This window comes from Nicotiana tabacum, chromosome 12 (genome assembly GCF_000715075.1).
Source record: "Nicotiana tabacum cultivar K326 chromosome 12, ASM71507v2, whole genome shotgun sequence".
Lineage (NCBI taxonomy): Eukaryota > Viridiplantae > Streptophyta > Magnoliopsida > Solanales > Solanaceae > Nicotiana > Nicotiana tabacum.
Window position 1 is genome coordinate 67,982,072 of NC_134091.1, and position 72,089 is coordinate 68,054,160.

The 72,089-nt window shown below is 39.3% G+C and overlaps 2 protein-coding genes across 2 annotated transcripts; one reads left to right on the forward strand and one right to left on the reverse strand.

Moving 5' to 3' along the window:
• Positions 1 to 37,280: 37,280 nt before the first annotated feature.
• On the forward strand, positions 37,281 to 42,127 carry LOC107786544 (calcium-dependent protein kinase 11-like; the record flags this gene model as incomplete). The annotated part of the gene is given in 7 exon segments (NM_001325419.1): positions 37,281 to 37,910; positions 38,511 to 38,654; positions 38,767 to 38,919; positions 39,002 to 39,117; positions 39,757 to 39,924; positions 40,083 to 40,307; positions 41,740 to 42,127. Coding segments are annotated over 7 exon segments (1,503 nt in total).
• Positions 42,128 to 43,696: 1,569 nt separating this feature from the next.
• LOC107786545 (putative membrane protein At4g09580) lies at positions 43,697 to 47,878 on the reverse strand. The gene is made up of 4 exons (XM_016608030.2): positions 47,245 to 47,878; positions 45,022 to 45,292; positions 44,744 to 44,914; positions 43,697 to 44,228 (listed from the first exon to the last, which is right to left on the reverse strand). Exons 1-4 carry the CDS (start codon positions 47,514 to 47,516, stop codon positions 44,097 to 44,099), a joined length of 846 nt encoding a protein of 281 aa, XP_016463516.1. The 5' UTR covers positions 47,517 to 47,878; the 3' UTR covers positions 43,697 to 44,096.
• Between the last annotated feature and the right edge of the window lie 24,211 nt (positions 47,879 to 72,089).

Consider the following 72,089-nt stretch of genomic DNA (forward strand, 5'->3'; position numbering starts at 1 on the left):
ATCGGCAAAAAGGACTAAAATATCGATAAATCACAGCAAAAGACTCCGGGAGGACGATATCACTTTCATGGAGGAAGATGCAGACGGATTATTGTTACCACACAACAACGCACTGGTAATCTCTTTAAATGTGTTAGATTTTAAAATTAAGTGTGTTCTAGTAGATCCTGGAAGTTCGGCTAATATCATACAATGGAGAGTATTGGAACAAGCTAAACTCACCAGAAGTATTATTCTGGCAACAAAACTCCTAGCTGGATTCAATCTTGCGAGTGTGATGACCCGGGGAGAGATCTTGCTGCTCACGAACGCTGAGGAAGTAATGAAAACAACTCTCTTCAAAGTAGTGGATGGTGATATGGGATATAACATCATCTTAGGAAGGCCGTGGCTACACGATATGAAAGTTGTACCTTCGACGTATCACCAATTGCTGAAGTTTCCAACGCCTGAAGGAATCAAGCAGATAAGAGGTGACCAACCGACAGCAAGGGAGATGAATGCAATCTCAGTTTCCAGTAGCAAAGGGAAGGAGCGCGCGACATAGAAATTACAGGAACCGACGCCTGCTCCCGAGTTAGAAGAGGTTATTCCAGAGGCAGAATCGTCAGAACAGTATCAGGTGCCAAGATATTTCCAAGTTCCGAAAGAGACGGACGCAATGAAATCCACGGCAGAGGAACTAGAGCAAGTAGCATTGTTAGAAGAATTCTTAGAAAGAAAATTTCTTAAAATTAACGCTGATTATTTTGCATGGTCGCACGAGGATATGAGAGGTATCCCGACAGAAGTAGCCGTGCACAAGCTGAGTTTGGATCCCAACATACCACCGGTATGACATAAAAAGCACCCTATTGCTGAGACCAGGAATAAATTCATCAAATAAGAGGTAATCCGCTTGCTTAAAATCGGTTCGGTCAGAGAGGTATGATATCAGATTGCTAGCCAATATAGTAGTAGTTCCTAAAAAGAACAATAAATTTCGTATGTGTGTAGAATATAAAGATCTTAATAAGGTGTGCCCAAAAGATTCGTTTCCACTGCCAAATATCGATCAAATAATTGATGCCATGGCCGGGCACGAGTTGATGAGTTTCCTTGATGCTTATTCCGGGTACAACCAAATTAAGATGAACCTTGAAGATCAAGAAAAGACTTCGTTTATAACAAATTTTGGTACATATTGATACAATGTAATGCCCTTCGGGTTGAAAAACGCCGGAGCCACTTATCAACGGCTCGTAAATAAGATGTTTGAAAAGCAAATAGGAAAAACCATAAAGGTTTATATAGACGATATGCTCGTTAAGTATTTGAATGTAGGTGACCACCTTAAGTATTTGCAAGAAACATTTGATATCGTGAGGAAGCATAACATGAAACTCAACCCCGAAAAGTGCGCGTTCGGGGTCGGCTCCGGTATGTTCCTAGGGTTTCTGGTCTCAACAAGGAGAATTGAGGTAACTTCGACAAAATCAAGGCCATATATGATATCCTGGATCAATTATCAAATGTGAAGGAAGTCCAAAGACTCACAAGAAGGTTAGCAGCTTTGAGCAGGTTCATTTCCCGGTCGTCGGAAAAATGTCATCGCTTCTTTACATTGCTAAAAAAGAAGAACAATTTTGAATGGACGCCGGAGTTCCAGCAAGCTTTGAGGGACCTGAAGAAGTACTTATCAAGTCCACCATTGCTCTCGAAACCAAAAGAAGGTGAAGCATTGCTAGTCTACCTCGCGGTTTTAGAAGTAGCGGTAAGTGAGGTTTTAGTCCGGGAAGACGAAGGTACGCAATTTCCTATTTATTACATTAGCAAAATTTTAACGAAAGCAGAAACTTGCTACCCATATTTGAAAAAACTGGCCTTAGCTTTCGTAGTCGTCGCTCGGAATCTGAGGCCCTATTTTCAATGCCACCCAATATCTGTGGTGACTACTTTCCCTTTGCGGAACATCTTTCATAAACCCGAGCTCTCGGTCAGATTGGCCAAATGGGCCATTGAAATGAGTGAATTAGACATAGAATATAAACCGAGTCTTGGCTAACTTCGTGGCCGATTTTAGTCCAAGACTGCTGGCTCTAGCAACCAAGGAGGCAGTAATGGTGTCATATTCGACATCAGGGGTTTGGACCTTATTTATGGACATATCCTCGAATGTAAAAGGGTCCGGGCTCAGAATAGTTTTAATCACGCCTTCGGGGGAAACCTTAAGGCAAGCCATCAGCACACGATTCCTTTAACTAATAATGAAGTAGAGTATAAGGCTTTGATTGCAGGGCTCGAATTGGCCCGAGGACTTGATTCCAAAGTTATCGAAATCAAATGTGACTCACAGCTGGTGGTAAATCAGGTTTACTGGATCTTTGATACCAAAGAAGAATGCATGTGACAATACGTGGTAAAGGCCCAAGCACTTTTGGCACGATTCCGTGAGTGGTCAATCACTTATATCCCGAGAGAGGATAATGTAGAAGCGGATGCATTAGCAAACTTAGGTTTATCAACAAAAATAAATGGACCGGAGTCCGGAACGATGGTACAACTAATGAGCTCAGTCCTTTTTACGGGTGGTTACTATAAGGTGAATTTGGCTAGTCTGGTCTGGGACTAGAGAAACGAAATAATCAACTACCTCGAGCACGGAAAGTTTCCCGATGATCCCAAAGCTTTACAGGCATTACGCACCAAGGCTGCACGTTATAGCTTCAGGAAAAGCCAATTGTATAGAACATCTTTCCAAGGCCCGCTAGCCCGGTGTTTATGAGCGTCAGAAGCTGACTATGTCATGAGAGAAATCCACGAAGGGATATGCGGCAATCCCTCAGGCGCAGAGTCTTTGGTGCTGAAATTCGTACGGGCAGGATATTATTGGACTCACATGGAACAGGACACCAAAGATTTCATACAAAAATGTGATTAGTGCCAATGCTATGCATCACTAGTACATCAACCGACAAAACCCTTACATTTGGTTCTGTCCCCATGGCCGTTCATGAAATGGGGGATGGACATCGTTGGACCGCTGTCACCGGCTCCCAAAAAGGTAAGGTTTCTTTTAATTTTGACTGTCTATTTTTCTAAATGGGTGGAAGCAGGTTCTTATCAGAAGATCGGAGAATATAAAGTGGTCGATTTCCTGTGGGAAAATATAATTTGCAGGTTCGGAATACCAAAAGAGATAGCATGCAAAAATGGACCACAGTTTATCGGTGCAAAAGTTACAAAGTTCTTCGAAAACTTGAAAATAAAGACAATCACATCTTCTCCTTATCATCCGAGCGCAAACGGTCAAGCGGAGTCAACAAACAAAGTGATCATTCAAAACCTCAAGAAAAGGTTGGAAGCAGCAAAAAGGCAAATGGCCTGAAGAGTTTCCCGGAGTTCTATAGGCCTACCGAACAACGGCCAAATCAAGTACAGGAGAAACTCCTTTTTCCCTCGTGTACGGTGTTGAAGCCCTGATCCCGGTTGAAGTGGGCGAACCCACTTTTAGATATTCTCAGACAAATAAAGAATCGAACAACAAAGCAATGCTAATCAACTTGGAACTACCCGAGGGATGCAAGGACTTGGCACGTGTGAGAATGGAAGCTTAAAAGCAGAGGATGGAGCGGTATTACAATCAAAGAGCCAACTTCCATTTTTTTAAAGTAGGAGACTTGGTTGTAAGGAAAGTAACACAAAATACACGGGAGCTCAACGCGCAAAAGCTAGGTTTAACATGGAAAGGTCCCTACCGAATTTCACCTATCACTGGGAAAGGTTCGTATGAGTTGGGGAACCAGAATGGGGATAAATTTACCAACAACTGGAATGTGGCACACCTCAAAAGGTATTATTCCTGATGAACGATGTTCAAACAGAAAGTATGTGCTGCACTCTTTTTCCCTTCGTTTAGTTTTTGTCCCAATTGGGTTTTTCTGGAAAGGTTTTTAATGAGGCAGCGACAGAAAGCATACTACAATGACATCAACAATGAGGCCTTTGATAGCAAGGGTAACGAACAAGCTTCCACTCGGGGATGATTAGGTAAACTTTGGTTCGATAGCAAATTCCCACCGGGAAGTTAAGTTTGCTACCGAACAGAGTTTACCCGAATGTTCACGGGCACAAACCGCCAGAGGACTGTTAGGTATTCTTTCGCTCGATAGCATGGATTCCTAAGGGGAAACAAGATATGTTGCCGAGTGAAGGATTACCTAGCAATTCATTGGTGTGACACTCAAAGATACAAGACTTTCAGTGTTCCAATTTGCATTCTTCGCATTCAAACACTGGGGGGGAGTGATATGAGGATACGACAACAATGACTGCCATGTCAACCGGGAACAAAAATCCGAAAACAAAATGCATCATCGGTTATGTAATTTCTTTTTTGCATAGCAAAATGGTTATGTAATTTCTGAAAATAGAAGGAATAAAATGAAATCCTTTTTTTATCTTGCGTCTTGTCTGAACGATGAGCTAAGTTTGTCATTTGAAAGTGAAACAAGTACTTCAAATGTTAGTGCCGTAATAAACAAAAGACGTCCTCCTCAAGAGCACCGTAAACATAAAAGGGCCTTCTCTTATAAAAACCCTCACGTTAAAGGGTCACGTTAAAGGGTTGGTTTCGGAAGAATCAATGCCCGGAATCAAAAATGTCATTGGAAAAAATACACCCGACGCTGTAAATGAAAAGGACGCAAGCAAACTTGTGCAAATATTCATAGAAACCATCACGTAAAAGGGAAACTTGCACAAATAATCATAGAAACCGTCACGTAAAAGGGAAACTTCAAAAATTCATAAAAACCCTCACATAAAAGGGAGAATACGCGGAACCAAAATGCTTCGAAGAAAAGGCATCCGAGACTACACATAGTAAAGTGCGAATTGAACAACATGCGCAAAATGCTCGAGCAAATGCAAAAGTTAAAGGTTTGCATGGATGTTCAAACGAAAGTAAGACTCAAACGATATTTGAACAAAAAAGTATGTATTTATTCACAAGAAAGGTCCAAAACGTTACAAGTACAAAATGAGAAAAGAAAAAAAAAAAGCTAAACTGCAGCGCCTCCGGAACTAGGAGGAAGAGAAGTATTTGCATTGCCGGGAAAAGCAAGTAGTTCCACCGATGGCTCAACGCTTTCCCTAGTTTGGACTTCGGCCTCATCACCTTCCGATCCCTCTTCAATTTCCAAAAATTCAGAACCGGAATCAGAAGAACCTGGAGCATCAGACTGCACCGAGAGTCCATTTTTCGCAGCCAGTTCAAGCTCTCGGGTCTTAGCAATTTCGGCATCGACATCAATGATACCAGCTTTGGCCTCTTCCAAGGTTTTTCTCCTCATGCTATACATGGAATAAGGTTTTTCAACAATAAGGGAAGCCGCTCGGCGCTTGAGTTCTTCTTTGAGTTAAGTAACCTCGGCGGAAAGGTTTTCCCGGGCGGATCTAGAAAATTTGAGGCCGACGTCGAGCTCGCGGATAGTTGAACTAAAGAGCCTATTATGCTCAATAGTTTTCCTATACTTCTCTTCTAGATAGGTATGTTTCACCTCCACAGCAACAAGCTCTTCACTTTTGGAGTTCAAGGTTGCCTCCAAGTTAATCACTATTTCAGCGAAGGCTGCCTTACGGTCGGCTGCAGCAAGAATGACGTTCTGGACTTCTGCCCATTTGGCCTTGGCCTCATCAAAATTAACCCTCAGTGGTCCTATTTCTTGGCTAAGGGTTACCACTTCTTGCTCGCTTTGCTGCAAACGAGCCTCCAAAATAGCGGCCTTAGTAGACCTGGTTTCCAGTTCCGAGAGGCGGAGAACGGTCTGGTCCCATTCCGCCAAAAGCTGATCCCCTTCAGAAGTAAGTTCTTCCTTCTCACGAATCAACCTTTGAAGGCCCTCAGAGGCAAGAAAGTTGGTCTATAAAATAAGAAGAGGTAAAACTTAGAATACATTCGTTCAAAAGTAGAAGAAATAACAGAGGAAGGAAGGAACGTACTGCCGCAGCGTTATTCATATCATTGTTCAACAAATACTCGCCCGAGAGTGTCTGAATCTTTTCCCAGTCTTTTTCTGAAGCCAAAGGCTTTAAGTAATTAGCAAGCTCCACCGGCCGTAATAGCAGATTGCACCCGGTAAAGACTGAAAGAGTAATGTTCCTCCTCCTTTGTGGATCTTCAGAAGGGGTGGAATAATTTTGCCCCAAATTCCCATGAACTGGGGACTGTGGAAGAGGAACACCTTTTTCATGGTCAGGTGTGACCGATGGAGATGGTGTAGCAACCGCTGCCGGAAGAGTAGACGAAGATGGAAATGATGTAGCAGTTGATGGTGTCGGCGAAGGTGGAGATGAAACTGATAGAGTTGAAGAGTGAGAAGCAGCTGCATCAAATGTAGTGCTGGTTGTTTGATGCTCGCCAACCAAAGACGGCAAGGACCTAGTACTTAGCCCCTCAACACTGGTTGCAGCAATTGGGGCTCAAAAACGGGAGTTGTCATATTCTACCAAATCAGATTCTCCTCAAAGTTCCGAGACATCGTCTTTAGTTGGTGTAATTAACTCAACAGGTCGAGCATCTTGTTGAAATGATAAGGATCGTCACCTTCGGTGTAAAGAAGCTCCCTCATCAATAGCTTCTTCATCATCGTCAATCATCACGATGTCTACGATCGACCCAGAAGGAGGATCAGTCATCATCGCCACCGGAGATGATTCAGGGGAATTAATCTTTGACCTTTTATTCTTTTCCCCGGCCACGGAGGTGCGTCTTCTCTTCGCTTGTTTATCCTATGGCCGGGGACTCCGTGAAGAAGTATTTGTGCCCAAAATAAGCCCGGAGATACCTGTTCGAGTAAGTGCTTCCTGAAGCAGACTCGTTGCATCAGCAGGATCAACCAGAACGTCCTCCTCAGGGATAGCAACATAGCCCGCAGGTAGACCTAATTCCATGAACATAGTCAGAAGGGTTCAACCAAGTTCTTCATATACATAAATGGAAGCAAGGTAAATTAAAGTTACCATGATTTTTGGACTTCCACCTGTATTTAAGGGCCAGTTCTTTCCACGAACGAGTTTCGGGTGTTGTGACATCCAAGATCTTGTGAACCCACCGATTCAAAATTTCCACCGTCGGTGGGAGCCATCGAGTTGCTGAAACATGCGAAGGGTGAAGAGATGAGACAGCCATAGAAGAATATCTAGTAAGAAGAATATTATACAAAGAACTTATGAGTGTAGTTCCAAGCAACCGGAAAGGATGAAGACGTTGTCGGAATGATGTTATTGGTGGCAACTGCAACAAACCGTTCCATCCACCCACGGTCGTTGTCATCATCCATGCTAGACAATAAAGCATAGTGACCACGCTTGCAAAGGTTTATCATTCCCCCGCGGAAGATTTTAGGGGAATAGAGATTCATCATATGAGCTAAGGTTAGCTCCTCTCCAGTTTCTTGGCACAAACGTCAGAGGCAGGCGATTGTCCTCCACATTGAAGGACTTACCTGTGCCAAACACACCTGGTAGTGAAGGCAAAACTCCGCAATCACGGAATCAAGCTCTCCGCTCAAAGAGAACCCACCCAAAGTGAAGGGATACGTGAAAAAATATGTAAAACCTTCCTTGGGAAGGGTTACCCGCTCCGATAGATCAGGAGCAATAATTTCCAACTCATTGCAGCGGCAGTCCTCTTTCACATCAGGAATACTGGAAGGGAAAATGGAAGAAGGGTACCTACTAATAGCCCATGTACAAGGGTTAGCAGTAGGAAATTTCTCTTCAAAATCCTTTGAAGTACTAAGCCTTCTTGGGATGATGGAACCCACTGTTGGAGGAACAGAATCCTCGGTTTTGTTCTTATTATTTATAGAAGCAACACGTTTAAAGGAAGAAACCATTGGAAAAGAAGAAGTTAAAGAGTTTATGTTTGAAGAAAATTAGGAAAGGGATGGAAAACAAGGATGCAAATCAGAGGCTCAAGCAATTGTGAAACGCAAAGGAAAAGGAAGTTGCGTATAAGTAAACTTTTGGCGGCTAAATTCATGGCCATGATTACCTCGATAACCGGAAAAATCCGTGTGTATCATGGGATGACGCGTGTTCGGGGCATTAAATACGGAGAGACGTGCGTCTAATCAACTGTCAGAGACCTTCAGAGGGAATTATAGTAATTCCCACCAAAAAGGTATTTCTACCAACTTTCCGGTAACACAAATTATGTCACCGGAAAGCAGGGAGACTATATGTATAGGATAAAATATGATATGACACGTGGCTGACTAAAAGCAGGACACGTGGAATCCAAGATGGCATGGCTGAGGACCGAACATAGCCACTCCGTTTGTCACCGGAAAGGATAACGTTCGTAAAAGTATATTAAATGCTCTGCGCCTGATAGCATTTACTAAGGAATATTCTGCAGCATTAAGAGCGACGATCCGTTATAGAGAATTTGGCATTTATGTTCACCGTTAAATCTTCATCAATGACCCTCATAATTGGCATTAAAGGAGGGTATGATCCTAGGACCGTTTTCTCTAGACGTAGCTATAAATAGTGAGCTTTGTTATCATTATAAAGGGAGGATTTTTCTGGCAAGAACATATACTATATTCTATACAAAGCTTTAAACAATTTCACTTTCTTAATTTTTGATCTCATCATTGCTGTGTTCGGATACCGTGTTCACGGAATCTTTATCTTTGCTATTTCATCTGCATTCTAAGGCTAAGTATTTGTGTATTTGTTTTCAATTATTGCATTATTTCAGGATCAAATTAGTTCACTTGTCTAGAAATCACGTATAAATTCAACTGTACCATTTTACGGGTAAACACATACCTATGAAGAGTGCAATTAAAGGTTCTTTCTCGTCAGTTTTTGGTGCGACGCTGTAGAGTACTGGATTAAATTCTTTTGTATCGTCGTAGTTAGGGACTCCGGCATCCTTGGCAATGTTCGGTTCATGGCTGTATATCTTAGAAGATGTGCTAAGAAATCCCATGCTTCCTGTCTCTCATCCTGATTGCTAATTCATAATATGTCACAAAGAAAGGATTTGGAATAGATGTAAAGGAGGTGCAAAACGTACCTCCAAAGTATGAAATGAAAGAGAATATCCAAAAGAAATATAAGCACAAGAGAAGGAAACAGGAACAAGGAAGGAATTAAGGCTAACCTTAGCTTACCTTGGATAGCTAGCAGGTCCATCAAAATGGTATTTATAGAGTTGGCCAAATAACTTCTTCGTGTTTCAAAAGGATTCAAATTGTGTTTTTGTCTCCTAAAGCAATTTGGTCAGTGCATGTGGTAGTGAATTCTTCTGTGTGGAAGTTCAAACAATATTTGTTTGGTGCTGAAATACAAGTTGAAGAATTCTTTTTAATGAGAAGCCACATGTGTAACGACTCAACTGATCGTTTTACTTTCTAGATCTCCGTTCCCCTAAATAAGATTTTCCGTATGTATTTTTACCGTTTTATGACTTGCGGGGATGGGTAGTTCGGGATTTGGAAGGGTTCTGGTTGAAATCGAAATACTTAGTTCCTTAATATATGCTTTAAAGGGGTAATAGGTTCGTATGATGAATTTAGATTTGGGCGTATGTTCGGATCGAGTTTTGGATGACCAGGGAGTGTTTCGGCGCATAAAGTTAAAAGTTGGCGCATTGAAGGTTTTTAAGTTCTTTAAATTTGGTTTGGAGTAGGTTTTGGTATTATCGAGGTCTGTTTGGGATTTCGAGCATGGGAATATTTTTGTATGGTGATTTAAAAGTTGCACGCAAAATTTAGTGTCATTCCGAGTAGTTTAAGTATGAATCGGCACGTTCGGAGTAAGTTGGAAGAATTTGAAGTTCATAAGTTGATTCTATTAGTTTTGGGTTGCGATTTTTAGTTTTAATATTATTTTCTGCATTTTGAGGGTGCGAGCGAGTCCGTATCATGTTTACAAACTTGTTGGTATGTTTGGACGAGGCCTCGGGTGCTACTCGAATGCTGCACGGATCAAGTTAGAGCTCAAAAGGGGCTGCTGGTGCACCAGTTCTGGTGTGCCCACACCTGCGAGGTCTTGGTCGCAGGTGCAAGCCCGCAGGTGTGAGCTCTTGGCCGCAGAAGCGGTTTTGGCCATTTGTTCAGTGGTCCGTAGAAGCGGAAGAGCATGCGCAAAAGCGGCCTCGCTTCTGCGATGAAAAGTCCGCAGGTGCGAGAAGGCCGCAGATACGCTCCACACTCCGCAGAAGCGGGATCCCATCCGCAGAAGCGGAGTCAGCCAGCCTGAGCTAGGACCACACCTGCGATGACTTTTCCGCAGGTGCGGCCCCAGGCCCGTAGAAGTGGAAATGCTGGAGGCAGTGATGTCCTTTTAATACAGAACTTAGGCCATTTTGGGTTCATTTATTGCATTCCTTGGGCGATTTGGAGCTCTTAAAGAGAGGGTTTTTTCCTAACTATTGGAGGTAAGTAATTTCTATCCCATGTGAGTTAAATACATAGATTATGGGTAGATTTTAACATGTAAAATTGAGAAAATTTTGGGTTTAGATGAAAAACCTAGGTTTTGATAAAAATGGGATTTAACCACGAAAATGGTTATGGAATTGGGTGAAAATTATATATTTGAGTTCGTGAGGTTATGGGTAGCAATTATCTTCGAAAATCTTCAGAATCCGGGTACGTGGGTACGGGGATAAATTTTAGGAATCTTCCAATTGGGGTTGGGTAATCACTCTAATAGATAGATTATGAACTTTTGAATATGTATTGATTAATTTACACAACATTTGACTAGTTTCGGATTGTTCGGCACCGAGTTGAGGCTTTAGAGTGAATTTGAGGGCGGAAAGCGAGCTTTGAGACAAGGGAAGTCTCTTGCCTAACCTTGTAATAGAGTATTTATCCCATAAGTGATTTAACTTACTATTTGCTTCTAATTGTGGGGGCTACGTACGCACGAGGTGACGAGAGTTCGGGCGTAGCTACTAATGATACTTATATCCGGGTAGTTTAGGACCCATATCATGAAATAAATAAAATGTTTCCACCCTACTTGTTAATTAAAGTGCCTAAATTATATTGAAACTTGATAAAGGAATTGTAAAAGACCGAATTTCACTTACTTGAGTTTTGGTGGGTTACTTGACCATTAATAGAAATTGTGCTTCTTTGTGTATTAGCCTTGTAATAACATTTAAATCGGATGTTCATAAATTATTCTCTTTTCTTGTGGAGCGGGCCGAACACCTCGGCAGTAGAATAGATGCATGTATGGTTCGTGCCGCTCGACCCTCGAGAGTGTACACATTATTTTGGATCGGACCGTACGACCTTGGCATAAATCGTGCGTGATAATACTCGGAGCCTAATTATACTTGATATTATTTTATGGCTTGAGCGGTTATAATTATTTAACGACAGAAATTGACTTGGAATTTATTAGTTGTGAAAGAATTATTATTCACTGCTTGTTATGGAGTTATATTTATTATTTACATGAACCATGCTTATTTAGAATTCCTGTATTTTATTGTTAGCCCATAATAAGTGTCGATGTCAACCCCTCCTCACTACTTATTCGAAGTTAGACTAGATATTTACTAGGTACATGTTGTTTATGTACTCACGCTATACTTCTGCACTAATCGTGCAGGATCTAAGGCAGGTGCATCTGGTGGTCATATCGGCGCGCACCCCCGTTACCCGAGGCCTAGTGGTGAGCTACTTCCTGAGCCATTCTGCAGTACCTAGAGTATCTCTTTTGTATGTATTTTCTGTCTACTTTATTTCAGACAGTAGTTAGAGTTTTGTATATTCTACTAGTTGCTCATACACTTGTGACACCAGGTCTTGGAACATATACTAGTAGACTTTATGGTTTTGGAGTATTTATGTCACTATATTTTCCCACTTAGTTTGCCTTCGTTTATTCTATTAAAATTTTTTACTCCTTAATCTCTTAATAAATAAAATTTAATTACTTGGAAACTGTCACGACCCAAAATCCATTAAAGGTCTTGATGACGCCTAACACCGCTGTCAGGCAAGCCAACAATAATAAATTAACTTAATTACCCATTTTAGTATTTTCAAATCGTAATTTCCTTCAATTAAATAGTAAAAGATATAACTTACGGAGTAAATGATAATATTTTTGCAACTAAAATACTGAACAACCCATAACCACTCCCAAAACCGGGTGTCACAGGTGCATGAGTATTAACTAGGGAGTAAAATAAAATACAGCATCTGTCCGGAATACAAATTAGACAGGAAAGATATAAATAATTCTGATGGAGACTCTGTTGGCTGTGGATCGTAAAATAGAATGCAGCTCGCCTAAATCCCCACATTAACCACACCTCTGCGCCCACAAGGCCACTAGATATATATGTACCTGCACGAAAATGTGCAGCAAGTATAGTATGAGTACGTAAATCAATGCGTACCCAGTAAGTATCCAGTCTAACCTCGAAGAAGTAGTGACGAGAGGTCGACTCCGACACTTACTATGGCTAACAATAAGATACCGATATTATAATTAAGCATGGATTATATAAAACAGCTGAAAACCCAATAAACAAGAGGTAGCTAGTACGGGCAATAGCATAATTAGTAGAGTGGACAATAGCATAATTAGTAGCTATGTAGCACTAATTAGTACGGACTCTCATGCGTACGTAGTACCCGCAAATAGAAGAATCTTTTAATTCAATTTACCTATGGGGTTAGTTTCCTCTTACAAGGGTAGAAAAGAGACTTATCTCGCTCCGAAATTCCATAACCGGTTCCAAAACCCTTCCAACAACTCAAACCAATGCTCATCGCTCTAAAACTAGTCAATAAATGTGCAAATCCATAAATATATACTTTAATACTCATTATAATCCAATTTACAACAATTCCCAACTCCGCTCGAAAAGTCAATAAAAATCACCCTCGGTCCCACGTGCCCGAATTTCGAAAATTTTCAAAGATAAACATTACCCATAGCCTCACGAACTCAAATATATACATTATTCTCAATTTCATGCCCAAATTCGTGGTCAAAATCCAAAAATATAAATTTCTAGGTTTTCCACCAAAACCCAAATTTTTACAAATTTCCATGCTTGAATCCAAATTAAAACCATGTATTTAGCTCAAAATAGGTGGGGATAACTTACCTTGCCATCGATGATAGAAACCTCAACTTGAACCTCTCCAAGAATCGCCCAAACCAAGAGAGAATGAAAGAAAATGGGTCAAATCCCGTTCTTAAAAGAGCACACTGCCCAGCGACCTCTCGCACTTGCGGTCACTTGACTGCTTCTGCGGCCCCGCAAGTGTGGCCGAAATACCGCTTCTGCTTTCCTCCTTCAGGCCCCTCAACTCCGCATCTGCGGCCCCATACGTGCATTTGCGCCTTCGCTTCTGCGGCTCCACGTGCGCAGGTGCGGTCCTGCTTCTGCGGAACTCGATTGCAAAACCGCTTCTGCGACCCTCTTGGCTGTTTCTGCGGCTCTGCACCTGCGGCCAAAACCTCACAGGTGCGGTTACACCAGAAGACAGATGCTTCAGCTTTCTTTCCAAGTCAAAACTCGATCTGTTAACCATCTGGAATCTACCCGAGACCCTCGGGACCTCAACCAAATATACCAACACATCCCAAAACACATTACGAACTTAGTCGAGGCCTCATATCACGCCAAACAATATCGAAACTACGAATCACCCTCCAATTCAAACCTAATGAACTTTGAAACTTCAAACTTCTACAATCGATGTCGTAACCTATCAAATCATGTCCGATTGACCTCGAATTTCGCACACAGGTCACATTCGATATTACGAACCTATTCCAACTTCCGGAATCGGAATCTGACCCCGATATAAAAAATTCCACTCCCGGCCAAACTTCCCAAAACCTTCAAATTCCAACTTTCGCCAAAAGACCCCAAAATAACCTACGGACCTTTGAATCCACATCCAGACGCGCTCCTAAGACTAGAATCACCATGCGGAGCTATTCCCAGACTTGGAATCCCAAACGGACATTGATAACATTAAAATACACTTCAACCCAAATTTATGAAATTCTTCCAAAATACCAACTTTCCACAATAGGTGCCGAAACGCTCTCGGGTCATCCAAAACCCAATCCGAATATACGCCCAAGTCCAAAATCATCATATGAACTTGTAGGAACTTTCAAATCCCAATTCCTAGCTCGTTTACTCAAAAGTTAAACCTTAGTCAATTCTTCCAACATAAAACTTCCGAAATTAGAATGTTCTCTCCAAATCAACTCTGAATTTCTCAAATTTCAATTCCGACCACACGTACAAGTCGTAATACCCGAAGTAAAGCTACGCATGGCCTCAAACTGCCGAATGATGCGCTAGAGCTCAAAATGATCGGTCGGGTCGTTATATTCTCTCCCACTTAAATATACGTTCGTCCTCAAACGTGCTAAGATCTGCTCTGGAGTTGTCCGAAATCACTGGTCAACAACTTGTGCACCTACCCATGCTACCACAACCCAGTTGAGAACATTAGCTCGAGCAATCTGGAGATTCTCCCTTTTATTCAGTCAAGTTAGCCTTAGAGCCAAATTCCAACATCTGAAATTCTCTACTAGGCCTGTTTCCAGCATACGAACACCGTATCAATCATTACATACTGTACCAAACATGATTGTATACCCTTACTGAATTCACACCATGCACACATAATTCACATGACCATAATAACGTCCTCTGATAACAATAGCTGAAATTCCACGAATCTGATGCCCACAACGCACCTCATAACACATATAAGTCCTGTTCCAACTCTTGTGATGCCTCCATGATAGAAGAGATGTGTAGAAATTCATAACCAACTGTCGAGTCAAGAAATCATCGAGTCTCTCCTCTTGACAAGAACCATCACCTCATTATGAACCAAATAACGATATTTGCCCTTTAATATGCTTCATATAAATCTGATCGCACTGATCCCAGGTCCAATAATCTCGCCTTCCCCAGTACAAGACGCTCACGCAATAAGCCACCTCAGACACCGCCAAAAGTCTCGTATGATGCCACAAGGTGCCAACAAAATCGAATGTGATACATAAGGAAACGAACTCTGGAAAGAGCTACTCTACCCACGTAACTAGTTAAACAACCGAAAGGATGTTATGAATCTTCCTCAGAGGCAAGAAATAGGACACACAAAAATAAATATAAGGAACTGTGCTCAACATCTCACTGTTGCAGTGTGCAACCCGATCCACACATGATACCGTTGCGGCATGAAACCCGATCCAACCATGATACCGTTGCGGCGTGCAACCCGATCCAAATAGTAGACCTGTGGCGGCGTGCCACCCGATCCACACATAACAATAAATAGGGAAATACCCATCAAGCCAGAAATGTTTATACCTATGAAATACCCGAATATCAACCACAAGTACGCGAAGTGCATAATACAAATCCTGGGAGATAGATAGCGCCATACGCTACAAAACTCAAGCACGACTAATGTGCGATAAATGATCTGCATCTCGAGAGCCATCCTGCTCATATAACACCGCAAGCTACACAGGATCACAACACATGTGCGAATAATCAAGCCGCCTCACAACCCACACGGCACAATAGAGTATTACATAAAATATATGACGACGAAAATAACATCCAATGCTCGAACGCTCCTCCATAAGGAATGCTATGCTGAATGAACACACCTAGGCTGGTGTAAAGTACACATCCACTTCGAACCCGTCAACGGAACTCAAACCGATTCTGATCATACCATGCTTGGGCAAATAACCTCTCAAGGATCCACAACGACCTCTTTCCCATGACACACAAGAACAACTGTCAAATTCAAAACAAACTCCCACAATTCACAGCCAACTGAAGAGAGCGACCTTCAGGCCTAAACTCTCACATTAGCGATAGTACCAAAATATCCATGCATGGTTTCAATCTTTAATCAATCAAGTGACTATATGTCATACTTATACAATTTTCCCATGGGATATGCTCCCCCGACCTTCCGTACCAGGTAACAAGTCTGCACATCCATTCCACCGGCCACACTAATGCTATAAAGCAAATCAAGAATCTACAATCACTACACAAAGCCTCTTACATAGGACGCCAATCTCAGGTGATGCTAAAGACAATACCAGCTTACTCTAACTAACTGAATCCTTTCCTGCTCGCCCGAGCTCGTGACATTCTTGTCGACACCAAACCGCAACCTTGTTCCTCAGCTTCCAATTTCCCATGCCGCTCACTGCACCTAACATGCCAATATGTGAGAGTACCAGAATTCCATAATAACCCCTGATCCACTAATAGAATAAACACTTCATCATATAAAAACTTTTTACTTAGCTCATTTCAGAAGAACCAATGCAAAACGCAACTAAATTCTCAAACAGTAGAAAATACAACCCAAAGTAGTGGTCCAAACCACCATGACCCTTCCGGGATCCATCTATACATAACAGGCCATAATAACTCGAATGCCTCCAAGTAAAATAAATTACGGTGGTCGTCAAGCCTCGTACATACTACCACAACCACCTGTAAAACTTAACACGTTGAAGGAACTGATCATTGCCACATCATGTCGATTCAACCATTGCTAACCGATCCGACTTCTTCTAATTTACTCCGGACTTGCCTTAGGAATAATAATAGCTCCATTCAAAACATGATGAACCCAATTTGCACTCATTCGGAGTGACCTCATTTCACGAGACCATGTTGTCTCAAAACCCACGAACCATCTCATACCCTCCTTGTGCGTATATTCCCATCTTCGACTGGTATACCCATTCTGATAATTTCTCTATGAATCCAAAGTTATTTCCTCCCATTCCCCCCAATGCTACACCGCAGACCAATAATAACATAGAACACTCCAAGTCCCTTTCATAATCCACTACAAAAGCTCGATATTTAACCATACCACAGACTCGAAATCCTTAGACACCGCACTTTAATATTTTAATATATATTTTTGAACCCACTGGGACCGTTGTTGAGAGTCACCCACTCCGACTTGGTCCCGAATATAATCGACTCCAAGGCTCTGCTAGCACATGAACACCTTCTCAAGGAAGTACCCGGCTGAATCACTTTCCTTGTACATCATATCTACACGAAGCATAAACTCTGAATCTTCCCAAAGCCTGAACATGAATCGACAAGGACAAATATAGCACACATTCTCCCAAATCCTTTGCTCAAATTATCACTGATGTTTTCTTGCTTTAGTCGTAATAATCCGCCAATATGCCGATAACCAGAAACCTCATAAGTAGACAACCATGCAATCCAATCGTAGACGGTGGGGCTCTCCCACTTATCTTGAAGCTACAATTGCACAACCCCGGAACCCACCAAAATTCCTTCTTTCTCATTAACACGATTTCGCACAATCGACCCACCAAATTCCTCGGAATCTTCCTGTTAAACATTTCATGAACATTTTGAATCACTAGCCACATTCACATATTCGACCTCTTACTGGATAGCCAGTAAAATTCTTTGTAGAAGCTTCATCAACACCACGCAACCACTAGCCTTCTCGCAGGAGATAATCCACCTGTGGAAAGTCCATGCTGACACCTTCCGACAACGCTGCACCGAGTACAATCACCACAAAACCAATAAACCATCTTGAGCCCGTGCTCATTCACCAACTGTACACGTCCGTTCACTCCTCATGGATGACTACTAAAGGTGCGATAATACATTCCAATCCAAAGTCATGTTGTATCCATCTTCATATCAAGTAACTCATTTCCGTCGTATCCAACCTTTCTCCGTATAGCAGCCAATATTCCAAATTAAGTTCGTAGACTTAGTCACTGTCCACCATGAGTTCCAAATCACTCTAAACTTTCCTCAACACATGTAGCTATCCTACCATAGAACTCATATGCTACCTGGCCACTCTCCCACTTTGGTCAGACCCTATCCTTTAATCAACTACTCGACTTCTGTTTTCTTACACTTGGCCTTCTAGAAGTTTAACCACCGCAGGACACCTCCCACGTGTCCTTCCTCATCTTTCACTGCCCAGTTGCTGCCTTAAATAAAAATTCATCTCTGTAGCACCCGAACCAACAGATTGCCGCCCACTCTAAACCTCCTAGAAGATCATCTTCCTTGAGCCATCAACATTAGGATCACCGATTCTATTCTGAACCACAACACACTGCAACCTCTAACAACCACTTTCCCGGCACCATTCACAATACTCTGCCCCAAAGGCGAATTTTGAAGAAGACCATAACACCGGCAAGCTTAACACATTCAATCAAGGACGACGACACCACATCACGGATGAAGATTCCACCACGCACGAAAATACCAAGTCTCGTTACTCTATCAACCCAACCCTAACCATTCTTAGTCTGATTTCCTTTCCTCCGCTGGAAATAAAACACTGAACCTCTGAATCATGCATTGAGAAAACCTCCTTTCGAATCATTCACTGCCCCGACACGTAGACAAGTATCTTACCATTACATCAATACTGTGCTATAACAACTCATAGGCATCATAACAACCAGTGCTCAACCTTAAAATCATAGGAATTACTGATACTGAGCTGAAATGACCGGACAGCCTTCCGCAAGGTGACGACCATAGCCCAAGCAATTACGTAGAGAGAAACATCCTGCACCACATCTGAAGTACCATTAAAATTCCTCGATTCCCAATTGATAACAAGCGCTTCACGTCGCATAAGATTGAATAAGAAAAAAACAAAGGCATAAGCCTCAAAGGAATCAAATCGCACGATGAGGAATTAAGAAAAGGAAGTGCTCCTAACAGCCATGTAGCCTCTCGAAGATAAGTACAGACGTCTTTGTATGGATCCGCAAGATTCTACTAGACTTGCTCATGACTCATGAGACCTACGCAAACCTAGTGCTCTGATATCAAGTTGTCACGACCCGAAATCCATTAAAGGTGGTGATGGCACCTAACACCGCTGTCAGGCAAGCCAGCAATAATAAATTAACTTAATTACCCATTTTAGTATTTTCAAATCGTAATTTCCTTCAATTAAATAGTAAAAGATAGAACTTACAGAGTAAATGATAATATTTTCGCAACTAAAATACTGAACAACCCACAACCACTCCCAAAACCCGATGTCACAGGTGCATGATCATTAAATAGGGAGTAAAATAAAATACAGCATCTGTCCGGAATATAAATTAGATAGGAAAGATATAAATAACTCTGATGGAGACTATGCTGGCTGCGGATCGTAATATAGAATGCAGCTCGCCTAAGTCCTCGCATTAACCACACCTCTGCGCCCACAAGGCCACTAGATATATATGTACCTACACGAAAATGTGCAGCAAGCGTAGTATGAGTAAGTAAATCAACGCGTACCCAATAAGTATCCAGTCTAACCTCGAAGAAGTAGTGACGAGAGGTCGACTCCGACACTTACTATGGCTAACAATAAGATACCGATATTATAATTAAGCATGGATTATATAAAACAGCTGAAAACCCAATAAACAAGAGGTAAGTAAACAATTCCTTTAATAATAAGAAGTTTCCTAATTTATTTTTCGTCATTTAACAATTTATATCTCAAGCCAATGAAGCAATATCAATTATTATTAGTTCCAAAGATTTATCATGCGCAAATCATGCCGAGGTCGTACGGCCCGATCCAACATAATATTTAAATTGTGCACTGCCGAGGGTCGAACGGCACGAACTATAGATGCATCTATCTGTTACCGAGGCATTCGGCCCGCTCCACAAAAGAGAAAATACATTTACAACAATAAATTCAAGATTTATTAAGGGGCAATTATTCAAGGGAATACCAAATTCTCATTACCGGTCAAAAAAATGAAGTTTAACCTTTTTCAATTCCTTTATCAAGTTTCAATAAGATTTAAGCAATTAAATTAACAAGTAGGGTACAAACATTTATAAGTATAGCAAGATATGAGTCATAGACTACCCGGACAATAGCATAATTAGTAGCTACGTACGGACTATCGTCACCTTGTGCATACGTAGCCCCCACAAATAGAAGCACCTATTAATTCAATTCACCTATGGGGTTAGTTTCCTCTTACAAGGGTAGAAAAGAGACTTACCTCGCTCCGAAATTCCATAACCGGTTCCAAAGCCCTTCCAACAACTCAAATTGATACCCATCGCTCCAAAACTAGACAATAAATGTGCAAATCCATAAATATATTCTCTAATACTCATTATAATCCAATTTATAACAATTCCCAACTCCGCTCGAAAAGTCGATAAAAATAACCCTCGGGTCCACGTGCCTGGATTCCGAAACTTTTCGAAGATAAGCATTACGCATAGCCTCACGAACTCAAATATATAGATTATTCTCAATTTCATGCCCAAATTCGTGGTTAATATCCAAAAATATAAATTTCTAGGTTTTCCACCAAAACCCCAAATTTCTACAAATTTTCATGCTTGAATCCATATAAAAACCATGTATTTAACTCAAAATAGGTGGGGATAACTTACCTTGCCATTGATGATAGAAACCTCCACTTGAACCTCTCCAAGAGTCGCCCAAACCAAGAGAGAATGAAAGAAAATGGTCCAAATCCCGTTCTTAAAAGAGCACACTGCCCAGCGACCTCTCGCACCTGCCGTCACTTGACCGCTTTTGCGGCCCCGCAGGTGCGGCCAAAATATCGCTTCTGCGGTCCTCCTTCAGGCCCCTCAACTCCGCATCTGCGGCCCCATACGCGCTTCTGCGGCTCCACATGCGCAGGTGCGGTCTCGCTTCTGCAGAACTCGACCGCATCTACGGTCCCAGCCAGAACCGCTTCTGCGACTCTCTTGGCCGCTTCTACGGCTCCGCACCTGTGGCCAAAACTTCGCAGGTGCAGTTACACCAGAAGACAGATGCTTCAGCTTTCCTTCCAATTTCAAACTCGATCTGTTAACCATCCGGAATCCACCCGAGGCCCTCGGGGGCTCAACCAAATATACCAACACGTCCCAAAACATATTATGAACTTAGTCGAGGCCTCAAATCACACCAAACAACATCAAAACTACGAATCACCCTCCAATTCAAACCTAATAAACTTTGAAACGTCAAACTTCTACAATCGATACCGAAACCTATCAAATCACAACCGATTGACCTCGAATTTCGCACACAGGTCACATTCGACATTACAGACCTACTCCAACTTCCAGAATAGGAATCCGACCCCGATATCAAAAAGTCCACTCCCGGCCAAACTCCCCAAAACCTTTAAATTCCAACTTTCGCCAAAAAGACCCCAAAATGACCTACGGACCTCCGAATCCACATACGGACGTGCTTCTAAGACCAGGATCACCATACGGAGCTATTCCCAGACTTGGAATCCCAAGCGGATATCGATAACAATAAAATACACTTCAATCCAAATTTATGAAATCCTTCCAAAATACCAACTTTCCACAATAGGTGCCGAAATGCTCCCGGTTCATCCAAAACCCGATCCGGATATACGCCCAAGTCCAAAATTATCATACAAACTTGTGGGAACTTTCAAATCCTGATTCTGAGGTTGTTTACTCAAAAGTTAAACCTTAGTCAATTCTTCCAATTTAAAACTTCCGAAATTAGAATTTTTTCTCTAAATCAACTCTGAATTTCCCGAATTTCAATTCCGACCACACGTACAGGTCATAATACCCGAAGTGAAGCTACTCATGGCCTCAAACCTCCGAATGATGCGCTAGATCTCTTAACGACTGGTCAGGTCGTTACAGAAACTTATTAGAAAAGTAATCACATAGTCAGTTCACCGTTGGCTTGCCTAGCGGTAGCGTTGGGCGCCATCACGGCCTATAGGAGACATTGGGTCGTGACAACATGGTATCAGAGTACTAGGTTCACGTAAGTCTCACAAGTTACAAGCAGGCCTAATAGAGTCTTGCGGATCGGTACGGAGACGTCCGTACTTATATTCTAGAGTCTATAGGGTGTTAGAAAACTACTCCTTTATATCCTATCGTGCAGTTGATGTTGTGCTAAGTATCCTTCTCTTATTGTCTCACAGATGGTAAGAAAGCGCACGGCAGATGTACCTGATCATGGAGAAGCTTCTCCCCCTGTTACTAGAGGCCGAGGCAGAGGCCGAGGGAGGGCTTCAGCTTGTGGTAGAGGACGAGGACGTCCTAGAGTTGCTCTAGTTATGCCACTAGTGGACCCAGTGGAGGATCCTATTATTGAGGAGCAAGGCAAGACGCCTGCAGCAGAGCCAGCCCCGGTGGATTTCATGTCCGCACCGAGATTCTAGGAGGTCATGGGCCGTATGCTGCGGATCACGGATTCTATGACTCAGGCTGGTTTATTTCCAACAGACCCAGCCACATCTCAGGAGGGAGGGGGAGCACTGGCCCCTACCGCTTAGGCTCCAGGGCATGCAGTTGCCGTATATCAAACCTCGGGCACACTACCCGTGGGCGGAGCTCAGCCAGTTGCAGCAGCCATACCTAAGCCCAGACCAGCTACGGCTGCCGAGCCACAGAAGCTATTGGACAAATGGATCAGGCTACACCCTCGTGTCTTTGGAGGTGAGCGACATGAGGATCCCCAAGACATTCTTAATCGGTGCAGGGACAGACTACACAACATGAGGATATTGGAGTCCCACAGGGTGGACTTTACGTCAGCGGAGCAGAGAGCAGGCAATGAAAGATAAGTGGTTTCGATATTCTGGAGAGTTCAGTGGTGCTCCGGCTGGGGGCAGGGATCAATTTGTGAGGGGTAAGTCTAGTTGGCCCACATATCCAGCTCCGCCGCCTCCAGTGGGTATTCAGAATATCGAAACCACCTCTCGGTATGTCGGACGCCTCCAGTGGGTATTCAGACTTCAGGTCAGCAGTCCGCCGTACCGAAAGGTTGTTTTGAGTGCGGGGATCTTGGTCATGTAAGGAGGTTCTGCCCCAGGCTTCGGGGCAAGGCAGTGCAGCAGGGTCAGTAGCCTATGATTATAGCACCAGCTGCCATACTAGTCGTCCGGCCACCCAGAGGCAGAGGGCAGGTGGGTATGGGCCATCCTAGAGGTAGAGGCCAGCTAGGTGGCACTCCAGCCAGATTCTATGCCTTTCCAGCCAATCCAGATGCAGTAGCCTCAGATGCCATGATCACATGTATTATTTCTGTCTACAGTAGGGATGGTTCGGTACTATTTGATCCAGGGCCTACATATTCATATGTTTCATCTTTGTTTGCTCATTTCTTGGGAGTTCCTTGTGAGTCCTTGGGTACTCATGTTTATGTGTCCACTCTAGTGGGCGATTCTGTCATTGTGGACCGGGTCTATCAGTCTTGTATAGTGACTTTCTGTGTTTATAAGATTTGAGAAGATCTTCTGTTGCTTGATATGGCCGACTTTGAGGTCATCCTGGGCATGGATTGGTTGTCCCCATATCACGCCATCCTTGATTGCCATGCCAAGACTATTACCTTGGCGATGCCAGAGCTTCCTAGATTGGAGTGGAAGGGTTCGTCTGTCAGTGCATATTATCGGGTTATCTACTTTCTGAAGGCTCGACACATGGTCAAGAAGGGTTGTTTGGCTTATCTAGCCTATGTTTGGGATACTACCACAGAGACTTCGGTGATTAATTCAGTGGCCGTGGTTCAGGAGTTCTCTGATCTGTTCCCTTCTGATCTTCCAGGTATGCCACCAGATCGTGATATCAATTTCTGTATTGACTTGGCTCCAGGTACCCAGCCTATCTCTATTCCACCGTAATGCATGACGCCTAAAGAGTTAAAGGAGTTGAAGGAACATCTTGAGGAGTTGCTAGCAAAGGGATTCGTCAGACTAAGTGTATCGCCTTGGGATGCACCGGTGTTATTTGTGAAGAAGAAAGATGGGACTATGCGGATGTGCATTGATTACCGCCAGTTGAACAAAGTTACCATTAAGAACAAGTACCCGTTGCCGTATATTGATAATTTATTTGACTAGTTGCATGGTGCTAGGGTGTTCTCTAAGATCGACTTGATATCAGGGTATCATCAGTTAAAGATTCGGGATTCGGATGTTCCGAAGACGGCTTTCCGGACTAGATATGGCCATTATGAGTCTCTAGTGATGTCCTTCGATTTGACTAATGCCCCGATGGTGTTTATGGACTTGATGAACCGGGTGTTCAGGCCATATATTGATTTGTTCGTCATTGTCTTCATTGTCTTCATTGATGACATTTTGATCTACTCGCGTAGCATGGAGGAGCACAAGAAACATTTGAGAGTGGTACTTCAGACCTTGCTGGAACAGAAGCTATATGCTAAGTTCTCCAAGTGTGAGTTTTGATTGGATTACGTACCATTCTTGGGGTATGTCGTATCAGGAGAGGGCATTAAGGTAGATCCCAAGAAGATCGAGGCAGTTCAGAGGTGGCCTCGTCCTACCACAACGATCGAGATTAGGAGCTTCTTGGGGTTAGCAGGTTATTATCGTCGGTTTGTGGAGGGCTTCTCATCTATTGCAGCACCTTTGACTAGATTGACCCAGAAAGGTGCTCCCTTCTGATGGTTCGATGATTGCAAGGCGAGCTTTCAGAAGCTCAAGACCGCATTGACTTCAGCACCAGTATTAGTGTTACCTTCTGGTTCAGGGATGTATATTGTGTATTGTGATGCTTCACGCGTTGGTTTGGGTTATGTATTGATGCAGGAGGGGCGAGTTACTGCATATGCTTCACGCCAGTTGAAGCCCCATGAGAAAAATTACCCCATACATGATTTGGAGTTGGCCGCGATTGTTCATGCTCTTAAGATCTGAAGGTATTATCTTTATGGGGTGTCCTGTGAAGTTTACACCAATCATCGCAGCTTGAAGCATTTGTTCAAGCAAAGGGATCTCAATTTGAGGCAGCGCAGGTGGCTTGAGTTACTAAAAAGATTATGATATTACCATCATTTATCATCCGGGCAAGGCGAATGTGGTTGCGGATGCCCTGAGCAGAAAGGCGGAGAGTATGGGTAGTTTGGCATTCATTTCAGCAGAGGAGAGGCCATTATCTTTGGACATTCAGTCCTTGGCTAACAGACTTGTGAGGTTAGATATTTTAGAGCCTAGCCGAGTTCTTGCATGTGTCGTCGCCCAGTCTTTACTATTTGAGCAGATCAAGGCTTGCCTGTACGACGATCCGCACTTATTGGTTCTCAGTGAGATGGTACTACAAGGTGGTGCCAAAGAGGTTACTATAGGTGAGGATGGTGTTCTACGACTCCAGAGTCATCTATGTGTCCCTAATGTTGATGGGTTGAGGGAAACTATTCTAGAGGAGGCACACAGTTCTTGGTATTCTAGTCATCCAGGTGCTACGAAGATGTATCGCGACCTGAGGCAGCATTATTGGTGGCGGCAGATGAAGAAGGACATAGTTGAGTATGTAGCGAGGTGCCTTAATTGCCAGCAGGTTAAGTACGTGCACCAGAGGCCAGGTTTCCTACTCTAGCAAATGGTTATACCCGAGTGGAAATGGGAGCGCATTACTATGGATTTCGTAGTTGGGCTGCCGCGGACCTTGCGAAAGTTTGATGCAGTTTGGGTCATTGTGGACAGGTTGACCAAGGCGGCACACTTCATTCTGGTTGTGACCACGTATTCTTCAGAGAGGTTGGCTCAGATTTATATTTAGGAGATTGTCCGGTTGCATGGTGTGCATGTTTCCATCATATTGGATAGAGGCCCTCAGTTTACTTTGCATTTCTGGAGGGCACTACAGAGTGAGTTGGGGACCCGGGTATAGCTCAGTATAGCCTTTCATCCGTAGACTGACGGGCAGTCGGAGTGGATGGTTCAAATCTTGGAGGATATGCTCAGAGCATGTGTGATTGACTTTGGAGGGCAGTGGGATCTATTCTTTCCTTTGGCCGAGTTTTCTTACAACAACAGTTATCAGTCCAACATCGAGATGGCTCCATTTGAGGCTTTATATGGTCGGCGATATCGTTCGCCCATCGGATGGTTTGAGCCCGGCGAGGCTAAGTCATATGGTACTGATTTGGTGAAGGATGCCTTGGAAAAGGTAAGGTTGATTCAGGAGCGACTTCGCACAGCATAGTCTAGACAGAAGGGTTACACGGATCAGAAGGCGCATGATTTATCATTTATGGTGGGTGAGAAGGTTCTCTTGAAAGTCTCGCCGATGAAGGGAATCACGCGGTTCGGGAAGAAGGGCAAGTTGAGCCCAAGGTTTATAGGCCCATTTGAGGTGTTGAGACGGGTTGGGGAGGTTGCTTATGAGCTTGCTTTGCTTCCTAGCCTATCGGGAGTTCATCCAATTTTTCACGTGTCCATGCTCCTGAAGTATCATGCCAACAGGTCACATGTGTTAGACTTCAGCATGGTTCAGTTAGATGAGAGCTTGGGTTACGAGGAGGAACCAGTTTCCATTGTTGACAGACAGGTTTTCCAGTTGAAGTCCAAGAAGATTTTTGCGGTAAAGGTTCAGTAGAGGGGTCAAACAGTCGAGGAGGCAACTTGGGAGACCGAGGAGGACATGCGGAGCAGATATCCACACCTATTCAGCACTCTAGGTATGATTCTAGACCCATTCGAGGGACGAACGTTTGTTTAAGAGGTGGAGAATGTAACGACACGACCATTCGTTTGGCTTTCTAGATCCTCTTTCCCCTAAATAAGACTCCTTGTATGTGCTTTTACTATTTTATGACTTGCGGGGATGGGTAGTTTGGAATTTGGAAGGGTTCGGGTTGAAATCGGAACACTTAATTCCTTAATATAGGCTTTGAAGGGGTTAGTTTGACTTGGGTCAACATTTCTAGTAAAGGACCTCGGAACCGAGATTTGACGGTCCCAATAGGTTTGTATGATGATTTTGGACTTGGTCATATGTTCGGATCAGATTTTGAATGACCCGGGAGTATTTCGGCGCATAAGGTTGAAAGTTGGCGCATTGAAGGATTTAAAGTTCTTTAAATTTGGTTTGGAGTAGGTTTTGGTGTTATCGAGATCCTTTAGGGATTCTGAGTTTGGGAATATTTCTGTATGGTGATTTAACAGTTGCACGCAAAATTTGGTCTCATTCCGAGTAGTTTAAGTATGAATCGGCGCGTTCGGAGTAAGTTGGAAGAATTTGAAGTTCATAAGTTGATTCTATTGGTTTTGGATTATGATTATTAGTTTTAATGTTGTTTTCCGCGTTTCGAGGGTGCGAGTGAGTTCGTATCATATTTAAAAACTTGTTGGTATGTTTGGACGAGGCATCGGGAGCCTCAGGTGCTACTCGGACGCTGCACGGATCGAGTTAGAGATCAAAAGGGGCTACTGGTGCACCAGTTCTGGTGTGCCCGCACCTGCGAGGTCTTGGTCGCAGGTGCAAGCCCACAGGTGCGAGCTCTTGGCCGCAGAAGCGGTTTTGGCCATTTATTCAGTGGTCCGTAGAAGCGGAAGAGCATGCGCAAAAGCGGCCTCGCTTCTGCGATGAGAAGTCCGCAGGTGCGAGAAGGCCGCAGATGCGCTCCACACTCCGCAAAAGCGGGACCGCAGAAGCGGAGTCAGCTAGCCTGGGCTAGGACCGCACCTACGATGACTTTTCCGTAGGTGCGGCCCCAGGCCCGCAGAAGCGGAAATGCTGGAGGCAGTGATGTCCTTTTAATACGGGACTTAGGCCATTTTGGGTTCATTTATTGCATTCCTTAGGCGATTTTAGAGATCTTAAAGAGAGGGTTTTCACCTAGCTATTGGAGGTAAGTAATTTCTATCTAATATAAGTTAAATACATAGATTATGGGTAGATTTTAATATGTAAAATTGTGAAAATTTTGGGTTTATGAAAAACCTAGGTTTTGATAAGAATGGGATTTAACCACCAAAATGGTCATCGAAATAGGTGGAAATTATATATTGGAGTGCGTGAGGTTATGGGTAACAATTATCTTCGAAAATTTTCAGAATCCAGCACGTGGGCCCGGGGATAAATTTTAGAAATCTTCCAATTTGGGTTGGGTAATCACTCTAATAGTTAGATTATGAACTTTTGAACATGTATTGATTAATTTACACAAGATTTGACTAGTTTTGGATTGTTTGGCACCGAGTTGAGGCTTTAGAGTGAATTTGAGGCCGGAAAGCGAGTTTTGAGACCAGGTAAGTCTCTTGCCTAACCTTGTAAGAGGGAATTTACCCCATATGTGATTTAAATTATTAGTTGCTTCTAATTGCGGGGGCTACGTACGCATAAGGTGACGAGAGTCCGTGTGTAGCTACTAATGATGCTTATGTCCGGGTAGTTTATGACCCATATCATGAAATACTTATAATGTTTGCACCCTATTTGTTAATTAAAGTGCCTAAATTATATTGGAACTTGATAAAGGAATTGTAAAAGATCGAATTTCACTTACTTGAGTTTTGGCGGGTTACTTGATCGTTAATAGAAATTGTGCTTCTTTGTGTATTAGCCTTATAATAACTTTTAAATCGGATGTTCATAATGTATCCTCTCTTCTTGTGGAGCGGGCCGAACGCCTCGACAGTAGAATAGATGCATCTATGGTTCGGGTCGTACGACCTCGGCATAAACCGTGCGTGATAATATTCGGAGCTTAATTATACTCGATATTATTTTATGGCTTGAGCGGTTATAATTATTTTACGACAGAAATTGACTTGAAATTTATTAGTTGTGAAAGAATTATTATTCACTGCTTGTTATGGAGTTATATTTATTATTTACATGAACCCTGCTTATTTAGAATTTCTGTATTTTATTGTTAGCACATACTAAGTGTCGATGTCGACCCCTCGTCACTATTTCTTCGAGGTTAGACTAGATACTTACTGGTATATGTTGTTTATGTACTCACGCTACACTTCTGCACAAATCGTGCAGGATCTGAGGCAGGTGCATCTGGCGGTCATATCGGCGCGCACCCCCGTTACCCCGAGATCTAGTGGTGAGCTGCTTTCTGAGCCGTTGTGCAGCACCTAGAGTCTCTCTTTTGTATCTATTTTCTGTCTACTTTATTTCAGACAGTAGTTAAATTTTTGTATATTCTACTAGTTGCTCATACACTTGTGACACCAGGTCTTGGCACACATACTAGTAGACTTTATAGTTTTGGAGTATTTATGTCACTATATTTTCCCACTTAGTTTGCCTTCGTTTATTCTATTAAATTTTCTACTCCTTAATCTCCTAATAAATGGAATTTATTTATTTGGAAACTTATTAGAAAAGTAATCACATAGTCAGTTCACTGTTGGCTTGCCTAGCGGCAGCATTAGGCGCCATCACGGCCTATAGGAGAAATTGGGTCGTGACAACATGACTTATCATTTATTAGTAAACAATAGGAAAAAAATAAAGTGTTTGTTTTTTTTTCGAAAAAAAAAGAAGCTAGCCATTGGAAGTTAATTATTTTCGCCTAAAAGAATGGCGATTTGCACGGGTACTTCAAATCTCGTCTCTATGGTTCGTCAAGTCTATACCGGACAAGACTTGAAGTAGGGGGCATATGTAGATATGTAAAAATTATTGAATTTAGTCCATACAAAATTTGGATTAAATTCCAAATTGCTTTGGGTCGAATAATTAATTTGGACTTCACAAATTAAATAAGTCCATTTTAAATTTCAAGCCCAAGGTCCATTTCATCTTAGCCTAGGCTCATGCCATGTGTCAAATGACATGGCATGTCCAGTCAGCTCAAAGCCAACAAGATGACGCCACGTGTTAAATGATGTGGCAATCCAGTCCAAAATAGTGACCAATCAAGAGTTGCCAAGTGTCTAAGATGACATGTCTTGGCCAATCACAAGCAAGCTTATCACATAGCTTATGTGATAAGTTTGATGACTCACATGAACCAATCAGAATCAAGCAAGAGAGTTCATATGTAGCTGGACTTTCCATCATCTACCACTATAAATATAGAGGTTACATAACTCTCTGGAGACATTCAGAGTTGGAGAAAAATATTCCGCAATTGATGAAGGCATCCACAAACAGAGAGATCAATCATCAAGTGCATAGTTCTTCAACAAAGGAGTGATCAACGGAATTCTTCTCGAAGATCAACCCGTAACAACAAAGTGTTGCTCGATGTTCTTGGCGATTAAATACATCACAAGGAGGTCTGCATAGTCCTACATTCGAGAAAGACGTTTTTCAAGCTCTCGAATCATGGGAAATTTTAGAGAGGAGAATCAAGGGATATATAGAATTGTACTCACAAATATTTATCAATAAAATCTTTTTTTCTTCATAATATTTTTGTTGCAGTTTATTTTTCGTACTACAAAAATTTGTTGTGAACAACATGTAATACATGCGCTATACCTTAATTCAAAATAGGTGATGTATAGCCAGAGGTGGATCCATGATTTAGAGGCTCCGCTGCCATAAATTTTGAACGTAGTCATGTTACAATTTACATTACCTAAATAGGTCTAATCGATTTGGTCTATTTGGGTTTCGGTTCGCATTATTCATCTTTGGAGTTAATATAAACAAATCTATCAAGCAAAAAGATTACGTAATAATTATGATAACTTAGAATAAAAACATAAAAATTCAACTGGATTATGCATTTTGTACAAGAAAAAATGCCCGTTATCACTTTATATTTAGATACTTAAGGCAAAAATATATACTAATATTTTATTTGTTCCCCATAAAAGTAGTCTTTTGATTCCTACTTTGGTTGTTAAATTCCTAAATTTCCCCACATATAAGTTAAACTTTAGGATTATTTGAATATTGAATAAAAACTGGATAGTTGGCAGTACAGAGGATACTCTGTCATTTTTTTGTCGTGAAATCCAAAAAACAAACATACAAAAAATTTATGAATTAATTAAATGGTAAATAATACTTCGTATCTAATTAATTAATTAACTATTTTAAGATATCCCGATACGTTCAATAAATAAAATAATGTAGTGTTCTATAACTGACGAATTAAAATTTGAATAGTTGTAAGTACAAAGGATACTCTGCCGAATTTTTATCGTTAGATCTAAAAAAATAACGTATAAACCGTTATGAATTAAATAAATACTAATTAATAATTTGTGTCAAATAAATAAATAAAATGTTTAATATATTCTGAGAGTTAAAGCTAGAAAAATATTGTAGGTATTTCTGACTGATGAATAAAATATTTATTAGTTGTTAGTACAAAGGAGAATCTGCTGATTTTTTATTGTTAAATCTAAAACGCTAATATATAAATTGGTATGAATTAACTAAACGAAAAATAAAATATACTTAATATAGTTAGATAATACTCCTTACAATCTCAAACAACGGTAATAAATAAATCTTTCGTTATGAAAAGTAAGATAACATATGTTTAATTATCATTATTCAATGTACATAGATTATTATGGATCGTCGGACTGTTCATCTTGGACCTGTTTCACGTGAGCTACTTACGCTCCAGGCGCGCCATAGGTTATCACGTATATGGGATGGAGGGTTACTTAGAAAAAAATTCCACCCTGATGATTTCTGGGAGCTTATTAGGGATAATCCACTACATCATCGCACTGTCGCATACCTCACACGGACTGATTTTTAATGAGTTGTCGAGGTCGGCCAGTTATAGTTCGACTGGTCATTGATCACAACTCTGATCGAGCGCTGGAGGCTAGAGATATATACATTCCATTTGTCTACCGACGAGGCCACTATCACATTACAGGATGTAGAGGTTTTATTTGGACTGTCCGTTGATGGTCTTGTTGTCCACTACTCGCCTGCAATTAGGAAGTATAGGAGGCCTGACTATCTAGAGATACTGAAGAGGCTCACTGGACTCTGTCCAGTTGAGGAGACTGCGATTATTGGAGTTAGAAGATTATAGTTATTTCCTGTTAGGTAGCACTTGGAGGCGCTACACGAGCAGATCACAGATGAGACACTGGTTGAGGGTATTTAGTGGCAGTCTAGGCTGCTGCTATTGATGATATTTTGCGGTATTCTTTTCCAGAACACCTCGGGGAACCTTGTTAGCCTACATTTTTTGGATCATCTGGAACGGTTAGATGATTTACCCATGTACAGTTGGGGCAGTTCCGTTCAAGCGTACATGTATAGGCAGTTACGTAGGGCGTCGATGGGTAGCGTGAGAGACATCGCTGGATTTATTCTGCTTCTACAGGTGATAACATTATCAAATCTTTTCATGAATATCATATATGTATTAGAAATACTTAGTTTTACATCTACAATCAATATTAGGTTTGGGCTTGAGAGAGATTCTTGCAGATGCATCCCACTCCTCGGCCACTAGCTCCAGATTCACCACCACCGTCGTTGCTACCCCGTGCTAGGAGGTGGGTAAATAGGAGAGGCCAAACTCGCAATGTCGAGGCTTGACATCATCTCCCGCTCTACAAGGATATATTAGATCTACTGGATGGTGATCTGGTAAATATTTGACTTAGTACGTTTGTTAATACATGATTTGTCTTGCGTTTACTTACTTTCTTTTGTTTAATAAATAGCTCATATGGAGGCCATATAGCGACAAGCTCAGAACCAGTTTGCCATACTATTGCTCAGAAGGTCGAGCCGTGTGGCTTTCTGAGGTCCCATTGATCTGTCTCGATATAGTTGAGCATCATCCGATGGGGAGAGTCTTACGACAGTTTGGCCGACCACAGCATATACCCGCTCATCCCAGTTGGCAGACCACTCATTACGAGCGGCTTATAATGCTCAAACAGTTGCATCGGTTTTGGCATAATTTTAACACTCCTTTCAACCAAGAAAGATGCACTATGTAATCTATCAACGAATCTCTCTGTCAGCTGCTTGAATGACATTCGCACCATGGCAGTGAGTGGTAGTCCACAGGATGACTTCAACTATCCATTGAAGGACTCTGATACATTTGTAATTAAAATTCTCCATCTTTTGCCACCATCCTTATGCAGAGTCCATTTCTCAATCTCAAGATCCCTCAACCAAAGATAAGCTCCTTTGTCTTCCTGCTTAATTAATTCCATCTGCATCAAGAATTTCCTCTCTTGATGATTTGTTGCATCCATCCATATTAGATCACGCAACCTCTTATTCGGATAAGCCCGCTGGAAGTTGACCTTCAAGTGCCTAACACAGTAATGATGGTAGTCGTACAACTCCTTCCATTCATCCAAAGCACGCACAGAATATAAAATCCCATCACGTCGATCAAATATTAGACAAATACCTGAACATTGTCTCACAACGTGCTCTTTCAAACGGTTTAAAAACCATGTCCAAGTCTATTTACTCTCATTGGCACAAATAGCAAAGGCAAGAGGAAATATTTGGCCATTAGCATCTACCCCAATGGTAATCTACATATTTATATCGTACTTCCATACACATGTGTCCCGTCTATGGAGATTATCAATGACAATGAACAAAATCATCAATGGATGGTTTAAATACCCAGAACACATATCTAAATATGTTTTCTGCAATGTAAGGACCTCGGTCGTGCTTCCATTCAACAACTGTCCCTGAATTATAGTGTTGCAAAGAAGCTTTGTACCTCGGTAGAGCCGTAAATGACTTATCCCAGTTGTCATAAACAATCTCAAAAGCACGTTTATGCCCAAGAAATGTCTTTCTTTTGGTAATGGTACACCTATATATCTGCACAACTGATGTTATGCACTCCTTCACCTTGTACTTTATGGACGATTCAATATGTGGAATCAAGACAAGAGAAATCAAATCAACGTTCAAGTTAAAATGATTCCCATTGAATGTGTCCATATTACAAGTATGCTTGCCATTATATTTCCCCACCACCTATATATATTATTTTTTAACTTTCTCCCATGCAGCATTCACTTACAACGTTGGTCCCATTTACGAAAAATCACCTTATATGTTTTTCTATATGACTCAGCAACCTCAATCTCACGGCAGTTTTTTATGCTGTTCGTTACACACCCTACTAAGGTGAGCCTTGTCATTGAAAAGCATATTTATACAAAGCTCCGTTGATCTACTTTCATCCCACATGGCTGTATGAATTTCATCAAAATCCCTTGTGAAGGCATCCATATCTGGCGGCAAGTGATCAAGGTAGGGAATCTCTCTTGAATAAAATACCTCACGCGACTCTTATACTGCTGGTCTAATGGTAGGTGGAGTCTGCATATACGGAGCATGCTGAGTGGTGGCATCATGCTCCATTATCAAATCTGGTTGCTCATTGTCACTCTCATCTGAGAAGTGTGGTTCCTCATTGTCACTCTCATCTGAGAAGTGTGGTTCCTCATTGTCACTCTTACCTGAGAAGGGTGCTTCATCACCTGACTCATCAACATTATTGTCATAGTCACTATCATCTTTCTCACTTTGTGCATCTGCCATATCCTGATTCAAAATATCGTCATCACCCAACACCGTCATGTTGCTCATTTTTCCTACACAATGAATTAAATAATTAATATCTTGTACATTTCAACATAATATATTAACTTTAACGCTTAAACATACCATTCATAATTTATAGATAGCCCATGATGCTCCTTATCAAATTGTTGATGACTCGAGGATGGACCAACATGATTCATCCTTTCAAAAGTAGGTGGAGTTCCAATGTTGGTTGGTTCATAACTAGTAAAATTTATATCTGGCCGGTAACCCCTATGAAAAAAATACAAGTTGTTATTATTATAGACATAAAACAAATAGTTATACTACAACTAGGTAAGTTGCAACTTGGCGACCCTCCATACTGCTGCATTAGCAAGAAGTTGTGTCCTCGCTCCTCGTTAACCCATGTAGATAAGTTTAGATCAGGCCAGACTCTTTCATACGGAACCTGGTCGAATAAAACAGCTTTGAAAATTCTTCCAGATGGTTGAGTGTCCCAGCTCCTCGTTAACCCTCCAGTCCTGTTGATGTCTTCGGACTTTACGTATATTTCCAACATACTTATCATAAGAACATCCCAGTGTTCATCCGTAGTCCTCAAAAATCTTGTAGAGTTTCATAATCATTGATGTTAAACTCGACATAACAAGCCACACATTGTGAAGTAATCGAATACGTATAACTTTCCAATTACCTTAAGATTAACCGAACGTTTATTCACACACATTCTTTTATAAATCAGAGCTACCAATGTGTGGTATTCCAATGAGTGACAACTTAATAATACATTATGGAGAATAACTATTGTGTACCGAATTATTCTCCACCACAGCCTCACGCCCAAATATAATGCAACCCTAACTCTTCGCTCATCAGACATCATAGAAAGGTTCAAAGAGAGCTTTGTATAGATTGATGAAGATGAAGGGATGTATAAAGGATGCTGAAGAACAAAGTAATGGTTCAAATTCACTCAAGAATGATTTTTTTCAAGAATGAACATTCGACCTTAAGTAAGCAACTATAAGTGCCTTTGGCACCTAAAAAATGTGCATACAAATAAGTGCTTCGCCGTACAATTATTAGAGCTGTCATTTAAGAGGTCAGAAAAAATGAACGTATATCGCATGTAATAAATGCGCTATGTGTATAACGCATGTATTAAATGCGCTATACTAGTGAATTATGATGCCAGCCATTACATGCAAAATTGAAGTGCATAAGCATGTATTACATGCGCTATACGTTAACGGGGTAACTGGATGTTAACGTATAGTGCATGTAAAAATATGCGCTATATATAAAATGGTACACCATTTTTTTATGCACCAATTTTGGTCTTTTGAGTCCAAAAAGTTGCTATTTAGGTTCCGGAACCACACTAAAGTATTTAAATTAAAATTTGTAACTTGAATACATCTAAACTCTACCTTTCTAAAAAGAAAAGTATACTTTCACATTTTCTCATATAAAAACAATCTCCCTATACAAAATGTATACTATACATATTATTTAAATAGTCTACCGTTCTTTAGATATTTTAAGTAGAGTAAAACGTTTTGTTTGTTACCTACCTCACATGCAAATAGGAATAGGAATAGGAAAAGAAAACAAAGAACGGCAAAGGGTCAAATATACTCATGTACTTTCGAAAATGGTCTAAGAATACCCCTCGTTATACTATTAGGTTATCTATACCCCTCCCATCATACTTTGGAACAAAAATATCCTTATTTTGGATGGAGTGCCACGTGGCAGCACCTCATGAAAACGACCCATTTCTTTTTTTTATCCGATTTGTTTTAAAAAACCTACCACCTGACCCAATTTTCACCCAAGGCTAAACTTAGCATCTTTTGTTCTAAAGCAAATTTTTTGTAAAAACTGAAAAAGAATGCTTTAAAAAAATATTTTTCAGTTTTTTTATAGCATTGTTTTTTGTAAAAACTAAAAAAAAAAAGATTTTGCAAAATATTTTCGTTTTTTTAAAACTAATGCACCTGTAGTCCAATGCTTTAGGAAAGTCTTTTTTTTTCTTCAGTTTTTACAAACAAAAAAAATAGTTTTTCAGTTTTTTTAAAGCATATATTTTGTAAAAACTGGAATTTTCTTTTTGTAAAAACTAAAAAAAAAAAAGTTTTTGAAAACTTTTTTTTCAGTTTTTTAAAGCATTTTTTTTGTAAAAACTGGAAAAACAAATTTGTAAAAACTGAAAAAAATATTTTCGTTTTTTAAAACTGAAATTTTTACATAAGTTTTAAAAAAGCGAACATATTTTGTTGAATCTTTTTTTTTTAGTTTTTACAAAATAATTGCTTTAGAAAATTACTTTTCAGGTATGGGTAATGGGTAAGGGTCTTTTTAAAAAAATATTTTTCAGTTTTTTCAGTTTTTTTTAAAGCATTATTTTTGTAAAAACTGAAAAAAAAGATTTTGCAAAATATTTTTATTTTTTTAAACTAATGCATATATAGTCCACTGCTTTAGGAGAATCTTTTTTTTTTTTTTTTTTCAGTTTTTACAAAAAAATATTTTTTTTTCAATTTTTACAATAACAAAAAATGAAAAATATTTTTTTAAGCATTTTTTTTTAGTTTTTACAAAAAAATTGCTTTAGAACAAAAGATGCTTAGTTTAACCTTGAGTGAAAATTGGGTCGGGTGGTAGGTTTTTAAAAACGGATCGAGTAAAAAAAAGAAATAGTTTATTTTCATCTGGTGCTGTCACGTGACACTCCAACCAAAATAAGAGTATTTTTGTTCCAAAGTATGACAAAAAAATATAAATAACTCGGTAGTAATCTTATACCATTTTGGAAAGCAAAGGCTTATATTTGGCCCGATTGATAATGGGACGTGACTCCCACCTTTACTGCCTTCCACAATAAATAACACGACCCCAACGCAAGTCAACTATAGCCACCACATTCCACGCCAAGAAAACCATTAACAAAGATCAAGAAAATACCAAAAGCAGATAGACATTGCAATGGAGATGACAACAGAAATGAAGAAAGGTCCAACAACAAGGGCATCTCAGAATGTCCTCCCATACCAAACAGCAAGAATAGGGGAAAAGTACACTCTTGGGAAGAAACTAGGGCAAGGGCAATTTGGGACAACATACCAATGCATAGAAAATGCAACAGGGGTTGAATATGCGTGCAAATCAATCCCAAACAGGAAGCTTTTATGCAGGGAAGATTATGAGGATGTGTGGAGAGAGATTCAGATAATGCATCATTTATCTGAACACCCTTATGTAGTGAGGATTAAAGGGACTTATGAGGACAATCTGTTTGTCCATATTGTTATGGAATTGTGTAAAGGCGGGGAGCTTTTTGATAGGATTGTTGAAAAGGGACATTTTAGTGAGAAGAAAGCAGCACAATTGATGAACACTATTGTCAAGGTTGTGGAGGCTTGTCATTCTCTTGGTGTCATGCATAGAGATCTCAAACCTGAGAATTTCCTCTTTGATACCTCTCATGAAGATGCCAAGCTTAAGGCTACTGATTTTGGCTTGTCTATTTTCTATAAACCTGGTTCGTTTCCATCATACTTTTCTTCTTCTAATGCTGATTTGCCAATACAAATTAATTTCATTTCTTGGGGATCATATTTGCTCCTCTCTTTGCCTTTGTGTCTCCCATCGGTTTATTTTTAGTACTTTTGTTGATTGAACTCTGCCATTCACCTTCTATCAGATATAATAGAACTCGCTACGTCCTGGAATGCATCATATGTGGTTCATCTAAAATTAAATTTGCTTGAGAAATTCAAGAGCACCTATTATTCTTTGGTGATCATGTCCTGTTCCCATTTTAGAATCGGATTTTTCGCTATGACTTCTTGTTAAATTCATTTGCTTTGTCTTTCAACAATGTTTTGAGATGTAATTGGAGCAAAAGCTTATATGCAAATTAGCAATGTAGTGAAAATTCTGGAGAAAGGAACCATTCAGTGAGTTAGACAATAGGTTAACATTTATGAACTTTGTGTTAACTCTAGTCTCGTCTGAAACATGGCATGGTTCCCTTTTTCAATGTATGATTCAATCATTTTTGGCTGATCTTCCGTGATTGTGGTGTGATATTGGACTATTTAAATGTGCTCTAACAACATAAACTATTTTTTATTTGCAGGGCAGTATCACTCAGATGTTGTAGGAAGTCCTTATTATGTTGCTCCTGAAGTGTTGCACAAATTTTATGGGCCTGAAATAGATGTCTGGAGTGCCGGTGTCATCCTTTACATCTTATTATGCGGGGTTCCACCTTTCTGGGCTGGTAAATTTTGTATCTTCTTTCTTTATTAGAGAGGAAGATCAAACGCTGATTGTCTACTTCTCTCTATCTAATTAAATTCCTTGATTTTCTTTTCTCAAATTTTGACTTGCAGAGACGGACAATGGTATCTTCCGACAGATATTGAAAGGAAAGATAGATTTTGAATCAGAACCTTGGCCTCACATTTCGGATAGTGCAAAAGATTTGGTAAAGAAGATGCTCACCAGGGATCCTAGAGCACGAATAACTGCGCATCAAGTTCTATGTGTGTTAAGCTTTTAAAGGAAGTTGCAAAATCAAAATATAGTTTCATCTTCAGCGCGTTTCTTTAATTTGTTATTTTTCAGGTCATCCTTGGATTGTGGACGACAACGTTGCTCCAGACAGACCCTTGGGTTCTGCAGTTTTATCACGCCTAAAGCAGTTCTGTGATATGAACAAACTCAAGAAGATGGCTTTACGAGTGAGTATTCTTTTACTAGATTTCCTTCTTTTCTCTCAGTAAGCTTTTTAGCTGTAATTTTTGGTTCTGGTTTAGTACATTTGATGCCTCATATGCCGAGATTCTTAGATTTGAATAGAAACATAAGTATTGCAGCAGTAGCAGTGGTATGAGGATATGGCGGGTTATTAACTTGGCCTCTTTATGTGGATTATGGATCATGTCTATATGCAAGTTGTTTGTGTTCGTCTGTTGTCAAGATAATTTCACTTGTGAATGGATCGACATATTTTATGATCTGATCAACGTAGAAAGGACTGGAATTTGGATCGTGAAACTTCTGCACAGGGTACCTAAAAACAGCTTTATCATCTGCTTTTTGGGGTTTCCCAAGTGCGTTATCATTCAGGAATATGAACTTGGTGTCTATTTTCAATTAATGAGCTAAAAAAGAGAATCATGAAAACTTTTGGACTTTAATGTGTATCTTGATATTGTAGAAGAGATCATGCAATCTGAATTTCTGCATGATTCAGCAAGGAATTTACTTGAGATTCTTGGGAACAAACAAAACTAAAAACTATCTTTTATGAGTCAATTACTCTATAATACATGAAGTATACCTTGTCAATTTCTCTGTTTATATTACTTTATAAACAGGTCATAGCAGAAAGGCTTTCAGAGGAAGAGATAGGCGGCCTAAAGCAATTATTCAAGATGATTGACACAGACAACTCTGGAACAATCACATATGATGAACTAAAACATGGTTTGAAAAGAGTAGGATCTGATCTAACGGAGTCCGAAATCAGGGCCTTGATGAATGCGGTACTTGTTCTTTATTCCGTCTCTTTATTTAACTCCATATCGACTATTCATGAAATTCCTTTAGTAGGATTTGTTCAGTAGATAATGGCAGGATTAGTTATCTGATTATAGTCCATTCACATAAGTGGCAAATGACATGGCCACAATGTTTTCTGTAGGCTGACTTCGACAACAATGGCACTATCGATTACAGTGAATTCATCGCTGCGACATTGCATTTGAACAAGATGGAGAGGGAGGAGAATCTTCTTGCTGCATTTTCCTACTTTGACAAGGATGGTAGTGGTTACATCACCATTGATGAGCTTCAACAAGCTTGCCTAGATTTTGGCTTTGGTGACACTAAATTGGAAGATATTATCAAAGAGATTGATATAGACAATGTAAGTCCCCATAACTCTAGGCCTCATTTGTTTTTTTTTAAGATTAAGACGTCTGAATCTGAATACACATCTGAATATCAAGATGTGCATTAAGACTAAGACATCTAAATCTGAATACACAACTGAATATTAAGATGTGTATCAAGATCTGAATACTAAATGATTAAGACGGTTTGTTTTTTAACATCTGAATGTATAAAATTTATCTTTATTTGAAAATTAATAAACACAAAATTCAAATAAAATGCTAATTAATCTAATATTCTATCAATAATATATATATATATATATATATATATATATATATATAATATGGTAGTTAGTGGTGGTGATGGCTTACGGTGGTGCTTGTGAATGGCGACTAGAGGTGGTGGTTGGTGGTGGTTTTGGTTGATGGTGGTGGTTCTGGGTAGTAGCTAGTGGTGATTGGTAGTGACAGCGATTATGGTTGAGGATAGTGGTGATGGGTGGTAATAATTAATAATGGTGGGTGGCGGTGGTGGTGGTGGTTGTGATTGAGAAAGGTGGTAGTAGTTATAATGGTACGCAATGCCGACTATGGTAGTTGATGATGATGGGGTGGTTAGTTGTGATAGTTGAGGTGTATGAGTTTGTGGTTGTGGTTGAGAATGATGGTGGTGGGGGTAGTGGGTGGTGGTTGTTGATAATGGTGGCGGTTATGATTGAGTATGACGGTGGTGGTGGTGGTTGATTATAGCGGTGGTGGGTGGCATGGTGATAGTTGATAATGGTTGGTAGTGGTGATAATTAATAATGAATGTGGAGGATATCATCTTAATGAAATTAAGTCTTTGTTATAGATCTTAATCATACACACCTATTCAGACACATTAAGTGGTTGTGAAGTAAAAAAAAAAAAACAAACATACTTAATGATTAAGATCTGAATAATTAAGATTCAGACTTTAAAAACAAACACACTTAATATCTGAGATCTGAATGATTAAGATTCAGACCTCCATTAAGTGCAAATAAATGAGGCCTAAACCACTCTTTTATGATATTACAAGACGTTAATATGTTTTATTCTCAAGAGTTGATATATAATCCATGACTATAAAAGATATTTTATTTTTTCAACTCGGTGGATAATGGGCCCGCCCATTTACACCTATCCATTTAAATATGGCAAAAGATATTTCATGGACAACTAATGTCCATGAAATAAAAATACTAGTATAAATTATGTCCATGCACTTCCTTAAGTGTTAATTAACCCCTCGAGTTCAACTCACTCTCCCTCCTTGGGACCATGTTTGCAATTCTAGTTATTCCCCTAGCACCCTAGGCTAGTTGACTAAAGAAGGTAAAAATCAGGATTGTGAAACTATTCCAATAACTAGAATGTTAAATGCAAGAATCCAAACTTAAAGAGTGGCTTTTGAGGATTCCCTTTATTTTTGGTTGGCAGGATGGACGCATAGATTATGGGGAATTTGCAACTATGATGAAGAAGGGAAATACAGGACTGGCAGCCAGAACAATGAGAGGCAATTTAAATTTCAACCTGGCAGATGCTCTTGGAGCCAGTGACTGTGACAAAGATCAATAGGAGATTGCTATTCCTTTTGTAATAATAGCTTAATAATAGCTCCTTGAAATTTTAAAATCCAATTTGGCCCCAAAGCTTTGGTCCAGTAGTAAGAACGCAACTCGTGATGTGTAGGTGAGGGCCAACACAAGCCTGGTATTAAGTGGTAAGGATAAAATGACAGATTTATTGTCCACCGGATTTCGAACCTTGTGCCAATGATCCTCAAAGATTTCTTCATCATAAAAAAATGTAATTTTAAACCCAATGTTTTTTTTTTTTTTTTTTCCCAAATTCTACTTCTTGTGATTCAGAAGCTCACATAGTCGGTTAAAGGAGTTAGTCATATACATAATGCATTTTACCAACTTTATATTTGGCTTGTTTTTCAGATATACTTTTTCCATACTCTGATTCGTGACGCTTAACTATTGGGTCGTAATGTTTATTCTTTAATTGCACCCTGTCAAATTAAGAAAATACTACGCGCGGTGCGCGTGTCCTTGTTGATGAATATAAATTTTTAAAAATAATATAAAAAATATTCAAAAGATATATTTGCATTATAGTATAAAAATTAATAAAACTTTACAAGTTTCAAAATGATAGATATTAATCATATTTAGGAATTTGATCCACTATATTTTTATACCTTTGTAATCACGTAGACATCCAAACTCAGTTATTGTTAACATTTCTTATAAAGTTTTAGCTCGATCATTATTTTATATTACGTATGATTTCTTTCTAAAGTACTTTTACTCTGGACCAATTACGTATATATGTCATTTTCATATTCATATTTCTTTGTACAAAATATTAATAAATCTTTTTACCATTTAAAATAGATTCCACATTTAAAAAAGATTATCATTTGATTATTTTCTAATATTTAGATAATAGAAGTAGACAAAGAATTTGAATATGTTCAAAGGAAAAAGAACGTCCTATTTGCTCTTTAAAGGCTAAACTCATGCTTACCTCTTACCTCAAATATGAATTATCGTTAATTCTTCCATTTTTTTTATATAAAAATTATGTTTTTCATGCACTTTTTTTTTACGTTCCCTTTTAAATATTAGCATCAAATTGTAGGAAATGTTAGTTACTTTAATTCCATTAATTTACTCCTTTTTTTCCACGGAATATACATCCACGAAAAGTAACATGTAAAAATTATAATTAAGTTACATATATAGTTCAAATCAGAAAAAATTTATGTAAGGTAGAATTTTAATTGACTTCAAAATTCTTAAGTTTTAAGAATTCTTACTTAGTTCAAATAGGAAAAGATTTAATAACAAAATTTTTAGCCGATTTTAAAGTACTAAATATTAGGATAATAATTAAATGACTATTTTGTCCAGTGTGACTCTATTTTTAAAAGGTAAAAAAGACGAATCATATTTCCCTAAGAGCTTTCATGCTTTTAATATTTTATAGATATAGATAGATGACGTGGATCATAATACTTACATTCCTAAGAAAAAGCTTCATTTTTATCTTATTATACTCGGTTAACTTTATAAACGAGAAAGCATCATCTAAGAGTTAATGATTTTAGCCTAAAATCACAAAACATATTCTCCTTGAGTATTGAATTCTCAGGAAATAGTACGACACGGCATAAACACTTTACATCAATATTAGTGTCGATTCAATCATTTGAAGTAGTTCAAATAATAATAATAATAATAATAGAACAGCCATAAAACAAGCAATTGAGTACAATCTTTCACAAGCATTTTAGAGCATAGAAGGGATGTAATGAGCTCCTTGACCAGTTGCTGCATTTCCCAGCTTCATGCATTTGTCCAAATTTTGCAAAATTTATAGATCTATTTATCGAAAAATAATTCATATAAAGATCTCACAACATCTTGTTCCTCTATGAAGGTAATTGCAATGAATATTATCATCTTCCAATCAGAATCTATTTACTGTCAGTTACTTTTGGCATTACAGTAAATAGTAGTAGTAGTATATTCTATCACTTTGGCTTCAACCGACGACAGGGAGTAAATGGTTATTAACATAAAAAATGGGCGAAGAACACAGTATATAACATTTATCAACCCTCCTGATTGCGGCAGGAAAACCTGTCAGTCACATGAAACTGCCTTTCCACCGTACTGGAAAATGAAGGGCTGTACCTCGGTCCTGCCTCTCCAATTTGCTGTAAAGTCGTAATACAAATGTTAAAGTTCCTTTACAAGGTGATCTGCTGGTCGAGAACTCTATTCGTATATTCGCTTCCTCTTCAAGACGGTTGGTAAAATTATGAGAGCACCAATGAGGAAAAGCACAGACAACGTCTTGAAATCATATAGATCTTTGACAGACCTCAGTTCCCCAAGTGCTACGCCAGCCTGACAATGTGAAGAATGAAAGTAGCACTTATGAGGTTGCAGTCATACAAAAGAATGAAATGGTTGTACATCACAAGCAATTTTGATGCATCTGAGATCATCTCAACCAAAATGTACCAGCTCAGCCTCAAGGCTGAGTTGGCTGCACTAGTTGGGATCTGCTGTGTGGATCAATCACCAAATTATTCGACTAAAGAGTATTTTGACATATTTTTATGCCGTATATTTCTCAGTTCATTCATCCAGTATAGTTTTCTATTTTGGGAATTACCAAACAAAACTCCTGATAACCCTACCCCATTCACTCCCATAAAATGTCACAAATTATCTGTGGCAGCTAACCCTCCTGCCAGCAAACAATTGGATTACAGTTTATCTCTTCAGGGACACAATAGTCTAAAACAACTTCAAGGAACAGAAAATACAGACAAGAAAGCTGAAGAGAAAGAGGGGAAGAAGAAAAAAAAGAAAAGAAATGGAAGATAGAAACCACTACTAACAGAAGAAAGACTTACCTTTACTGTAATATAAGCAGCTGGGATGAGACCAACTGCGGTGGCCAAAAAGAAAATATGGAATGGTATATCCACAATAGGAGATGCCAAATTGATGAAAAGATTTGGCAATGTTGGAGTTATTCTCAAAAAAAGCATGTAGTTGAGCAACTTATCCCGACGCTTGGCTATCTGAAACCACAAAGTTTCACATTAGTGTGCACCAAATTGGGAACTATGATGAATATAGTAGAAATAGGTAGCACATCACTAGTAATTACTTTCAGAAGATTACAGACCTCTGCCTGGAAAAATCTCAACTTTTCAGGCCACATCCAGTTAACTATAGGCCTGCCGATCAATTTAGACAGAAAATAGCAGGACGATGCACCAGCTGTTGCATTAAAGACAACCAAGAGAAGCCCTCTGAAAACGCCGAAAAGTGCTCCAGCAAGTAAGGACATGAAAATTGTCCCAGGAATCATAAATGTCTGCATGAATATGTATATTGAGCAGTAACCAAGAATGAATTTTGCCGGGTAGACTTCCGCATACATTCCGAGGTTATCCCTGAAAGAAACAAAATAACCTAATGAGTCATGACATTCCAACAAAAATAGAACCAGCGAGAAAATAAGGACACACCTCGCAAAGCAAGAGATCCAGTGTCAACAACAACAACAATAACAAACCCAGTGTAATCCCACAGGTGGGGTCTGAGGAAGGTAGTGTGTACGCAGACCTTACCCCTACCTTGAGAAGGTAGAGAGGCTGTTTCCGGTAAACCCTCGGCTCACAAAAAATAAAAAGATAAAAAGGATCAAGAGATCTAGTGTCGTATCAAAATATTTTTACCAAAATTTAGAAAAGAAAACACCATTAACAGAAACTACATGAAAGTTTTCAATCATTGAGCAACAGTACAAGCAAGCGATGATGAAGAAATAAGGATAACCACCAGTAAGAAAGACTGCTAATATTAGACACTAACTTACTTTTTTTTCTTTTTGTTTTCTTTTGGATAACCGAGTAATCCACAGTGGCGCAAGGTTTGAAACCCGGTGGATAACCCTTCTCCACTTAAATACTAAGGTTTTTGTCTGAAGCAGGGTTTGAACCCATGATGTGACGTGCACCTAACCCACACATCATGCGTTGTGCTTTTACCACGAGCAAAGCCTTGGGGTCGATGCGTACTTTCTGGCAAATATTGTAGTTATTCTCGGAGCCAAATCAAAAGTCTGAGGGCCAATATGTATCCAGCCTGTTTGATTTTCTTAATATTACTTGCTCATATTTCTTGCCTCATATATTTTCATAAGAAAACTAAAGAGTGATCTCCTCTTCTCGGAAATATTTTCTGATGAGTCCAAGCTTTGAAACAAAATGATGTGTGCTTTTCTCATTTTGAACCAACTCAAACATAAAAAGATAAAACAAATGAAAAACGTGCTACCCTAAACATCTTCAACAGAAAAAAAGAAGAAAAAAAGGGGTAATATATTGCCCCCCCCCCCCCACCCCCCACTTTCTTCTGTTTAAATTACTATCATCACTTATTGAGGGGGTCAGGGTGAATCTAGGCTCGCAAGAGTCTGAATCAAAGATGAAGCCACAACCCTCCACAGAGTATTAAGAGAGGTGAATCTAAGTGAATGAGAAACTCAAAATCCATCCAGTAACCACTCAGGGGGCACAAATATTGAACAAGATTTTCGTGACATCAACAAGAACCACTTCCCAATACAAATAGGAACAACCAACAAAAACTCAGAAACATTTGAGGCCTAAAAAATGCATGGAGATTCGTCATACAACTTTAGAGCCAGTCTACTGCCATTGCAAACAGTTAGTGCTCTCCTGAGAAGTTACAACTAGTAAAAAGTTCAGTCTCCAATTCACAGACTAACTAAGTTACAACTAGTAAAAAGTTCAATCTCCAATTCACAGACTAACTGAACCTCTGTCGTAACTTTCAAATGACTATACATTTCCTTGAAGAAGTTATAAAGTCGATTAATAGAACCACTAACTTGCAGACTAGGCATATTTACAATAAAATCACATGAAGTATGAATAGAATTTTCCCTCAAATACAAAACAATACTCCTTTTGTTTTGACACTATTTCCTTATTAATATGTTCCTAAAAGAATGACACCTTTCTATATTTGAAAATAATTTAACTTTCATTTTACCCTTAACAGAAGCTTTTATAGTAGTCACACAAATCTTATGGCGTGTATAAAACCACAAGTTTCAAAAATCTACCTTTATTTCTTAAACTCCGTATGGAGTTAAGCTATGTCAAGTAAACTGGAACTAGAAAAAAGAGCAGCTTATCTGCCCCAGAAATGCAGCATAGCTACACAGAAAAATTCCCATTTGATTTGACAAGTAAAATAAATCAATTCCGTCAACTTCAACCCATAATTTCCAAACACAATACCTAAAGATCATAAATGAGGGAATACGTTAAACAAACAGACAAATAATACCAAGAACTCTGAAAAGTGAACCTACTTGAGAATGCGGAGATCAGAGATGGTACGAGGCAGCTTAAGTTGAGCGTACTCAGCAGCTGGCATTGACAAGTATATGCAAAACAAGCCTGTTGAGAACACCAAAATAACAGCAAAAGCTGCTCCAAATTCCCACCTTAACAATGGAAACTTCCCTTCCTTGTACCTCTTTCCTGTCGGCGAATCCAATTCAGCTGCAACAGACGACATATCCACCCTCTTCTCTTCATCAAACCGACCCGTGTCCACCACTACACTCCTTGGTGCAGCCATTCCCACAGCAAATTGATGATAATAAACGTGACACTCTAATTTTCATTCATGCTGATCCGAACAGAAAAACTTCAAATTCTAAGCGTTCTTGATTTCGCAAATCTAACCAATACCTCCCAACCCCAATTAATTACAGGGACTTTTCAGGATTGGACTGATCCATGAAACCCAGATTTTGTAAAATATCAATTAGAAATAAATTAAATGAGCAGAAAACACAGAATTGGGAGCTTGGGGTTACAGCACAGAACACAAAGAAAAATACAAGAGGAGGAGGATTATATAAGTTAGGGATTTTGGGATACTTTCTTAGATTCTTTTTCGTTCTACTTTTTTTTTTTTAAATTTGTTTTTTCGTTTCAAGCTAAGGACTTACGATATTTCCTTGATATAAAAGGCATATGCTTTTCTTGATTTGGTGAGATTGAAGAAAGCGAGAGTTGAGAAACGTTTTCAATTATCTAATATATACTAAAAACACATGCAATCCATTTATTAATTTTGTGTAAACCTAAGAGTTTTTAGCCAAAATTATCCCTTATGTTTGGGGTAAGTTTAACTTTGTCCTTTATTTGTTACTTTAAGCACTTATTGCCCTTTAAGTTAGCTAAACTTGAGCGGGTTTAGTCCACTTAACAAAAGATCCAAACTGGTAGGTAAAAAAACTTTTAGTACTCAAATTTTACAGAATCGATGTAGTGAACCTAAATCTGTTTAACGGGTCGGGTTGACCAGGTTCCGGACCGGCCTAGACTGGTAGTAAATTGGACCGGCCTAGACTGGTGTAAGGGGGCCGGGTAGGGCTGGGTTTGGAGGTTAGTCCGTATATATTTTTTTACCGGTTAACCGGATCGGTCAAATCCGGTCAATGAAAATTACTGTTGAACCGGTTAACCGGACCGACCCGATTGAGAAAAATAGTGATCGATCGGTCACCAATCCTGACCGGTTGCCAAGTTTTTAAAATCGGGCTTAACTAGTCTGGGTCCATCCGATGAAAAATTGAATCGGAACCGGGTCAACCCCGCCCGTTAAACAGATTTAGGTTTACTACATCGGTTCTGCAAAATTTGAGTAATGAAAGTTTTTTTACCCACTAGTTTGGGTCTTTTGTTAAGTGGACTAAACATGCTCAAGTTTAGCAAACTTAAAGGACAATAAGTGCTCAGGGCAATAGATAAAGGACAAAGTTAGACTTACCCCCAAACATAAGGGACAATTTTGGCTAAAAACTCTAAACATAAGAAATTCTTTTAGAACTTGCTTGGTGTATTGGTAAAAAAAGTGGACATATCACATGGCCAAATCAACTGATGACACATAGCGGGCGATGCCAAATTGAGTCTACGGAAACAATCGTCTTTAGGTCATTTAAAGAATGGGTGGAGATCAGTTGAGCCGACATAGTTGACATCAGAATTGATCATATTGGGGCAACTAAGGAGTCAACACGAGAAGATTTTTTTGTAAAGTCTCACATGTACGGATAAAGAAGAAGAATTGGTCAATCCCAAATAAGAAGAGATGTGACATTACTTGCAGAGCTGTTACAGATCATCTAGGCGTAACGTGCTGAAAAAGCGAGTAATGGTGGCAGCAGATAGGCGAGATAATAAGGGGACGGTTACGGGAAATCTTACTATTTAGACCCCCACTTCTCTCACTTTATATCCCATGAGTACTCATACCTCTAATGTTATACTAAATCATTACTAAGAAAAGTGAGATCTTCAAGAAAAAGCAATTTCGATAAGAATTTCTCTTTGCCCTCGCTACATCTGGTTTTTTCATTTGGTTTTTCTACTATGATTATTCAATTTTATTTTATTTATATTTGAGAAAGTAAATCAAATCGATTGTTTGTGGCCTTGAAATATAAATTTAACCGATTTAGCCTATAAATCTAGTTTTAGGTTAAGCAATTTAGCGTTCATCGTAAGGCCCAAGCAATCGTTTATTTTCTACAAAATATCATTGTTGTAGTCTTTATTCTTTTAAAATCCTTTTAATCTTCACATGTTAATTATAACTTGAAGGATCACCATGTCTAGAGTTAATGCCACCAACCGACAGACAAATCAAACTCTTACAGTTGGAGGGACACCAATTGCACCCCCAAACAACCGAACTCTTGAAAGTTCACCACGCTATTTTTCCGGAAAAAATTCATGGAAAGATCTACTAGCAGAGATGACGAACATCCCAAGTTAAAAGAAGAGCTGAAAAATTTCATGACCCACAACAATAGTGGAACAATCATGCCTGCCTAATCATTCTATCCATATTTGGGATGAATTGGCGGCAAAGTTTATTTCAAAATTTTTATCTCCCGGACACATGGCTACTATACGGGATGAAATATTGGCTTTCAAGCCAGAGCTCAACGAACCTTTGCATAAAATTTAGGAGAGATATCGAACAATGGTGAACGAGTGCCCGAACAATGATATGGCCGACAACACGATCCAACAATCTTTCTACCATGGTATTAATACCAATCAATATGTGACCAATCAATTGGCCAGAGAAAATGTTATGACAACACCTTATGCGGAGGCATGTGAGATTCTTGATGAGATGGCGGAAACTTTTTTGGCTTGGCTATCCCGAGCTAATGTTCCCCAAGGTGATCCCAACATAATCCATCTTCATAAAGAGTTTCCATGGGCAAGCTATTGCCGAATTGACCACAACCATGACTCAACTTGTCGAGGCCCAACTTCATCAAACCCAAGCAAGTAAGCAAGTTCATGCTATGTAGGTAGTGAATGTCTTGGTCAACAAGAAGAGGACTAAATGTACATAATTTCAATCCCGAATAGAGAATTATGCACAAGATGATGGTAGTTATGACCAAGATGACTCTTATCAAGAGCAAGAAAAAGAGGTACAATTTGTGATTAATTACCAAGGGCAACAGAGCAATTTTCAAGGTTCCAATCAAAGTCAATGGCACTCTCAAAATAACCAACGTAATTGAGGTTCTAAAAATCAAAGGAATTGGCATAACAACAAAAATAACCAAGGGAATTAGGGAGGCAACAATCAAGAAAATTGGGGAGACAATAACAATCATGCAAATCGAGGTTCAGGTTTTCAAAGGCCCCCAAATGTACCAACAACCAAGCAACTCAACTCCTTATCCTTCCCATGATTTAAGTTCTTCAAACAATGAAATGAGCCGTATTGAGAATATGTTCAAGCAAATGATGGAGAAGAATGCAGATTCAGATGCCCAACTTGCCTCACATACCACATCAATCCGTAATCTTGAAGTTCAAATGGAGCAAATCTCTCAAGCTCTTAATACTTATCCTAAGGGTGCATTACCAAGTGACACGGTAGTAAACCCAAATGGTGATAATAACACGGGATATGCTATGGCAGTTATCACAAGAAATAGAAGAGGCGGGAAAGCACCCACCTCAAATGAAAGATAACTTGTGGATGATGACCAAGTGATCCAAGCGGAGGAAAACCCATGCAATGATGTTAAAGCACATGATGAGGTTCGGATTGATATTGATGATAGTGTGGAGGAGACCCAAGATGAGGTGAACCCGTTTAGGGAACACATTATTGACATACCGGAACCAGTAGTGCAAAGGGCAAAGACACTCGTGCCAAATCCCCCACCTGCTTATCCTCAAAGACTTGCTAAGTAAAATGGTGAAAATTAATTCAAGAAGTTTATTCAAATGACGAAAGGTCTCTCCATCAATGTGCCATTGGTAAAAGCTTTGGAACAAATGCCCGATTATTCCAAATTTATGAAAGATCTTGTGACCAAGAAGAGGTCGATGAATTTTGAAACTATCAAGGTCACTCATCAAGTGAGTGTAATTGTTCATTCCATAGCTCCTAAGTTGGATGATCTCGGTGCTTTCACGATTTCTTGTACTATTGGAAGTGCCGATTTTGCTAAAGCTCTTTGTGATCCTGGGGTGAGTATCAATTTGATGCCCTACTCGGTGTTCAAAACTTTGGGGATTGGAAAACCAAAACCCATATTTATGAGGTTGAAAATGACCGACTGTACTATAAAGAGGCCATTGGTAGTGATTGAGGATATTTTGGTCCGAGTTGATAAGTTTATCCTTCCGGTGGACTTTGTGATTCTAGACTGTGAGATTGACTATGAAGTTTCTATCATTCTTGGGAGGACTTTCCTTGCTACGGGTAAAGCCCTTCGTGATGTGGAAACCGAAGAACTCAATTTCTGGGTTAGTGATGAACAAGTGGTATTCCATGTGTGCAAGTCTATGTGTCAACCAAAAAGCAATGAAGTGTGTTCTTTTGTGGACTTAGTGACCGATTTCATTATTGATGACACAAGTGCTACAATTAATGTTGGTGATATGTTGGAAGCCGTTTTGCTCAACTTTGATGATGATGAAATGGATGGTTTTATGGAATGTGTAAACTCTTTGCAAGGAATGGGGTCTTACAACTATGCACCCTTGAAGTTATCGTTGGATCTTGAGAATAGGAAGACTCCTCCCAAAAAGCCTTCTATTGAAGAGCCACCTACTTTGGAGTTAAAACCATTTCCACCTCACATTCGGTACGAATTTCTTGGCCCTTGTTATACTCTATCGTTTATTCTTTCCTCTAGTTTGACTAACGTATAGGTTGATTCCACATTGGCGGTGGTGTAAAAGAGGAAGAAAGCTATTGGATGGACTTTAGCAGACATTCGTGGTATAAGCCCCACATTTTACATGCACAAGATCAAATTGGAGAATGGTGCCAAACCATCCATTGAACATAAAAGAAGACTCAATGAAGCTATGCAAGAGGTAGTCAAAAAGAAGATTATCAAGTGGTTGGATGCCGGGGTTGTCTACCCCATTTCCGATAGTTAATGGACTTCTTCAGTTTAATGTGTCCTAAAAGTGGGGGGCATGACGGTTGTTACCAATGATAAAAATGAGTTGAAGAACGGTCACCAGCTGGAGAGTTTGTATGGATTATCATAAGCTCAACAAAGTCACAAGGAAGGATCACTTTCCTCTTCCTTTCATGGATCAAATGCTTGATAGGTTGGCCGGCCATGCTTTCTATTCTTTTCTTGATGGGCACTCGGGCTACAACTAAATTCTTATTGCTCTAGAAGATCAAGAGAAAACCACTTTTACATGTCCATATGGTACTTTTACTTTCAAACGGATGCCTTTTGGTTTATGCAATGCACCAGTAACTTTTCAACGGTGTATGATGGTTATTTTCACGAACATGGTAGAAGACTACCTTGAGGTCTTCATGGATAAATTTTTAGTGGTTGCATATTCTTTTGACGATTGTATTGCTAATTTGGACAAAGTGTTGGCTAGATGTGAGAAAAGAAATTTGGCACTCAATTGAGAGAAATGTCATTTCATAGTTGAGGAAGGCATTGTACTTGGCCATAAGATTAGAAAGAATGGTATTGAAGTAAACAAGGTAAAAATTGAAGTTATTTCTAAGCTTCCACCCACACCTCGGTGAAGGGTGTGCAGAGTTTCTTGGCCATGTGGGATCCTACCGGTGATTCATCAAAGACTTTTCTAAAGTGGTGAACCCTTTGTGCAAACTCCTTGAGAAGGATGCCAAGTTCCATTTCAGTGATGATTGTATGAGAGCTTTTGAACAATTGAAGCTCAAGTTGACAACTATTCCTACCATTACATCTCCAAATTATAGATTTACGTTCGAGCTCATGTGTGATGCAAGTGATGTAGCCGTTGGGGTTGTTTTGGGACAACATGTTAAAAGCATTTTTCATTCGGTTTACTATGCTAGTAATACCATGAATAGTTCCCAAGTAAATTATACCGTTATAGAGAAAGAGCTCCTTGCTATTATGTTTGCTATTGAGAAGTTTCGCCCGTACTTGATGGGTGCCAAAGTTATTGTTCACTCGGATCATGCTGCACTTCGCTATCTAATGACCAAAAAAAAATCTAAAGCTAGGTTAATGAGATGGGTGATTTTGTTGCAAGAGTTTGATATTGACATCCAAGACAAGAAGGGAAGTGAAAATCAAATGGCAGACCACTTGTCTCGTTTGGAGGAGGAGGGAAGGCCATATGATGGCCTTGAAATCAATGACTCATTCCCTGATGAGCAACTTTTGGCACTTTCAATGAAAGAGGTACCTTGGTTCACGGATTTGGAAGATTTTCTTGTGAGTGGTATCATTCCGGATGAGTTTTTTTCAAACCAAAGAAAGAAGCTCAAGAGGGATTGTCAAGACTACTATTGGGATGAACCATACTTGAGTGAATAGTCTAGAACTTGCTCCGAATGTGTTTCAAAGCGAAATTCTAAGTTTGCTTGGTTTGAAAAATAATTGTAGGCTTTCCTTAGACCGTTTGAGCTTTCTATTGCCACCTTATGATCATTATCCTTAGTCAACCCCTTTGAGCCTTTATCTTTTCTCTATTGGTAACCATGCTACAAGCCTTTACCTGTTTGATTATAATCCTCTCTTGACACTCGAACCTTCCTTAGCACTCATATGTAGTAAGTGGCATACAACCTAAGTTTGGGGGAAAGTTGAGGAATCTAAAAGAGGTATAAAGGCATTGAAAGGAGAGAAAAGAAATGTCTCCATGAAAGAGAAAGTAAGAAAAGAAAGAACAAAAAGAAAACATAAAAAGAAAATAAAAAAGAGAGATTGATATAATTGAAGAGAGGCAATTATCTCTAGTATGAGCATCAAGGGAAAAAAAGAATGAAATGAACAATAAAGAGTGATGGGAAGTCTCTCTAGCCCCCAAGAAAAAGAAATTCCTCTAAGGGTTTGGCAAGTGTGATCCAAGAAATGAGTTGTGGAGTGCCTAAGGAAGGGTGTAACCTCTTATATCCCATATAGTATCCTACCCCAATCCAAAATTCTTCATTACAACCCGAAAGAAGTCCTATTTGATTTTGAACCGAGTAAGCTTATATTAGTGGAGATTTACATGAGGGGCAAGCCTATGGTACTTGAAGCTTTACTTGTGACATTCCTTTGTGAGAGAAGAGTGAAACATTTATTGCTCTAGAAATTGAGTGTTAAATCTTCAAGTGAGCATGGCAAATGGAAGGTAGAAGAGGAAGAGTTTGGAGTCCGCCATGATTTACATGAAAGAACAAGAGTCCTTGATGAGTGAAGCCAATTCTTGAAGCTCAAATGTCACACTAGAGTTACATGCAAGTCGCGTATTTTTGAAAAATTTGACACCTTGTTGACAATGCATGAGTATTGTGGGTAATTATTGGTCCTAACTGAATATAAATGATTTATAAGTAACTCTTAAATGAACTTTCACTAAGGGAAGGAGAAAACTAATCTAGTTTCTTGAGGACCAGCAAAGACTTAAGTTTGGAGGAGTTGATAAGTGTAGATTTTAACCACTTATTAGTACCTTCTTAATTTAGCTTTTAGTCCGAAAGTAGTGATTTTTGTTTCCGAATCTAATGAAAATGGGTGAATTGCAGGTATGCTGGAGGATGTGAGCTCAATAAAGAAATCAAACTCAAAGAGGAGATGTCCTAGCTCAAATAGTCAAAGAGGATTAGTGAAAAGAGTTGTGCGGTCCGCAAAATCTATTTTGCGGTCGCAAATGCAGATGCAGCCCGCAGAAAGTAAAGTGTACCCGCAGACTAACCCCCAAAGCTTCAGAGGATCCTAGCAGCAGTGCGGTCCGCAAACCAAAATATGCGATCGTATTTGAAGTTCGCACTAACAAGATTGAGAGATCAGAGAAGATGCAAACCAGCAAGTCTGAAGCCTCCTTGAAGTGCGGTCCGCAGCCAAATTGTGCAGCCACAGATGTTTATGCGCGACCGTTGAATTTCTCCAACTGAAAAGCACTGCAAGGACAGCAAATTGAAGTGCAGACCGCAGATGGAATATGCGGCTGCAGAACCTCCCGGAGGGTATTTTTGTCAGCAAATTTTAGAGTACTATAAATAGATGGGAAACACTTTTTAGGGTAATTTTTGTACTGTAGCAACTGTGAGCAGTTAGACTTAGCCATTTTGGGCAATTTGTGACTACAATTAGATAAGACCCATTGATTTTACCTTTTAATTTTAGTTTATGTCTTCAATTACGTCTTCTTTTTCATTTTTTATGTCTATGATTATGAGTAGCTAGATTTTATCTAGGGTTCTGACCCAACCCTAGTGTGTAAAACTTATGGCTATTTAATATTTATTCTTGTTATTGATTTGGTATATGTTATTTAGCCTTGATTTATTGATTCATGCCTATTTGACTTAGTTCTTACTTGAGAAAGAGGAAGTTAGTCTAGGAAATCTTGGCTAATAAGAAATTCAACTAGTTGAAGTTTTGATTAGTTTGATTAAAGGATTTGAACTAGAGATAGTGATAATTCCACTTGGACTCATATCAAATTGTTTATTGCTAATTTGGTCTTGAGAAAGCTTATTTGGGCATAATAACTCTTTGACCGAGAGGTATTGAGTGGGTATTTGAGCATTGAGAGTCATAATACACCCTGATCTACCAAACAAGTATAGATTTACTCTACCCATTAGGTTTACACTTAGATGAAGGTTACAACCCTAGGCTTTTCTCTTATTTGATAAAAATACCAAAAATATTTCACTCACTATTTGCTTACTACTTAGTTCAATCTCTTAGAAGTTAATTTAGGTAACAATTACCCACACTTGTTTGAAAGCTAAATTTGGTTATTTCAAGTTCTTGTTCTTGAGTGTTTACCTTAACACCAACTTAAACTCCCTATGGATTCGACCCCGACTTGCGTTGGGTTTTATAATTGTAACGACTGTTTCATACTCTTTAATTGGGTATGAATTGGACGTGATCAACGTATGCCCAAATTTTGTTTTAAAAGTTCCTAGAAGGATTCGGCACCGTTTGCCAAATGTTGAAAATTTGAAGAATTGTAGAGTTGTTAAGTTTGACCAATAGTTGATTTTGGTGATATATGGGTCCGATTGGGATTCCGGTAGTTGGAACAGGTTCGTATGGCTATTTTGGACTTATCTATGAAGTATGGAAGTAATCCAAAGTGTCTAAGATTGATTCAGACACTTGAGTTGTATACTGTAAGGAGAACTTCCCTTTCTTGATTCCTCATCGTGTGATTTGATGTCATTGAAGCTTATGTCTTTATTTCCTTCCTACTCATTCTTATACGACATTGAACGCTTGTTATCAATTTGGCATCGAGAAGTTGTAGTGGTGATGCAGATGTGGTGCAAGATATTTTCCCTATGTATACGGGCAGACTATCATCGCCGCCTTGTGGATGTGTGTTCTATCATTTCAGCCCACTGTTAGTGTTGCTTATGGTTTCAAGGCTATGCACAGTGTATTATGATGTTCATGCATTATTATCGCGCAGTGCTGGTGTAGATGGGAGGATGCTTAATTATGTGTCGCGGTAGTAAATGACTCGAGAGGAGGATTATTCAGTTCATGGTTTAGAGGTCCGAAATTTAATCCTAGCGGAGGAGAGGCAATTGGAATATGGATGTTCAGGCTTTGGTTGAAGGAGCAGCGGGCTTGGATATTTTCAAACTTTTGTGGAAATATTATTTATGTTATGGTATTTTCGTTCTTGTTTGGACACATTAAGGATCGTCAGTTTGATGGTCTTCATTTGTTTGCCTTTGGGGCACGATGTTGTGAAATGGTATCTAAAAAGCGGTTATCGGGGATGATGGTATATTGTAACTTCAGGTTTCGAATCGGTGTTTCTAGTGTCGACGTCTAGAGGAAAATGATCTTAAGGAGGCTTAGAGTTGATGGCAATCTATTTGTTTGGGTGCTACAGAGATGGATCAGGATTTAAAACAGCATTGTTGGTAGTGAAATATGAGAAAGGACATGGAGGATTATGTATCGTGGTGGTTGAATTGTTAGCAGATCAAGTACGAGTAGCAGAGAATGAGTAGTTGCTTAGGAAGATGGGTTAACCGGAATGGGAGTGGAACGTATCATTTGGAATTTTTGTGGTAGGATAGCCACATGCTTTGAGAAAGTTTAGAGTTATTGGGGTCATGTTTGACAAATGACTAAGTCTGTGTGTTCTGTTTGGGGCAATGTTTCTATACTTAGGAAGTTTGAATGTGAAAGGAAGAGTTTTCCTGGAAGTAGAGGAACGTGAATGCTTGATCATCATTTTGGGATGCAACATGACTATGAGTTCTAGAACACATTGTTGGATCTTTAGTGGTGGTAATAGAAATGAACGGACTCTTACAGATGGTGTACTAGTGTGGGCTTAGGAGGATTTCCTGATTTTGTGGTAGTTGTAACTAGGTCAATGTCGTTGGAAGCTGTCGATATGGAATTAAACAGGTGGGCTATCTCGTGTGAGCAAGTTAGCAGTTGCGTGATTTCTGATGAAGTTCCTATAAAGGGTTCTACTTTTTATCTAGCGGGAGGCATGTACTACAATGTGGGCTTGGATCGCGTGAAGAAGATGTTGAGACTCCTAGGAGATTGAGTGTGCATTTGGGGCTAGTAATTCAGAGTATGTCATGATTAGTGCAACAAAATCTCATGAGAATTTGGCTGAGTAACGGTGTGAGATCATGGTAACTGAGAAGAAGGAGTCATTGTGGGTTATGAATTTATATGATTATCACTTAAAGCTAAATGGGGGAGCCTACCATTTATGATTGGGTCATGTGGTTATCTGTCTTGGCAGATTCAGGTTATCGATATGTTGGTGGATTAGTTATGACTAAGGGAACAAAACATCAGGGGTAATTCGAGCAATGGATTTCATGGATGTGTGCGACGGGTAACCTTCTTAATATGTAAGGGTTGTGTAATGATTCAGATTTTGTACTTCTGGTGGATGTGATGTACAAGGGAAATGATTCATCTGGTTGCTTCATTGGACTACTCATGTGCTAATGGAGCACTAGTTATTTAGTTAAATAGTCAGGACTAGATTAGATTGGGCGACTCTCAATAATGGTCCTAGTGGATTCAAGATTTAAGGTGTGGTGCTTGGGATTTTCGGGTTTGTTATGTGGCTGAAGATTGGGGTTTTCAGCAAAGTGCGAACGGTACTTGGAGTATTCTATATTATCATCGGGTCTGCGGTGCAATATTAGAGAAATGGGAGAAATAACTTCGGATTCGTAGAAGATCTAATCAGTGTAGGTGTATCAGTTAGAGATACTATTGAGTGCATGGGGGGGGGGAAGAGGGTATAAAATGGCTTATGGATGTTGAGACGATGTGGTCTCATAATTTGGGTCACTTGGGATGAGTGTTGATTGAGATCTGTTATGTGTTTGAATAGAGGTATTATTTCAAAGGCAAGTCAAGAGTAAATCAGAAGAAGCTGAGTCAATCTAGTAGTGGTTTAGATCAGCCTGGTTAAGGAAATTATCGGTTCTTTCGGTGTGGTAAGGCTATACAGGTGATTCGTGGCTGAATATGCGGGCTCAACAACCTCTGTAATCTGATTGATTTGGAGGTATTTGATTCTGATTGTTTTGTTATGTGTAAATGGGTCCCGGAAAAGTCATGGTGGTTTGGAACACGACTTGAGGTTTACATATTCTGTAGTTATGGGAAGTTAGTTGTGTGTTGTGGTTCTTATTCTAAGATGAGTTAAGTGAAAGGTTTCTAGCCAGCAAAGTGTTTATTCTATTGGTGGTTCAGGAGTTATGATGAGATTCTTGTACTCTCATGTAGCAGCATGGTAGGTGCAGTGAGCAGTATGGAATTGGAACTTGAGGATCAAGGTTGTGATCCTGTTTTGATAGGAATGTCACAAACTCGGAAGAGCTGGGGAGAGATCTCAGGTGTTCAGAGTATGCTGGCACTATTTTTGTGTCGCCCGAGAATGGTGTTCCGTGGAATTGGATTACAAATTCTTGAATTGCATTACATAAATACTATGGTTGGTAACCATGGATGTGCAGATTTTGCTACCTAGTGTGGAAGGTTGTGGGAGTATCTCCCATGGGATGAGCATATAAATGTAAAGTGTCAGTTATTTATAATCAGGTATGGAGATTCTGGTATTGTCACTTATGGGAGAGTTTATGTCTGTGAGACGCTCTATTCCCTTGGTTGCAGACTATGGAAGTTGTTTTGGATTGGCCGGTAGATCGTATTTGTCATGGATAGGGTCATTATGGATCTTTGGAAAGTCATTGACGTATTTTGGGATGACCGAAATCGGCTGTGAGGTCAATGGGTAAGCCTAATATGAATGTATGTTCTATACCATATCAGATATGCTTATTCGGCATAACATTGCTTATGGATGGGTCTTCGGGGCTGGTGGATGTTATTCCTGCCTTCGTTTATTTCAGATGCTACTCTTTTATGCCATGTGGTTTGTGAGATGGCTTGATTATTCACACATGTGTTATGATCTCGTGTAGCTTGTGGTGTTATATAAGTGAGATGGTCCTCAAGATACAGGTTGTTTATTGCACCTTAGTCATACTTGGCATTTTGTAGCGCATTGCATTATTTGTCTTCCCAGGGTTGTGTTTATGCACTTGGCATGCTTATGGTCAATATTTGGGCATTTAGTGGGTATGGGCATTTTGGCTCGATGGGTATTTTCTTATTGATTATTATGTGTGGATCGGGTGGCACGCCGTCTCGGGTATGATGTTTAGATCGGGTTGCATGCCGCAATAGTGAGATGTGGAGCATGGTTATACTTATTTCGTGTGTTTTGTTTCTTACCCTTGAGATAGGTTCATAGCATTTATATGGTTGATTTGAATGTTATCCGGGCTGGGTAGTTCTTTACTAGAGTTCGTTTTGTCCTTATTGGTCATATTCGAGTTGTAGCCTATTGGCAAATTAATGGCATTGTATGAGATTTTACACGGTTTTTGAGGTGGCTTATTACCCAAGTAGCTTGTACTGGGTGAGACGAGGTTGTTGGACCTGAAATAAGTGCAATCGGATTTGTGTAATGTATATTAGAGGGAAAATGTCACTAATTAGTTCAGAATGAGGCAATGGTTCTTGTCAAGTGGAGAGACTCCGTGAGTTATTGATTTGGCAGGTGGTTATGAGTTTCTACATATCCCTTTGATCGTTGCAGTATTGCAAGGGTTGGAATGGGGATTGTATGTGTTATGAGGTATGTTACGGGCATCAGGTTCGTGAATTTGATGCTATTGTGGTTGGAGAATGTTATTATGGGCAAACGAATTATGCGGTGCATTGTGTGATTTCAGCATGGGTGCATGATCATGTTTTGGTATAATGTGTTGATATTGAGGCGGTGTTCATATGTTAGAATCAGACTTGGTATAGAATTCTGGATGTTGGAATTTGGTTCTAAGGCTTGTGGTCTAAGGTATCGGGAAAGACCTTTAGCCTGACTTGAGCTAATGTGCTCATATAAGTTGTGGTGGTACGGGTAGGTGCACGAGGTGTTAAACTGTGATTTTGGGCAACTCGGGGACGGTTCTTAGCAGGTTTGAGGACGAATGTATGTTTAAGTGGGGGAGAATGTAATGACCCGACCGGTCGTTTTGAGCTCTAGCATGTCGCTCGACGGATTGAGACCTTGAGTAGCTTCAGTTCATATATTATGACTTGCACATGTGGTTGGTTTTTATTTTCGAGAAGTTCGGGGTTGATTTGAAAGAATAATTCTCAATTCGGAAGCTTTAAGTTGAAAGAGTTGACTAAGGTTTCACTTTTGAGTAAACGACCTCGGATCGGAGTTTTGACAGTTTTGTTAGGTCCGTTTGGTGATTTTGGACTTAGGCGTATGTTCGGATTTGGATTTAGAGGTCTGTAGGTTGATTTGATGCTTTTTTGAGAAAGTTGGAAGATTGAAGATTTTGAAGGTTGATAGGTTTGACCGAGGGTTGACGCTATTGATATTGGGTCCGGATTGTGATTCCCGGAGTTGTTATAGGTCCTTTATGTCATTTGGGACTTGCATGCAAAATTTAAGGTCATTCCGGGTTGATTAGGCATGGTTCAACATGAGTTTTAGAAGTTTAAAGTTTATTAGTTCATTAGGCTTGAATTGATATGCGTTTCATAGTTTTTATGTTGTTTGGTATGATTTGAGGACTATAGTAGGTTCGTGTTATGTTTTGGGATTGGTTGGTGTGATTGGATGGGGTCCCAAGGGGCTCGGGTGCGTTTCAGATGGGTTTAGGTTGTGTCACGCTCTTATTTGATATTTCGGCACCGTTTCTTTGGGCATAAAGGGTACCATATTGAGAAAAGACCTTTGATTTGTGATTAGATTGAACCATTAGATCCATATCATAATTACAGAATTATAGCAATAAGAATCATCGAATTCGAGGTCATATGAGAGAGTTATGCACATTTCCGTGTGGGGAAAGATTGCTGGTTTTTGGTGCGAACTTTTGTTCTTCGCGAACGCGAGAGTGGTTCCGCGAACGCAAAGAGGGAATTTTGGTTTGACCGGTCAATGCAAAAATTTGCTCTTCGCGAACACGAAGGTGTCCAACGAAGGCGAAGAACAAAAATCACATGGGCATGTTTTAAATGGGAAGATCGAGCATTTTAATATTTTGAGCATATCTTGAGTTCTAGAGCTCCATTTGAGGTGATTTTTGTAGCGTTGTTCTCGTATCAACAAAGGGGTAAATATATAACCTTTATTTTGATATTTTTCCATGATTAGTTCTGTTGGTTATTATTTTTATCCGTGTTTGGATTGTAGAAATTGGGATTTTGAGCCCCAAAGTTAAGAAATGATAAATCTTTGATTTGAGGGTCAATTCATGAACAAAACTGGATGATTTTCTGGATATAGACTATATAAGTTATGGGTAATATTTATTTTTGATAATTTTTGGAATCCGGGCACGTGTACCCGGGGGTTGACTTAGTTGACTTTTTGAGCTGAGTTGAGAATTTCTATAAATTGTTAAATTACGAGTATTGAAGTATAGTTTGATTGGTTTGCACATTGTTTGATTAGTTTCAGATCGTTTGGCATCGGTTTGAGGTGTTACAGAGGCGTTGGAGCCGTTTATCGAATTTCGGAGCGAGGTAAATCTCCTGTCTAACCTTGTGAGAGGGAAAACTACCCCGTAGGTACTTTATTTGTTATGTGCTACTTGTTATAGGAGTTACGTACGTACGAGGTGACGAGAGTCCGTACGTAGCTAAAATCATGCTTATGTACGAGGTGGTAGTATATTTGAGATGCATCTATGTTTCACGTCGGTCGATCCTCGGTAGTGTACACATTATTCTTGATCGGGCCATACGACCTCGACATAACTCGTGCGTAATATCGCTAGGAGTCTGAATACTCATGAGATTTTCCTTTTAGTTGAGACCTGACATTTATATGATATTTCTTATCTCTTTGAGATAGCACTTGATATTTCTTACATGTTGAGATAGTATATGAGATTTGAGAAATTTATATTGTCATAATGTTGGAGGATTTTTGTTAGTTACAGTTCTTACCTCATTATTGCTGTTATATTTCATATTCATTTATAATTAAATATATTAATTCATTGGACCACTAGTAAGTGTCGATGTCGACCTCTCATCAATACTTCTCCGAGGTTAGGCTAGATACTTACTGGGTACGCGTTGATTTACGTACTCATGCTACACTTCTGCACTTATTGTGCATGTATACTTCTGATGGTCATTTGGGCACAAGGGCGCAACTATTGAGGGGACTTTTCGGTGAGCTGTATCTCATGATACGATCCGCAACACACATAGTTTTCATTATATTCATTTATGTTATCCTGTCTATTTTGTATTTCAGGCATATTTTGTATTAGTATTGCACTTCCTAGTAGATGCTCATGCATTTATGACACCGGACTTTGGGGTATTTTAGTAGATGTTAATGGTTTTGCTTAAATATTGTCACCTTTGATTTTATATCTTACTAATATCATATGTATATATGATTTTCAATGCATTATTTCTTTATTTAATAAAATTCACGATTTTAAAAGTAATAAAATTAATAAGTAAGTTGATAGTTCACTATTGGCTTGCCTAACAGCGACATTGGGCGCCATCACCACATATAGCGGAAATTGGGTCGTGACAGCAACTTCACATAATTCAATAGAGTACAATTCAAGTCAACAAATACCGGATATGGTCCAAAATCTAACTACTCATATACGCTCGTCACCTCATATATACGTGGCACCTAAATCATGAATCAAGTTGCAATCAAGTCACCTATAGAGAGAATTCCCTCTTACAAGGATAGACAAGAGACGTACCTCTACCCGGCAACCTCACATCAAGCAAAACTTGCCTAACCGTCCAAATTTAACTCCAAATGATTCAAATCTAGTAAAAATAACTAAATAACATCAAATAAAGTCATGGAAATGTCACGACCCAAAATCACCAACCGTTCATGATGGTGCCTAACTCACTTGCTAGGCAAGCCAAACATAACAAGAGTGGAATATAATAAGAGAAATAGAGAAATAGTACAAGCCTAATGCCAATAACATAAATGACTGCGGCAAAATACAATAATTTCCGCAAAACTATTAAATACAGAGTCATGAGCTCTAAATAGAAGTACGAATCTGTAATATGAAATGAAATACTATTTGAATGTAAATAATTGTACTAAAATGAGAAGAGTCGCCTAAAGGCCGCGGTTTAGATGCAACTCTAACTTGTCTCTCAAAGATGCTCACAACAATAACTCACAACTAGCCACAACTCGGTCTAACACCTAATTCTGCACAATTAAGTATAGAGTGTAGTATGAGTGCAACCGACCCTATGTACTCAACAAGTATCATAACTAACCTCAGCGAGGTAATAGTGGAAATAATTATTAATGATACTCGCAAATAACTTGTATAGTTCATGAATCTCACAAGTACATAACACTACTATCAACAAATCATGAATCACGGATAAATCCTCCCAGTGCACAAGATAACGTAAAATTCTCTGTTTCAGTTAACTAATCTAGCATATAGAGAAGATATGGAAAACAAGGTATGTATACATTCCTGATCTAGCATATAGAGAAGATATATGAATAAAACATGTATACAACCATGCAAATTGTAAGTAAAGAAGAAATTCAATAATCACAACATACACTGGCAAGTTTCCTCATACCGCATGTACACCATTAAGCGAGAAACATGAGAGGGTGACCCTAAGTGGATAGATCCTTATCCACACATTGAATGAACAACTCAGGTGCAATATATAAGCACTGCACGGATAAATCACGTGCTGACATAACTCAGATTTGCACGGACAACTCACGTGCTACCAACCTAGTCCATATCACACAAAAGCATATACGAGAATACATGTACATGAACAATGGATATCAATTTATATAAGCAAAATACATAAGTTGGCACTTGAACTATAGACCAAATCTCTGTTACACACTTTCTATGGACGAAAATAATATTGCACACTAAACCTTTTAAAAATGTATCTAATACACACCACTTCCGTGTTTGACCATTTTTTCTCGACAAGTGTATACTACGTGTCAATAAGATTTTGACACGTGTCCTAAATTATAAAAAACACTTTAAAATGATCCTCCATCTTCTGCATCTTAATCGTCGGAAAATCGTGTCAAAGAAAATCTAGAAACCTTGTATATTTAACCACCAAAATGATAAACACCAAAAAAAGAACTTCCATTTTCACCCCAAAATAACAAATTTTCATTACATTTTCAAAATTCATGGCTGCCACCAAAAATATTAACAACCATCCACCATTTTTGAGCAAAGGGTCTCAGACTCCTCCTGACCCAAATCCACCACCAACAGAAATAATATTTTCATATTCAAACAAAAAAAGAGAAGAAACGAACAAGTATAAGCCCTTCATAATTTGGATTACTATAGTTCAACCTTGTAATTATTTTCCCAATTTCAAGAACCCATTTGAGTTCCAAGTCAACAGCATAAATCCCAGCAAAATAATTCTAATTGTTAGGCGAGATCTAAAATATCAGTTACACTTAAATAAAAAAAGTAAAAGAAAGTGCTTCAATGGAGGAAAGTGGATGTGGTAGTATTGATGAGGAAGATGATAAAGGGACAGAGAGTTCTGAACAAATAAAGGTTTGGAAAAAAAAGGAAGAAAAAATAAGTGAAGAGATGGAGGTGGAGGTAGAGGTTGGTCGGCAGAAAAATAAGATAGAGAGATAGAGGGAGGGTGGGGAAGATGAGGGATTTGCTGACACGTGGCATTGAATAAGTATTTAAACAGTATTTTACCTGGTAGGCGCACTTCTATCTTGGTGTTTTACATATGCTAGGTCTTGGTCAAAGAAGGTGTATATTAGACACACTTTTAAAAGGTTGAGTGTGTAATATTATTTCCGCCCACAGAAAATGTGTAACAGAGATTTGGTCCATAGCTCATGTGCCAACTTATGTATTTTGCCATTTACATATTTATGGACTGATATAAGTGACATGCTAAAGTGTAGGCATGTGCGAAGTTTTCTACCACAGTTCTAATGTGGCGATTACGCCATAAGAATAACAATTAACATGTTTGAACAAGAGATCAACCAACAAATAATCTCTAACATGATTCAACTAGCTCAAAAGGGAGTACAACATAAGAAACATAATAACATGAAGCTTAGCAATCAATTCAAGACATATAATAGCCTAATCACTACCACGAGCATGGATAATATACCGGTGTACGCACATGGTCTTAATCCCCTCACATGCGCGCCACCCATAGCACGTAGCTATCACTAATAAATAAGGTAACTAGTACCTCAACTAATTTTAGGTAAGATACTTACCTCAAGCAAGCTAAATCAGTACTCTAAGAATCCCTTCTGGCATGAATCAACCTCCGGACGACTTGAATCTAGCCAAGATAACTTAATAATATCAATACAAGCCATAGGAAATATGCCCAAACAATAAAGATAAGATCTTGATTCAATTATGCAAAGTAAACCCAAAACGTCAACCACGGGCCCGTAGTCCAGAACTCGATAAAACTCATGAATTTCGAACACTCATTCTAAAACAAATCCAAATATATGTATTTCATCCAAATCCGACCCTCAAATCATTAATTTTCACTCTCCAAAATCATAGTCAAAACCCCCCAAAATCCCACCTTTAATTCACCAATCAAGAGGTAAAATGAAGGTTGGAACCATGAATAATAAACAAATTTGAGTAAAAAATACTTACCCCAATCCAAATTGTGAAAATCCTCTCCAAAATTGCCCAAATCCGAGATCTAGATCTCAAAATGTGATAGAATAACCAAAAATCTCAAAATAGAGTAGTTAAGTGATTCTGCTCAGTGATACCCTTTGCGATCACGGGACCTACTTCACGATCGCAAAGCATAACCAAACGTTGCCTCAAAATATCCCTACGTGAACGCGAGTACCTGGTTGCGAACGCAAAGCCTACCACCGCTGATCCTACGCGAACACATTTCGTCACGTGCGATCACGAAGGCTAAACTCTTGACGCTCCATCTGGCCTTCCCTTCTATGTGAACGGTGACTCCCTGCTAGTGATCACGAAGGCCACTGCCCCATGCTCCGCGAACGCGGTCAGTGCATGGAGAACATGGAGAACCAACCTCGCCTGACACCAAAATGCTCTCCGCAATCGCGGTACACCATCCGCGATTGCGAAGCACACCAAAACAGCAGACATGCACATGATGCTCGATGGCCCGGGCGAACCAACGTCCATACTTCAATCATTTATCATGAATCTAGGCCGACTAGGCCTCCTATTATGGTACCTATTGACTTTTGTACAGTTACTCCGGAGGAGTGGAGTGCGACAACTAACTGATGAAACATGCACCCTACTAGGGAGGGACTCCACCAGGTCTATCCATACCTTTTTGAAGAATTACCTACGCTTCCTGAATTTTCATGTATCCAAGGTCTTCCAAGATCACCGGGGAATCTCCAAAATCAATATGACAAGAAGACAGAGGATGCAGTGATGATCACAAGATCCTTTACCCTAAATCCTACTAGGTTCGCCTTTGATTTAACCTTGAATCATTTAGGAGTTCTTAGAGGGGTTTAAGAGCGTTTTGGGTGCGCTAAAGCTGGCGATATCTTCTAGAATTGAGGAGAAGAAAGCTGCATTGCCTTTTTATGTCAATTCTAGAAATTCCACCACCCCAAGTGCCAAACGGGTCGCACCGCTTCGGCCACTGCGCCCGATGGGGAAGCTGACACAATTTGATCAAATGTAATAACCTCTTTGTCCTCATAACATGTCGCCAGCCAATTGGTTGTTGCCAAAACCTCATTAATATACAACTTCATATGTGGGTGGGGAGAGGGAAAATTGTGGGTGTAACAGGAAAATGGTCTGAAACCCATCCAAAATACACCCGAGGTCCTCAGAACCCTATCCAATCATACCAGCCAATCCCAAAACATAACACGGACCTACTAGAGGCCTCAAATCACACCAAACAACATCAAAACCATGAATTGCACCTATTGATACCCAATATTTCCCTCATATTTTCTAAAAATGCATATATACTTTCAACATGGCATATTTGCATCATCATTTAGTTTACAAACCTATACAAGCATTTTCTATAATTTTTCATAATTTTTAGAGCTTTTAAATTGATTACTTGAATAATTATTAATTACTCCTTCAAAGTATTTGATGATGACTTAACTACTTAAAGTTATTATTTTCGCACCTATAATACATGTTTCAAATAATTTACTTTATTTTATGTAATTATATTAATATTGTTAAGCTATTTGCGCAATTTTGCAGTAATAGCCTATATCTATACATAAATGCTTTTTATTTATATTACTTGTGTCAAAATAGCATTTTATATTTTTATAATACAAAGTTATTATTATTAAGCATTTTAGTGTACAAATAATATTTTTACTTATTTATCAAGCATTTGTATAAATTATTTTCATGTATTTAAATAATAGCCTAGCTTTAAACTAATTTTCTGAACCAAATTTGCCCAATAGCTTTAGCCCAACTCTTGGCCCAAGACCAAACGACCCCTTAGTTATAACCCGGTCGGGACCCGGTCTGCGACCCGCCCGCTTCTCTTCTAATCCCGGCCGTTGATCTCAAATGATCAACGACCCCTAGCCATTCCCCCTTTTAATTAACTACCCATCACCCTAACCCCATTTCCTAAACCTGCCGCCCCTAAACTCTCTCATCTCTCTTCTTCTCTGATTAAACCCTAACCGTTGTAACCCTTAATCCTCTCCGATTCCGACTCAAACATGGAATCAATCCATGATCTACTTACCTATTTTGTGATACTCTACCATTATACGCATGTTTACGGTGTTACTTAGTTCTTCACCGGTGTTACTTACATCTTGCCCTATTTTTGGCAAGAACTACTTCTCAAGAACGGACCGATTTACTTTGATTCTGTGAGGATCTGGACGAACTTTCATCTATATGCATGTTATACTGAACGATTCTTGCATTATTGGTTCGATATGTTTATGGTGTTACTTAGTTCTTGGCCGGTGTTACTTAGGTCTTGCCCTATTTTTGGCAAGAACTACTTCTCAAGAATGGATTGATTTACTTTGATTCTGTGAGGATTTGGATAAACTTTCATCTATATGCATGTTATATTGAATGATTCTTGCATTATTGGTTCGATTCAAGTCGTCAGTCCCAACTAGGGTTTGAGACTTTCCTTTTTTTTTTTCCTTTACTGATTTTTCGATTGATTGATACTTTTCCTTTTCCGTGTTTGACTATTCTTTTCCTATTTTCTACTTTATTTTGCCCTAAATCTGACTCTAAATGATTTTTGGTATGATATTTTCCTTATTCTCTGTTTAATCTTTTGTATTCCTTTATTTTTAGTATTATTTGCGTGATAGTTGTTATTCCCGGTTGATTTACTGAACCCCTTTATTCATGCCCTAAAAATAACCAATTCTAATTGACTCTAATATATCTTTCCTTATTTGTGTTTGAATAATTTATTTTCCATGTTTACTTGGTTGATTTCTACACTATATAAACCTCTCCCCTAAAACCCCTGGAGGGGACCGGGGGAAATCTCCTAATCACTGCTATTATTGTCATTGTTCTCCTCTTTCACTTACTCATTCACTCTGTTACACTCAAATATTTTGTGAAATTCTGGGCCGGCTGAAAGCCAAGGCTATTAAACGACCTCCTTCGGTGCAAGCACTGCTCGGAGCCCTTCTCCAGGCTCTTGTGAACTCTGAAACATCGGAGATCTGGGGTTCTTGCTATTAAGCTCTTTACTATCCTTCCGTTCGTATAATTTTTGCTACTGTTAGTGGTTTAACCCTTGCAATGTTAATTTGCTTTCTTTCCTTCTGCATACTTATATGTGTTTGAAATATATGAGTATGATTTAGTTTGTGAATCCCTGATATAGAACTATTATGATAATGCTCGATACTCTTTTGTCATCCTATGATAGTTGAATGCATGAGATAGTTTACTGCTTTGTCCTTAGTTTGTGTTAGGCTGGTGTGAACTTCTATGTTGGTTCTTTATTTTCTTCTGGAATCAGTCTTGTACCTCTAGCATCTAAATATGTTTCAGTTTTGAGTTTCAATACGTGCCTATTTTGATCTAAATTTGACTGTTGCGACCATATATTATTAGTTATAGAGTTTCTACATACCTTGCTTTGGATACTACTACAACTCTATGGAAATCTCCCTCTATGAATCATTTAGTGCTGAGTTTTATGTCTGATTGACTGTTCTTTGTGTACTAGCCACAACTATATAGAACACTGCTTTAAGGTTCACTCTAAACATGCTTTCCTTAGCATCACTTAGTATGTTAAGATAAACATTCATTTCTTCCTCAACCATGATCTTGCTCGCATGCTAATATATTTTTCCAGTCTATTTTTAATGTCTTGCCTCTTCAATGTTTATCACAATATCTAAATACTGATTAGTATGACCCTAAGATGCATGCTTAACTTAATCCAAACTTCTTAGGTCTCAATTGGCTTAATGTCATGAATGATAATCTATGTATATCTTGCAAACTTGTTGCTTCCCCAATTTCTTTCAATATGAGACTATCTATGTGGTGATTTGCTGTCTTGCTGAACCTGCTGGCCTGCATGATTAGTTGCTTTGTATGCTTAACTTGGTGTAGTACTTAATTTCTGTCCCTCTATCACTATCCACACTCCTTATTTACTACTCATGCTATTCTAAATTCTTATTCTTAGCCGGCTGAAAGCCAATGCTATCTAGGTTCTGTTGTCGACCTCCCTAGTGTGAGCACTGCTCGGGGTCCAATTGAGGCTTTTGTGAACTCTGACACACTAGGGCTTGGTCCTTAGTCACTCCCTAAACCTCCAACACTATTCCTACTATTCCATTTCCCCCTGTCATGTACTGTGTGTCTGAATTGTTTGTTTTAAGTGGCGCAACACTTGGTGCTGTGGTTAAGTAAATTGGTTTGGATCCTTGTATGGACCCTTCAGTCATGTATTGAGCGCGACTCTCTGTTGAAGGCCTGGGTATGCTGTAGGAGATGTTAAAGGCCCAGACAATGCTGGATATTTATTTGAGCCTACTGTGGGCCTGTTTACTTTTATGTGACATTGTTATTTTACTCACTATTGGGCCTGTAATAATCTTTGTATAAACAATTGGGGTTGATAGTAAAAGGAAATGGGGTAGATTTAATATTCATATGCGATGGGTAGATAACCTGCCTATAGGACTTAATGATGTATTTGCTATATGTGACGTTCACTCTCTATGTACACTATTAGAAATCATGCTATTAGGGAAATCACACACTCACACAACTTGTATGCTATTAAAGCATAAGTGCTTTTATTTATCCCATGTCTACTGCTATGTGTCGCTAGACAACATGCCTATAGGAAATAAATACCAATAACTGTCCTTCAATTTTTATAACTGCATCATGTTCATTAGATATAATGCCTATAGGATTTTAATTATCTAATTCGCTATTGCACCTAGAAAACATGCCTCTAGGAGCTAAATATAAAAAAAATCGATTCTAATCGCCAATCTTTAGAAATCCTGCCTATAGGGTATTACTACTCGCTCTAAATTGTTGATACTGGACTCTTCAAATGTTGTTTATTGCTTAGCCACGCCACTATTAGAAAGCATGAGCAATTCTAATCATTTCCAATAATTTTTACTGTCCCTTACTGTGTAAACCATTTAGAGATCATGCTATAGGTTTTATTAACTTATAATTTGTAATCTCAATAAACAACTTAGGAGTATCAGATACTCTCAAACTGGTAATTTAGAAGTCATAGGTTTAAAGTGGTGCCCTGCATCTGAAACTGCTTGCATATTTGGATCAGATCATATAGAAACCATGTTATAGAGCTTAATGACTTCAATCTTCCTCAATTCTGAAACTGTCTAATGCCTAACATAAAAATTTGTTTGCGTGCATTTGTTGTCTAACTGCGGAGGCTAACTCGAGCCTTTTAACTGTCCTTAAGTGCAGTCCTATTTATTTTGAATTGTCGCCTAGTTTTGAAATTTTTGAGCAGCCTAAGTAAAGCTTAGAACTACCCAAAATAGAGGTCCAATG

What these genes read in the sequence shown, in the direction of transcription:
- LOC107786545 (XM_016608030.2), bottom strand. Translation starts at nt 47,516, where the DNA reads ATGGCTGCACCAAGGAGTGTAGTGGTGGACACGGGTCGGTTTGATGAA. An exon ending in TCTGATCTCCGCATTCTCAA is followed by an intron (nt 45,293 to 47,244) that starts GTAGGTTCACTT and finishes TGTTTCTTTCAG; the next exon opens with GGATAACCTCGGAATGTATG. An exon ending in TGAGATTTTTCCAGGCAGAG is followed by an intron (nt 44,915 to 45,021) that starts GTCTGTAATCTT and finishes TTGTGGTTTCAG; the next exon opens with ATAGCCAAGCGTCGGGATAA.